The sequence below is a fragment of the Cynocephalus volans genome, chromosome 17 (assembly GCF_027409185.1).
Source record: "Cynocephalus volans isolate mCynVol1 chromosome 17, mCynVol1.pri, whole genome shotgun sequence".
Lineage (NCBI taxonomy): Eukaryota > Metazoa > Chordata > Mammalia > Dermoptera > Cynocephalidae > Cynocephalus > Cynocephalus volans.
This window is the reverse complement of record NC_084476.1, coordinates 33,146,071-33,218,159: the sequence shown is the minus strand read 5'-3', so window position 1 is coordinate 33,218,159 and position 72,089 is coordinate 33,146,071. Positions and strand designations below refer to the sequence as shown.

The 72,089-nt window shown below is 33.9% G+C and overlaps 1 pseudogene; it reads right to left on the bottom strand.

The window, feature by feature from the left end:
* Nucleotides 1-21,246: 21,246 nt before the first annotated feature.
* Nucleotides 21,247-55,791, bottom strand: LOC134365572 (protein zyg-11 homolog A-like; annotated as a pseudogene).
* Between the last annotated feature and the right edge of the window lie 16,298 nt (nt 55,792-72,089).

Here is a 72,089-nt window from a genome sequence, read left to right as displayed (position 1 = left end):
CCCTCACCAAAGATCTTCATGAAGCTGTAACCAAACCTGTACATATTTCCAGTTTTGATATAGTAAATTAAAAACTTAATTTTTCTTAGTTCCAGTTCTAAAAATTTTTGACTGGCCCCCTAAATAGTCTGGTGTGAATTACACAATCATCATCATAACAAGGGACTGAACAGGATACTTGACTCACAACTCTGATTAAAATACATGACTGCCCTTAAGGGGAAAAATAAAAACCCTGAAAATAAACATCACGTGGGGAGCAGAGAGAGTATATTACATATGTGTGATTTCTCTGAATTTGAAAGTTGAATGTTAATAATGGATTAAATTTTGCTGTAGATAAGGCAAATGTCAACAATAGCAAACAAAAACAACAAAATAATCACTGAACCCTTGAATGCCTCCCACCCTAATACAAGAAAGCAACAAAAACAGATTAACTATGAAACATCTGTATATATTACTTTGAGTTGTTGAAATGCCCCAAGCTGTCTGCCAGTCCCACAGTTATCACAAGGAATTTGGTGAATAGTGATAGACAATACTGCTTCAGAGGTGGGGAAAAATTTTGTAAAGTTTTTCATTATAAAGAACAGCTAAACTATGATATGGGTTCTATCCTTTACATATGTAGAATGACTTTTATAAAATAAGCACACCTTCCAATAAAATCATAAACACTGGAATATATATATAATACACACACACACACACACACACACACACACACACACACACACACACAGGAGGGTACAAAAATAGTTCAGGAGAATAATAGAATTCAAAGATAATACGAATCCTTCCACGAACTTTTTGAAGACTCCCTCCTGCGTACATCTGTTAAACATGTGGAGAGCAGCTTAATATAGGAACAAATAGATGTTTGCTGATCCTTGAAATGAAGAAAGCAAACTAGCAGAGCTCCACATTTTAATTAATTTTCCCCTCAGGGTATCTCCCAGATACCCAAGGCCCAAGAGAAAATGAAATTTAAGCAAAAAACAGCAGTCCTACTAGGATAAAACAACAGTGATTATAATTTAAGGCTGTCAGAGTAACCAGACATTGAGGGGAACATTCCATAAAGATGAAAGCCACATTGGTGGAGCCTCAAATCTATATACAAATACCCATCACATGCTTGGCTGACTCTTAAACTAACCATTTTCAGAATGATACGCTAAAGAATCTGGTGAAAAAAGGTAAATGGGAGGCTAAAACCTGAGCCTCCACAGGAACAAATTAATATGGCAGTAATCTAACTATTTTCAAAACAAAGAAGAAAAGAATGACTGAATAAAGGGAAATTTTCAGTAGAGGAATATAAACACAAAATGGAAAGTATTCCATAATTAAAATATAAAGTATTTAAAATAAAAAAAAAATAGATGGGCTAGACACAGCAAAATATAGAATCCTGGAACTCAAAGGAGTTCAATAGCAATTTTTCAAACTGAACTGTAGCAAGAAGAAAAAAAAAAAAAAAAAAGGAATGTTAAAAATTAAATAAAAAGAGATTCAAGCATTTGAGAAGTGTGGATCATGTCAACAGGTATAAAACATGTATAGTTACAGTTCCAGAAGTAGAAGAGATAAAGATAGATATAGACGGGGCAGAAGAAAGGTTTTAGAAGATAAAGTCTACTTTTTTTTCCCCCAAAATAGATAAAAGACATCTAACCATCAAGTCATCCTTAGTAAATATTAGTAAATACATCGAAGACCCCACCTAGATGCATTGCAGACAAGCTTCTGCAAAGCAAAGATAAAGGGAAAAGCTTGAAGGCAACAACAGAAAAAAAGAAGCATAACACACAAAGGAATAAGAATTAAAATGATAGCAAACATCTCCTCAGAAACTAAGCAGAGTGAATGACAATAAAGTAACCTCTTTAAAATACAGGGAGGGGAGAAAATGGACTGTGTATTAGTCCATGATCTGTTGCTCATAACAGAATACCTGAAACTGAGTAGTTCATAAAAAACTGAAATTTATTTCTTTCAGTTTTGCAGGCTGGGAGGTCCAAAATCCAGAGGACCCGTCTGGTGAAGGCCGTCTTCTTGGGACGTACTCTGTACAGAGTCCTATGGCAATGCAGGATGTCGCATGGCAAAAATAACATGAGCAAGAGAACTTAATGTGCTTTCCTTATAAAGCTACCACTCCATACCCATGATAATCCATTAAATCATTAATTCATTACTCCACGGGTGGATTAATGCTTTCAAAAGGGCAGAGTCCTCACATTCCAATCACTTCTTAAAGACCCACCTTTTAAATACTGTAATTGGATTTCCTACCCTCTTAATACTGTTACAGTAGGGATCAAGTTTCCAATATGCGAACATTTGGGCGACACATTCAACCCATAGCATCTTGTAAAGTGTATGAAAAAATGCTCAAAATCACTAATTATCAGAGAAATGAAAATTAAAACCACGATGAGATATCACCTTTGCCTTTTTGTTCTATTTAGGCTTCTTTACTTTGGAGAGGGCCATCCCATCCAAATTCTGAGCTTTTCCAAAAATACCCTCATGGATACACCCAGAAATAATGTTTCATGAGCTATCTGGGAATCCCTTAGCCCAGTGAAATTGACACATAAAATTAGTCACACTCTACAATGACAGACTAGAAATTGCAATAGAGATTGTGTGCCCACAAAGCTCAAAATATTTACCATCTGGTCCTTTTAGAAAAAGGTTGCCAATTGTTACCTAAGATGATTATTTTATGTCTTTTCTTTGATCCTCCATCCTTCTTTGCACCCTCTGGCACTTTCTCCACTTTCGTTAAAATCAACAGTCAACCACATACAAATTTTCTCATATTCTAATCACAAATGTATTTCCATTTCCTGCTACTTTCCTCATCTTTATTCTAGACTAAGAAAAGGAAGTACACTTCCTTCTACAAAAAATTTATCATATATATATATATTCTTTTTTTTTTTTTTTTGCTCTGAATCTCATTCTTTCTTCAAAATGTTGCTCCTTCAGCGATTTCTTCTCTCTTGCATCACTCCTTCTCTTAATCTTGGTTATTGGAAACAGGTACTAAATGTAAAAAAGAGAGAGATTTTTTTTTCCTGTTTTCTGGATACAGAACTATTCCTAGGACATATTTGCCAGTTTCTCTACCTGTGCTTTTCCTTGTAAGCATCCAGCGTTACAGGGACTTTATGATACCATTAACCTGCAGGGCACTGATGGATACCTCCCAACAGGATAAGCCAAGGTCTGGAATTCTACTCCTTCTACTCCACTAATGACTATTTCTGTTTCTCAGAGATGTTGATTTGAACTAGACTGAAAGGAAAGAAAACTGATTTAATTATTTATATGAATATGGAAGAACAACAATCTCTCCATTCAGAAAGATACTTTATTTGGAAAAAGAATTGTTATTCAAAGGTATATTCAAAGGTATGTCTAGCTGGTGAAATTTTCAGAATAGGACAGAGACAATTCTAAGCAATATAAAGTCAGATTTCTTTTTCTTTCTTTCTTTCTTTCTTTTTTGTTTGTTTGTTTTCGTAAGCAACAGCACCACATAGGTCTTTACACAGGCATCTAATTGCACCTATTATCTATCACAATAAAGTGGTTTTTTTTTTAAATTATTATTACAACAACAGCAGTAGCAGCATCAGTAACTAACATTTACTGATTAGGCACTGTGCTAAGTACTTTATATATATTAACTTATTTGATCATCAGCCCTGTGAGATAGGTGTCACTATTTTACCTATGAGGAAATCAAGGCTCAGAGAGGCAACTTGCCCACTCAGTTGGTAGGTGGCATTTCAAATTGAGGCAGTCTGACTCCTGAGTTTCCTATATTTATCACTGCATTATACTGATTCTCACATCTCTTGTGAACAAACCCAAATTGCAAAAACTGTAATGTTACCAAGAAAATAAATTCAGGACATCATCAGTACCCATATCTGTATAGAACGCTCAATGAGGCTGTGGAAGAAGTATACTAGGGTTATAAGAATAAAATAGCTAATATTAACTGAGCCCCTTACATTCACTTAACATTTACAACAAACTCTATGAGGTAGACATGTGTATTCTATTTTTATGTATGAGGCAACTGAGTCATAGAGAGACTAAGTAATTTGCTAAAGATGACACAGCTAGTAGAAGAAGAATCATGAATTGAAATCTGTTTGGCTCCCCCAGCGATCTCTCAGTCTCTGTAGTACTACAGTATCATATCCTCTTCAGTCAGATTTTAATTGCTGATCCATACTGTTACAACCTTTAGGTATTGAATATTGAAATTGAAAACTACTGTTACACACATATACATGCAAGGGCCACCTTCGATGCGCTCTTTTGAAGTTAGATCACACTATTTTCTCTGCATCCACGTGAAATAAGCCACCCAAGGCAAGAAATAAGAAAGAATGTGATACGAAAGGGCATCTGAGAAAATGTGCTGATCTAACTGAAGGCTGTTTGTTACAGAGAATTACCAGATGCCATTCTGGAGGACTCTGAAGAACAGAAGGCACGACTGAATTAATTACCTTATTTATTCTACATAAGAACCTGAAAGAATGTAGTATTATTGCCATTTGGGGAGATTAAAGGGTTCATTCAATTAACAATAGATGGTGCCAAAAATTTAAACACAACTCTGTCTAACCCTGAATCTTATCTTAATATCTGAAGTGCTCTGAAAAAATGAGCAAGGGGGTAAAGAGACCATTTTTGGAGTTAGTAAGTTTAGAAAATTAATAGGAAAATAAAAGGAACAAAGAAGGGACAAAGATAGGACTTATAAAAGAAGATTATGTTATCATTGTTCCAGTATTAAGATTACAAAAAATTTAATCAGAAAAATTGAAAAAAAAATTATAGTAAGTAGCTTATAAGAATTACATTGCATAAGTTCATGGTAAAGCAACAAAACATAAAATACAAAGCAAAGATGAGGAAAAATAACATGAATTATTTTATACGAGTATTGAGATAGTCTACTCTGTTCAATTTAGGATAGGACAGTGTCCTTCAGGAAGTAGATACAATTATCAACAAACTACATTTTTGTTTTTATTTTGAAGGAGGTTAGAGATCAGTTCATAGCATTGTAGAATGAATTAAAAGCAAGTGCTTATACAAAATGGAAATTTAGGTGGGATTTGATAGATATGTGGTAATTACACGTGGGATGGAAAATGGGGCATAAAATTAAGGTCCAAGGAATTATAAAAATCTTAGTGGATCAATGGGGAATTGACCAACAGCCTAAAATTCCCTGGAAATACTAATGAGGTAGCCTAAAGTCCTGGCTTAGAGTGTGAGCTTTAGAATCAGAATAAACTGATCAAGGAAAATCTCTCTGTTGAAGTCAGGTTTGAAATTATATAAAGCTGGGGCTAAAGTTATCTTTTGATAATATGCACAGAGATATTAAAATAAAATGTCTACAGGGAGTGAGAAAATAATAAAACAGGCACTCAGAGAAATACAGAAGATAGGAGGCGAGGAGTCACTGGGAATAATGACACAAACTCAGTTCTTCACATTTGAATTCCTGGTTTCGGTCCCTCATGAGGTCTCTCTGTGTGAAGAAGCTCACTGTTGATAATTTTCAGCAAAATGATGCATAATTAAACTATCACATCATATAGTGAAATAGCTTTTAATTGGACGTGTGCTTCATGGAAGGCTCTGTCTCAGGGTAGGATTTATGAAGACTTACTGGGAAAAGAATATGAGTCCAAGGCATCTTCTGTCATACAGATCTTCCCTCTCTTTTTTCCTTCCTCAGTAAACTTGGACTGAACTGAGATCTTGCACGCTCCCTTCCAGTAGGATGTGCTCCTCTCCACCACTGCCACCACCCCTACCCCGCACACCCACCCAAACATAGGAGGTTCTTAGGCTTTCACTCAAATGGAAGCTTTCTGGGATTGAAGCACCAATCTTTCAGACATATTCAAAAAATTTGAAGATGACCATGACTTATTATTAATTCAGGACCCTTTCAATTAAAGGTTAAACTTAAGGAAATTAAAAGTTCCTTCCCAGCCAGAGGTTACGTGCCTTACCAAATCCTGAGAGAACTGATTGAGTTTGGGTGCAATTGAATAAAATTAGGAGGGTGCCCCAGTGCGATAAACTGAAACAGGGTGTTTCCAGCCTGAAGACAGAAAAGGAGAACCAGAAAAGACAATAAAGGATTGCTTTGTGTTTCTTTTTCCCCAGACTTGTTTACCTGACTTTTGGTTTCTCAACTAAACTTTAGTGGGAAAAGAAATTTGGAAAAATTAACAATATCACTTAATACATGAGAAAAATAGAGCATAGACATTCAACTTGTAACATATTTTAACCAACAAAACATAATAATTGTGAGGCTAGGTCTGTTTTGTTTCTCTTGAAATAAAAAAAAAAAAAATTACTGTGCCTGGCACATCTTAAGGCTTCTGTCACTGTTATCACCATCATCACCATCTTCCTCTTCCTCTTTGTCCTCATTGTTATCAGTGGTCAGTATGTGTTAGCTCAGGATAATTTGTCAAGAAGTAGACCAAATGACCAAAAAGGAAAAAATAAGTTTGTAAGAAGTATATGAGGTAATTAAAAGGAAAGAATTCCAGTTGAATGCAATTGTTCAGTGAACCTGTGAAAGGGAAACACCAGAAACTTACTGTGCTTATTAATGCCATGGACCATTGAATTTAACATGACCTTGACCCCATAAAAATAATAAAACTGCTCTATATTTTATAGCATTTAAAATTTTACTTAACATTTCCCCATATAGTTTTATTAAATATATGAAGAATGTTATTAGAGTTATTGTTAATATTAGAAGCTCAATCTTACAGGAAATATTGTCTCTAGATAATAATAATAATATTTATAATAATAATTACTGTGATGACAACTATCTTTCATTGAGCTCAAATGTGCCAGGCAAAATTTTAGCAGGCAGATTGTTCATATTAAGTCATTTAATCCTCAAAATATCCTGTGAAGCTAGAATGTTTTTTTTTTCCTGCCCATTTTACAGATGAAGAAACTGAAGGAAAAATATATCTAGAAACTTGCCCAATTCCACATGCTCAGTAAGAGGAGAACCTTGGATTTCCACAACCAGGCAATCTGGCTCTAGAGCAGATTGTACACAGATGTAATGTAAGCACCAACAATCCAATGTTACATGCATAAAAGGCTACAGCAAGTAATTTAAGCTTTAAGTGAATCCAGTCTAACTAAAAACAATAATTCTCTTTGGAACACTAAGGTTGTATTTTCACTCTAATCACTTAATTATGTCTCCATAATATGCTTTTAACCTTATCTGAATAAATCAATATTCTACTTTTAGAATGATGGATGATTTAATACATTGAAGTATTGATTCTGAAACATGTGAGTTTTTCTTTTTGTATTCTACCAGAAATCTTTGAGCCTAATCAGTAATAATGAAATGATGATAATATCTACCTTTGGGGTTACTGTGAATCTTAAACGAGATGAGATATGTGGAGTGCAGATGCCTAGTGTGCTGTTATTGTTCAAAAGAAATAAATACATTTCCTGAGACTTGGTCAGATTCTAGTTATAATAAGCAGCCTCCTTCCTGGTGAAACTGGAGAATAAATTTAATGAGATAAGATTTCTATAAATGATAAGTAAAATTGTAAAGTCCTATGAACTGTAAAGAAGTATTATTATTCTTATCATATTAAGCCTTGTTAATATCAGTAGATCATGGTTAATATGCACAGTGTGTTTCTGGTGCTTTACTTTCAGAGATGGTTCACTGGGAATCATGGGCAATTGAAATGTCTTCCTTTTAATTAACTCATACGTTACCTTGGAAACATATACTTTTCTTTGCATATTACTGTTAATTCCTGACACAATTGCCTAAGCCAATGACTTTTTCTTCACCGAGTTCTCTCAGCAATTCCTCTTCTCTCGTCCTCCTTTTTTTTCTAGTTATCCTTTTATGACCTTTTCTATATTTGAGATTATGACAGAAATGTCCCCAGAATATTGCTAAGCATGTTTTAGTTGTCCTAAATTTATATAAGGTTCAAAAATCTTCTGACGGGAGTACTGAAATATACACTACTTAAGCACAAAATATTGGATTTAGAATAAAATATTGATGTATGTTAAGTCTATTTGTCCTATATACTGTTAATTAAAGTAATACCTAATAGTTCTACAATGGAGACAGTGTTGCATGATGGATGTATCTGCATTCAAATCCCAGATCTACCAGCTCTGGTTGTTTGAGCTTGGGCCAGTTACCTAATCACTCTTAAGCTTCATTTGCCTCAGTATCAGAGTAATAAAAAGAGTTATTCATAAAGGGTTATTGTAAGGATTAAATGAGATTTTATATATAAAGGTGTCTAACACACATCAAGCAAAAGGCAAAAATTTAACTAATATTGCTATTTTCTTTAAATAGTATATAGTATTCAGCTAGAATTTACAAAGCATTTTTACATATATTATCTTGCATGTGATAATCCTGTTATCTGATAGAGAAAATAGCATCAGTCTCATTGTATTGGTGAAATAACTAGAATCCATATTTCCTGCCTCCTAATCCTTTTTATACTTTAAATAGGAAGTCACATGTCTTTTGGTAGTGTTCCATGACACAGCAGAACATTCTGTAATTGCTCCCAGGACAGAAATATCTAGACAACTCATTTAAAACAAATTTCTTTTCTTTTTTTGCGTCCAAATGCTCATGACCATTTCCTTCATTTGGCTTTTTTAATGTCCTTGAAAGAGTTTCTCTTAACTCAGAGACTGGTATAAGAGCAAAAGTGTTAAGGCTGACTAAAATCCTTTTAAACATTTTTATTACTTATCCAAACCAAGATACTGGAAAGGCTTGCAAAATATTTTTGAAAAATGATAAAATTATTTTTTGAAGACAATGATTAAAAAGAAAAAAAAATATGATGGAATTAATGCAGGCAAGCAATATTTAATAAGGACCATTTTGAATATTTTTGCTCGATTGTACATTCAATTGGACCCGAGTTTAATTGGCTGAAGACATCAGGAAGTCAATAAAATAATTTCTTTTGCCAAACTCTTAGGAATGTTGTAATTTTAGACTCTATTTACATTAAATACTCTTCTAAAACATTTCCACCAGTATTTTCAATTACATTTAAAACAGTACTCATAAGTATCTATGGTTAATACAATTTGGCCATGCCATGTTTTGAAGTAACTTTGAAACAGAAAATCACAAGACTTTTTCCATAGAATTTATATTCTTGAAACAACGCAACAGCTTTGCTAACCAAACAGGTTCTAACAATCTGTGCCTGGGAGGCTTTTTTATGTCTTCTCATACTGTATCACTATGTAGTTGAGAAAATGCTTTTCTGTATGAAAAGTGGTCCAAATCCTACTCTCAGTTACCCATACAATCTATGAAATCACTGAGTATCCAGTACAAAAGCATATCCTACATTTCATGTTTCAGTTAACAAGAAATTAAATATTGATGCTCTTCAGGAAAACTTAAAAGACTATACAGCATACGTAACTGTACTTAACATTAGATAGCCATCCTTTTGTAGACCTCCTTAGCCTGCATTTCAAAGCAACATACATTTTTTTGTAAAAGTAAGTTAAGACTTGACACTTGGTAGGTAGATTAAAAGGCAGTACTAAAAATTATATTGGAACAAATAAACTGATTAATTATGAATAGAAGCATATTTGAGCACAATTATTTTTCTTTATCTTTCTCACATATAATTAATATGCCAACATTATTATAAGAAGTGTTTTTTTAATAGCATAAAACTTTTATCATCACTAGAAGCATGCAAAAGATGGTCTCTCAAAATATATAAAAAATCCAATGCGACTATGATTGACATGGGTAAGGTCAGAGGAAATCCAAGTTAATGTTCTCTGTGTGTATAGTAGTTTAATATAAATTGTTTTATATACTCTTTAATACACAAGTTAATTTATTTATTGTTCATTATAAATGTTTGTATTATACTTATCATTGATATATATATATAGTATATATCAATTTATATGTAATATATGTATTTTTTATTCATGTGAATAGTAACAGAAATACATGAATAATATACCCAGTTGAAAAGAGTAAATTGCCCATATATTGTCTCATTGTTGGTGGGGTGTTGATGTGTGGAGTTCTCTAAAATATACTCTAAACAAATGGAGAATAATCTAAACTTTTTAAAAATGAAAAAGTTGTTTTTTAAAAATGAATGGTAAATATTGGAGAAGATTAAAATAAAATGCTCTAATCTAATTTGAATAAAAAACATATAATTGGAAAATAATCAGTCTCTTATAATAACCCCAACCAACCCTGTGGCAAAACAAGATATTTGGGGAAAATTACCACGGAATAAGATCTAGATGCCTATTCAGTAACCACAATGGTACAATTTTGTTAAGGACTACTCTTTAAAATGGTGTTATGTCCTTGTAGATTGAAGAATTAACTATACTAAACATGTAAAAAAGAAAAAAAAGGGTAGTATAAAATTTTCAGCTCATAGACATCAATGTAAATTTTTCCAAAATTATTTTATGAAGCCAGAATTTATTTGGCTTATTATTTTAAAGTAGAGTTGAAAACCAAAGTAACCTTCTAATCTTATTTATGAACTTACATTTTTTAAAAGGCCAACATTTAATTATTGGCAAAATATGCTCATTTTTATGTGGCAGACTAGGTTTATTGTAGCAATGCAGAAATGAAGTTTAGAAAAATTGAATTAAAAATTATTATTCTTTCTTGTATTCTAGGACTAGGTGAGAAGAGAAGCAGGGGCATAAATTTTAGAAAAACACCTTTATTGTCTTTTGGTTTAAAAATTGAAGTCCTGTGAATTATTCCAGATGGAAAGAGTAAAATAAATAAAAAGCTAAATATTTCTTCATATTCTTATAACTGTGATTCTGGATTTGTCACTTGGTCATTTGGTGGCAACTCAAATGACTTTCTGGTGGTGCCTAGAAGCAAGCAAGACAGCAACACCTGGGGTACTAGGCAGGAAATGAGGAAAGTACCCTTGCCTAGAAGCAGGCATGAAAGCATGCCAAAATACAACTTCCACACGCTTGGCTCACCACAGCCACCACCAGTCACAGCTGTTGCAAAATCAGCTCAATGCCACAAAGGTAGCCACAGCCACTGTGTAGGCAGCCTGCCAGACATTCAACTGCATTGACACAAAGAGAGTCACCAATGGAGACCAGAAAAAGAAGAGGACATCTCTTTCCTCACAGCCCACTCTAGAGTAATAGAAGAAGCAACTGTTCTACCAGATGACTGCATATCAGTGTAGATATACTAGAAATACGAAAACATAAGAAAATATGAGATGACAAAAAGAGTACAGTAATTCTCAAATACCAGACCCTATAAAGCAGGAACCCCTTGAAATGACCGAAAAGGAATCTTAGCAACAATCTTAAGAAAACTCACTGAGGTAAGACAAAACTCAGTTAAGTGGCATAAAAAAATGAGAAAAAAAAAATCCAGGATATGAAGGAGGAAATTTACAAAGATATTAATACCTTAAAAGAGAATGCAGCAGAACTCATGGAACTAAAAGATTCACTCAACAAAATAAAAAACACAACCAATAGCTTAAGCAGCAGACTAGAACAAACAGAAGAAACAATTTCTGATACTGAAGATAATCTTTATGAAATAGCCCAGGAAGATAAAAAAAAAAAAAAAGGGAAATATAATTTTTAAAAATGAAGAAAATCTAAGAGAGCTAGTAGACAACTTTAAGTGCACAATCATTAGAATCATGGGTGTTCCAGAAGGGGAGGAAAAAGGAAAAGACATAAAAAACCTACTCAGTGTAATAACAATGGAAAACTACCCAGGTATAGGGAAAGACACGGACCTTTAGACCCAGGAGGCTCAAAGATCCCCAAACAAATTCAACCTAAAAAGAGCTCTCCAAGGCACATTATAATCAAACTTACAAAGCTCAAAGACAAAGAGAGACTCTTAAAAGAAGCAAGAGAAAAGTGTCAACTCACCTATAAGGGAGCCCTTATCAGACTAACAGCAGACTTTTCAACAGAAACTCTACACGCCAGAAGAAAATGGGATGATATATTCAAAATACTAAAAGAAAAAAAAAAAAAAAAGATGGCCAGCCAAGGATACTATACCCAACAAGGCTATTGTTTAGAAATGAGTGAAAAATAGTGTATTTTCCAGACAAACATAAACCATGGAAGTTCACCACCACACAACCAGCCCTACAAGAAATCCTCAAGGAAGTCCTTCATCTGGAATCCAAAACACAGTAATCACTACCACGACTACACAAGAAAGAACAAAACCCACAGGTAGAATGAAAATGCAAATGAGAAAGAGAAAGAAACTGAATCTTTTCACCACAAAAAGCCATAATGGCAATGTAATAATGCCCCTTCTTTATTCATGATGTTAGTAATTTCAGTCTTCTCGCCTTATCTCTTGGTCGATCTAGATAAAGGCTTGCAATTTGTTTTGATATTTTTAAAGACTCAACTTGTGGTTTTGTTGATTTCTTACTTATATTTGTTTTTGGTTTAGTTTGCTCTTCTTTTTCGACTTTCTTAAGGTAGAAGTTTAGATTACTGGTTTGAGATTTTTTCGTGTTTTTAATATAGCTGTTTACAAGTAGAAATTTTCCTCTAAGCCCTGCATGCGCTCTGCATCCTATAAATTTTGATACATTGTGCTTTGATTTTTGTCTCAAAGTACTCTCTAATTTTTCTGTGATTTTTTCTTTTATCTATTGTTTATTTAAGAAAGGGTTATTTAATTTCCACACATGTGAGAGTTTTCTAAATTTCCTTCTGTTATTGTGGTCAATGAACATATTTTCTATGATCTCAGTCTTTTTAAGTTTATTAAGACTTGTTTTGTAGCCAAAAAATTTTTTAAAAAGTAATCTGAACTATGACAAAGATAATACTAAAAAATGGGGGTTACCTAAATGGCAGTAAACAGTCTAAGAAGACACATACTTATTGAAAAATATACTATGGTAGTTCATTTCTGAAAATAAGAAAAATTCTGATTTTTAATCTGAAATTACTGAAGAGTGTTATGCACATTATTTGTTGGCAATATTTTGAGGAAATATTTTGAGTAATATTGTATTTCTTGTCAGGGCTCTTTTAGGGAGAAGAAAAAAGAGCAGCTAAAGAAGTTTAAAATATTACTTAAAGAGCCAGGAAACCATAGAGAAATATACTCAAGTATAAACCAACTTCTGAGTGAAAATTTTTTTGAAAAAACTTTTACGCAAATATTAGCAAAACTTGGAAGCATGCCGAAGTCTATATTGTCTATTATAAGGAGAGGAGCAAAAAATGGATATCAAATGGTGACTCAACAATATGAAAAATTACATTACTATAACTTTTCATGTTATATGATCAATTATAAAATATAGGAACAGAAAAAACTTTCTTTGGTTAAGAATAATTTTTGTAATCAAAACCTACCAGTGAAATAAAAAATAGTATTTAAATATGCTCACTATCATCACCATAATTCATAACTACAGATTCTAAATGTACAGTAAAAAGGAAATAAGACCGATCACGTAGAAAATATGACAATATAATTATGAATTGAAGATGATAAGATTATCTGCTTTAAATCTAGGGAGAGTCCAGCAATGATGCCATATAATACAAAAATTAAATGAGTAGTTTCAAAATAAATACACAAAATCTATAGTTTTCCTGTATATCTAAATTATTTTGTAGAAAATACAATCAAAAGTTAAGACCCAATTCATCATAACAATGATTCTAATGAACATCTTCATAAAAACTAACACCAAGTATATTGAATCACCAATATAATGGAAGCAACAAAACTCCTTTTAGAGGCACAAAATAGGACCTGGTCAGTTAAAATATACATTGTGTTTTCTAATGAGAAACTCGATATTAATGAGATGTCAAATCTTGCAAACTAATCTAATCTATAAATTAAATACAATTCTAATATGATAAGCGCATATTTTATAAAACAAAAATAATTTTAGGTTTAGTAGGAAGAATAAACCTTTGAATACAATCATTCTGACAAAAAAAGTTTAATCAAAATAAGCATTCTACAAAGTACTGACATATAACTAAGATATAATAATTAAAATGATTTAATTCTTGCACAGAGATCAGTAGTCAGAACAGTGGAATAGAATTATGAGTCCAGCAAGTTATAGACAAACATAAGAAATTATTTTGTGATATTTGAATTTCAAATCAGCAGAGAGAAGAATTTTTTAATAAATAATATTGGGAAAACATCATAATTTGAGATAATAAAATGAAACTAGCACCCATTCTGGTCTCAGATGGCCTCAGACTATGCTCACGTCACTGAAATATCAGCTTCAATGTTTCTAATCTGTCTTGGGCCAGCTTGGTGCTAAGTTATTAAAACAGAGGACCATTTATTACAATGACATAGTAAAAATAGGAATTGTAGTGGAACACTTCACTTTTTCTTCTCCTCACCTTATAAACGGGAGATTTGTCAGACAAAGTTTCATACATATATGCATGATCTGTCACACAAGGTTTCATACATACATGCAGTATAGACAATGAAAGGAGGACTCCCTTTCTTAACAGATCTTTGACTTGCCTGCATGCTTAATAGATTATTTGATTATTAGATTATAAAAACATAAAGGTATTATTAACACTTTAATAAACCACCTAGTGCAGGTAATACCATTAATAGAATGGCATTCTGTTAACAGTCTCATTAGTGTACATAAGATAAAATCCTGAAACCACTGAAGTTTCTCATGTCCATCCATGCTAACAGCTGTCACATGGAGAGTATATTAGTCTCTGTTAGATTGCTTATGTTATTTACACTCAAAATAGTGAGGAGGAGAAATTTGATACCTTTCTTACTTTTAGGGAGAAAGAAGTTTTCTTTATTAACAATCTGCATAGTTTTCCTTATGAGTTTTCAGAATGGTTCAATTCCATTCATTCACTCATTTAATAAATATTTGGGGAATACTTATGTGAGAGCCAGTGTTTTAGTTTCTAATGTTTTTCTTTTGATTTGTTTTGCTCTTTTGGAAGTTATATTCTATTTGAGAAGACAGAAAATATATCTGCAAACTGTGACTTCTACTGGAGGAAGAAAATGGAACTGAGAAACAAACTGATGCCAACCTTCAGAGACCACTCCCTGTAACACTCTGCCATATATCCTCATAAACAAGTATCACAATCAAGACATATTATAACAGGATCAAACACTGCAAAATTTTGTTCCTTAAAAAACAAACAAACAAACAAATATCTATTCTTGCTTTTTACAAAGAAATAAAAATATCTGACTTCAGTTGAGGAGACAAGTTCAAGGTACCTATATCAATGGGGATTCCAAAAGCAGATGGAAAATGGTAAATTATAACAAAATCCAGAGCACAAGTAGAATAAGAAAAAAATATATAGATAGATACTGGAAGTAGTTGGTGAGTAGAAGGTAATTGAAGCTACAGGATTAGCTACTTCCTTGCTTATTTATTTCAACTCTTCCCATATATATTTTAAAAATCAAATGGCTAGAAGAGAGGAGATCGAATGCCATCAACACAACGAAATGATTACATCTTGTAAGATTTATATGCTAATTATCCCAATTTAATCATCTACATGGTACACAGGTATTGATATTCAGCACTGTACCCCACAAATATGTTTAATCAATAAGGCTTCAATAAATAAATAAATAAATAAATAAATGGGCAAGCAGTTTCAAAATTTCTAAATTTTCCTTTCTTTTTTCACTCAAATTATAATACCATATAACAAAAATTTGGGATATCAATTCTCATTTATATGAATTAATATTTTTCTTTCATTTATAGTAAGGTATTAAATAGATGAAATATTTCTATTTTGAGCCAGATTTCTTTCTCTTTTGCCTAGATACTTCAAAGCAATACAACCAAGGATGGTAACCTATTTAATTTCTTCTCATTTTATTCTTTGTAACTAACACAGTGTATATTATTTATATATCTTAGTTATATATATATAGAGAGAGAGAGAGAGAGAAACTAAACTTTGTAACTAATACACATTTATTATCTTATTGCAAGATGATTTGTGTAACTCAAAAATTTTCATAAAGTGTTTACCAATACACTTGGTCTACACATAATGAGACAAGTAAAATAAATAAATAAATATATAAATAAAAGGCTATTTTGTTTTTAGGACATAATTTCTTGAAGCCCTTACTGCTCAATCCCTCTTCTGTATCCTAGATAACATATTTGTGTACCCCAAAAGCAAAGGAAATTTCTCAAGTTTTCCAATCTTTGGTTCCTTATTCTATTCTCTCCTGTTTGGATTCTTTCCCCCTTGATTTGAATATTGCAAGTATGAAAGCTTATTTTATAAAAATCTATGTTGAAATGTGTACCTGGCCTTTGAGTTCAGGGGGAGTAATAGCTAATTTAGGACAGCAACTCCAGGATTAGTTCCACTATACAGTCAGAGCAATCCCTGATCTCTAGATCCCAGTGGAACCCTATGTATCCCAGTATGACCCTATACATCTGTGGTATTTCAGGGTGATACTTCAATACTAAAGCTCTGAGTGTCTGAGCTTTGCTCACCAGCAGTGCCATATTTGATTACAGACTATATATAGATGGCAGGACATTCCCAGAATTGCAAGTCCCAGGCTCTTTTTGCATTGCTCTCCAGATTGCTATTTTCTTGCACTCTTTCTGTTCAACGAAGAGTAAAGATAAATTCAGGCTTCTCTTGTAGCAAACCTCCAGAAGCCCAGCTGACTCCTTCTTGCCATTTTTAGATGTTTAGATGGACTATTTAAACAAGAAATTAAAAATGGCCTGCACTGACAACATATATCATATTATTTATCACACTTCTCTACTCAGAACATTCCTTTCACACAAATAAGAGCTCCTCCCACCTACACATACTCACAAAGATTCATGCACATACTGAGTATGCAATAAAATCTAGGGAATCTTTACTCTTTTCCTCTTTCCCATTCCCCACTCTCCCCCCCCAAAAAAAAACCCAACAGAGCACCCTCCTGTGATACAATTCATGAAATATGCTGAAAATCTCTGTGCCCTGGGGATTGCATCTACCCCATATGCTCCAGCTTTTCACAATATTTATATCAGGTCCAGTAAGATTCACCTCTAGTGAAACGCCTTAGATGATCAGTACAGAAAAATTATATGGATAAGTATTAAACTCAGTGAGAAGATATGTTTTCTGAAAGCTTATGATTACACAGCATTGTCTTAGAGTCTCCTGCCATGCATTCCTGGGAAATATACTGCTGTACAGTTAGCAGGAGCAGTCTTAGAGGGTTGATCAAGCTGGAATTGCTTTCTTAACAATTCCCTTTCCACACATATCTTAATTTAAATTCCCCAATAAAAATTACCTACGACTGCTTGTTAAAGACTCAGGGAGCTTCTTCAGCCACTATTATCCTCAAGTCCTGAGACCCTTTGCTGTGGTTAATTGCACTAAATTTAGCTTCTTGCCTAATGCTGTCCCATTTGAATGAAGTCCAGGCATTTTATTTTTATGATTATCTTCAGCTCTATACTTTGCAACCTGGAAATTACAGGTGTCCTGCTTCCTGGTTTTAACACAGGCCATTGTGGCTTTTTCTAAATACTTTCATTTGTCTTTATAAAAATTGATCTCTATTCTGACTTTGTAGAGCTACACATTAATTTGAAAGTCAATTTCCAAATTAGGAAGAAGATAATCTCTACTAGAGCAGGAATGTTTATACTAATATATCCCAACATCTTGAATAATGCATAGTGCTTAGTATTGTGAGAAATGCCCTCACCCATTCAAGGCCAAAGGATGGACACAGAGACACAAGGTATAGCAAAGTGAAACTTTAATTATGGCCTTGCAAGGTTCAGGTGTCAGAACAGCAGGCACATGGAAAAGGGCTGTAGCAAGTAATTTATTCTCTAGTGTGCAAGTCCCTGCCCCCACTTCCTCATTGGTTGAGAGTACTACAGGATACACTATCTTCCTGTAGGACATCTAAGATTACCCTGATTTATCACCCCCTTGTAAGAAATTTCTTTGTCTGAGGGCTCAGGACAAGCCCTTGAGAAAGGCCCGCTAAAACCCTGTGAAAGGAGAAACATTAGGAAATGAAGAGAATGATAAAGGGCTGGTAACTCATTACCATCTCAAGGAGAAATTTATCTATTCAGTGACCCCCCCCCCCCAGGAATGGGCTGGACCAGTCAGACAACTTTCGGGCTGGGCCTGAATTATTATTACTTAGATTATTTTCTTACAGTATATATTTGTTGAATGAGTAAACAGATTAAGAATCTGTGTTGCAAACAGAGAATCTTCTAAAAGTTGCATAGTTAATTAAAGCAGAACAAGGAGTAGAACAGCAAACCCCTGGTTGCCACCCAGCTCTTTCTAATAGACTTCATTGCCTGTATTTATCTTTATTCATCTGGTGACAGAAGCAAATATATTCACTAAAAATATTTAATGAACCAACAAACCGTAATTAGAGGGAATTTAATATACTTGGAGTTTGAGTTTAATGTCTGAAATTGTAGTAGCCAAGTTCCAGGATGGCCCCCATAATCCCACCTCCTGTTATGCATGACCTTGATTGTAGGTTGGATTATTAACTTACTTGTAGTGAATTGAATAAGATAAAACCCACCCACACCTTGAGAGAGCCTGAGCCAGAATCACCCAGCTTCACTCAGTCATTCCATTGTCAATTTTCTGACCCCTCAATATCTGATAGCTAGATTGTGGGGCAATTTGTTAAGTAACAAAAACTAACAGATACATTTCTATAATTACACTACCATTAACCAAAATTATAAAAGTGAAATTGTAATATGTACACACACACACACACACACACACACACACACACACACACACTTCAAAAAGTTCATGGAAAAATGAAATTAAAAGCTAATACGACAAAAAAGTTCCATGAATTTTTTGAAGACCCCTCATGTTATATATGTAAATATATATATATGTGTGTGTGTGTGTATAACATAAGGGGTCTTCAAATATTTTTATTAAATGTTTTTCGTGAATATATATACACACATACACACGTATATGGAGAGAGAGAGAAATAATGTCTATTCTCTATTTCTATTTAGATGTATAAGATATATTTTCTAGACTTCAAGGTATTTCAAAGCAGGGAAAGACAGGCAACAAACATCAGGTGATATTCTAAACACTTCTGCCCATTGTCTTGTTCCACATTTCAATTTATTGGCTTATGTGGGTATGGCATTACCACAATGGCATATATAGAATTAAAATGGGAGTTTTACATATGTAGAAGTCAGGATGCGAGTGTGAGTAGGATTTTATATATTTTTGTTGTTACAACAGTAGATTCTAGCCAACTTTAGAAGACATATCCCGTGAAGCATTATACTCTGATAAAAGCAACAAAGAAAAACCGTTTGATAAACTTGGCTTTTGAATTCTAGCTATGTCGCTAATTAGTTCTGTGACTGAGAACAATGCAACCAAAAAAGTGGATTTAAATTAAAAAATCATAACACAGTTGATGGTTATGAGAATAAACTAATATAATTTATGGGGAATGGTTTTTGTTCATTTGTTTTTAAATATGCTACTAATCAAACAAGAATTTACTTTTGTTCTTTGAAAAACAAATTTAAACAAATGAATGATGAAACATGTCATATTAGTTTTCAGTAATAAGGCAAAAAAGGAGTTTATATTCTATTCCATAAGGGAGCTTTTCAGATGACACAATAAAATACTTTATATTGTTGTTGTGGCTTGTTCTTTAAAAAGCCTATTGTTATAGATTAAACGTGTTCCTCGAAAGTTCATGTATTGGAAACTTGACCCCCATTTTAAGAGTGTTAAGAGGGTGGGAAATCCAATTACAGTATTTGAAAGGTGGGGCCTTTAAGAAGTCATTAGATGTAAGGATTGTGCCCTTGTGAATGGATTGATCCATTCATGGACTAGTGGGCGTGGTTCTGATGGCTTTGTAAGGAGAAAGTAAGTTCTTTGTTGTGCAGCACATTCTCCCCGTGTAATACCCTGTGTTGCTGTGGAGAGTCACCCCACCAGGAAAAAGGCCCTCGACAGTTGTATGCCCTAGACTGTAGACTTCCCAGCCTCCAAAACTGGAAAAAATAAATTTTGTTTCTTTATAAATTATCCAGTTTCAGGTATTTTGTTATAAGCAACAGAAAGGGACCAATAAACCCATATTTTTCTTCTCTCTATGCTAGATAAGAGCATTCCTTGAAATTCTCAGCAATGTTTTTGTTTGTTTGTTTGTTTGTTTGTTTTCTTCAGCTCTTCCTCTTCCACCCAATTTGGTCATATTTCCATTCAAATTAAATTTTTGAGGGATTGATATTTGCAACCCCCATTTAATCTTTCATCTAAACATGGTATTTTCAGCCCTAAACACCACCATACCCCACATATACAGAATGTTACACTCTTAGACTAACTTACAAAGTTGGGGGTAAAAAGACCAATGACGGAATACCCAGAATTATAAAATATATCTTTCTCTTCCCTCCACCCCTCGATTGAAAGGTACTTCAGCATCTGCAATTTACTTTTCCCCTCTCTAACAGAGATTCTGTCTTCCATCAATACACTCATAAGCATTTATATCACAGCTTTTTCAAAATATACTTCTTTCCCAGTGGCTTCCTGTAACAGAATTAACAACTCAGTTTATTCTTTCAAACATGAAATTTCAAATAGATACCAAGTTGTCCCACCAGTCTTTTCTTTCCTCTTCTGGGCAAATGGGTCCCTGTTCCCTGACAAACTCCAGGAGTCAAGAAAATATCTAGGGCTAGAGAAAGTAACTGGCATAGCTGTTCCAGTGCATGCTCTCAGGACTTCCCATAGAGTCTAGGGTTTGGTTTTCCAAAATTGCTGCTGAAGGAGTATCCCCAGAATGATTCCAACTTGATTTGGGATTATGGTTATAATAATATCCAACCTTTTGCAATTTATAGAAAGTCAACAGTAAAAGTCCAACAACACGGGCAATTCTCTAATTCCAGTGACAACTGGTTTTAACATTTATTTGCTGACGGGGCAGAAAATCTTATAATGAGGAACACAAAGCACCACTGAAACTCCTTAGGTTGTGAACGGCATTTGACACAGAGGGGGGATTCCAACAATTCATGAAATGCATTCTGAAGTTATCTAGAATGGAGGTTCCAATCTGCTGAGCTTGGGAGTTTGCCTCACTGTGCTTCTGTATATGGCACAATAGCTGCAATCCTTCAAATAGCCTTTTGTAGTATTTGCTGGGTTTTTCACTGAAGACATACATAGTCCATAGTTACCAGTGCTGAAGCTCTGGTTCAAAGAAGTTGCCAAGGAGTGGGAAAAATACCTTGAAGGATTTGTAAGTCACTGATGAACTTTGAACTTGGACAATTCTGCATGCTATAGGCAGATTCTGGAGAAGAACACTCTACTGAAAGTCATGGTATATTCACAGCTCTTCATTATATGTCAAGTAGACTATGACTCCTGCAGCAATATAGCTGACTTCCATTTCTTTGCCGTGGAACAGGTTGTTCACCACATCTTCAACTACCAGCTTGGAAAAGAACTCTCTGAAATCAGCTATGATGCCCTCCCAGACTTGGATGAAGATTGCCAATCCTTGATTTTCAATAAAGTGCTGGCAGACAGCTGGAGACTCATCTGTAAGATTTCAAAGTGTTTTAAAGTAAACAAGAGGGTGACATCATTTAAATTCTTAGAATTACTTCATTTTACTATTGCTGGAATTTCCTTAATGAGTGTGGGAAGCTCTTCTTTAAGTTGACCAGTTTGGTCAGGTGAGAGTTACAGGGCTAGAATAGGGCTGGATGCTCACTGCCATTCTTTGCATCTTGGGGTTTTCTTATTTACAGAAGCACCTCATATCCAACTTGGCAGAATCAAACTTCTGTCAAATGGGACATTCACAAGAATCCTTACCAAGCCATCACCCCAAGGAATCCATCAGCTACATCCCGAGGGAAACTCCAATGCCCTGGAAGGCCGTATTCCATCAGATTTTTCACAGCATAAGTTATTTTAGTTAGCGATCAGGACATTCAGGCAGATGTTGACCACAGAATAGGGAGATACTTCCTCCTGCAGCACACAGCAGCCTAAGGCATCCTTTTGAGAGTTAAGAGGAACAATGGTCAGGGCCAGAGACTGGGTGCAAAAAATGAACTATGGTGTCCCCCGCCAATGGGGTGTCCAGAGGAAAGCCAGTGTCCAGCCTGTCCAGATCAGATGGTGTCAACTCAAGCCAGGAGACTGCTGGGTGGCCTCCGCGGGCTGCACACGTAGCATTCCTACTGGGAATATCTTAACATCTAACACAGTGAAATGATAGGATACAAGTTTTTGAGCTAAAATAAAATTTAAGACTTCCTATGGAAAGAATTAATCAATTAGAATAAAGTAAATACAAACTCCAACAAAGACATAGTCCTTTAAAATTTTAGATATTTAAGTATATCAAATAAATCCTAAAATTATCACTTCAGGGGAAAAGTGAGGGACACGTAAAATGTGGCAAGGCAATGGAATAACAACCGCAGAGTTTAAATAAAGAGATTTTGATCAAATAATTAATAGCTCTAAGACGATACTTCAAATCACGAAAATAATAAAAATAAAGGAAATGTAATAAAAATAATATAAAATCATAACAAAAGAATTGTCTTAATAATCCTTAATGGCTATAAAACCATGCAAATATTATTAACAAATATTTAAATAAAATAAATTATAGTGTAAAAATGATAATTTGGTTCAGAAATGGTTAGATTCAGAATATATATTTGAGGTTGAATCAATGTGATTTGTTAATGGATTAGATGGGGTAATAGTGGAAAAAACCAAATGAATAAATTATGACTACTAGGTGATTTGGCCTGGCAAACTGAGTCTAATTCATGTATATGGGAATAACAGGGGGAAGAAGTAGTCTTGGAGAAATGGAGAGTGGGATTTATACTTTTGATTTGTATACTTTTAAATTTGAGATCTCTATTAGGTGTATAAGTGATGATGAGCATTATATGTACAAGTGAAGAAAGTTGAACATAAATATATATACACACACACACATATATACTTTATGTCATATGATATGAAGACTGATCATGTTAGTTATATACATTATTTTTTTTTACAAAGGATGATTTCCTTTACACACACACACACACACACACACACACACACACACACACACACACACACACACACACACATATATATCCATGATGTAGTCCAAAAATAAAAAGTAGGATAATTTTTAACATACTTAATATTTTAATAAATTTCTAAAAGTAGGTTAATTAATTTCTGATTAAATTTATTGTATCTAAAAATTAAAAAAAAAAGACAGATTTCCCTGTCTTTCAGATTAATTGTGAAACAGTCTCAATCATTCTCATAAATAGTATTAAAAATTAAACTACAAACTATTCAGAGATAAGTGACAGTGAGAATGCATCATATTAAAGCTAATGGAATTTATATAATGCTTTACCAATGGAAAATGCATCTCTTTAAGTTTGCATGAGTGAATAAAAACAAAGTTCTATTTAATATGCTTGAAAACAAAAGACATAACCCTACAGAAAATATGAGACTAATTTATAATAAAGACATTAGTTAATTAGAAAACAATAGGTTTGGTAAATATGCAAGTTAATTTCCTTTAAACAGAGAATACATAAAAGTGTAAAACAAAATGTAAACACTTTGTGAGGACTAATTAAGAAACACATTAAAGTTATGAAAACATTTTCACATTTTAGGTATGAAATGTTTGCTATAACTCTACAGAATGTGTGTGTGTGTACATACACACAGACACATGTATACATACCCATATGCTAATTAGTTATACTAATACTATGAAAGCTAGAGGAAGAATAATACCAAAAAAAGCATATGAAACAGAAAAAGTGAAAAATGATACCGTTATTTAGAAAAGAGTAACTTCAGACAATTAATAGAAAATTGTAACAGAATTCTTTGTGCAACTGTAGTCTAAAAAAGTGTAGATACATTATGAGAGAATATAAATAAGTAAATTTTATCTTGGAGCAATTAGTAAAACTAAATAAACTAAAATGAAAATATAAAGTATTTCACAAAAGTACTTACAAATGTGATATTGATTTATCATGATTTTGAGACAAGAACTTTTACATTTGTATTTAATATAATTAACATTATTTTAGATAACCAAATAAAAGCAGACTTATTAACAATAATCTGTTGTGAATAGAATAGAAACTAACAATCCCAGGCAAAGAACTCACCTACTTTTTTCTCTTTGTGTTAGAGCTGAACAATTTTTATTGTATCTTCATATTTACTGATTCTTTTCTCAGCTTTGTTGTCTATTGAATAGTTTTTCAAAGATATTCTTCATCTCTGTTAGTGTGTTTTTCTTTTCTTTTTTGCCATCTCCATTTGGTTTTTTCAAACTTTCCATCACGCTGTTGAGATTACCCACCTGATTTTGCATATTATTCCCCTTTTTCCCTAATATTTTCTTTTTCTTTTTTTATTTTAACTTCTCAATATACAGTGTAGTCAATTTTCATGACCCTTTACCCATTCCTCTTCCCCCCTCCCTTTCTCCCCTCACCCCCATATCATTCCCTTTTTCTTTTAGAGATTTTGACATATCACTCATAGATAGTTTAAATTCCTTATTTGAAAGTTCTAACATCTGGGTCATTTATGAATCTAGTTCTGTTGATTGCTTTGTCTCTTGAAAGTGTGTTGGGTTCTTTTTCTTGTTTTCTTTGCATGACTTTTAAAGTTTTTGAATCAGACGTCTTGAGTGATAGATAATGAGGGAAATAACTTTTATTCTTTTGTATGGATATGCCTTTATTTCTGATGATCCTTTAGTGTCATGGTAGAAAAAATAGAGTCAGGACAGTTGAACCACAACTGAGATATGTTATGGCTATGAATTGTCAAACTAAATAACAGAGGGAGATTTTCTAAAAAAAAAAAAAAAGAAAAGAAAAGAAAAAGAAAAAGAAAGAAAGAAAGAAAAAGCAAAAAGATATTTATTGGGGAATTTGCATTGCAATGGGAATACACATGCCATACTAAACTATGTGTGTATTCAGGAAGGTGAAGGAAGACAAGGTATATAAATAAAAAATGAGGAGGGTTACACAATTCTTTTGAGATAATTTATCCTTGGCTACATGGATCAATAACAAAGGTGGCACTAATTCAAGGTTGGACAGGAAGTTGTCAGACAACAGTCCTCACAAAAATATTTTTTGTGTATGTGTATAATGTTCTCATGGCCTTTGTGCAAGGTTGTAGTTTTTGCAAAGTATTTTTTGGTAGTTCTTCTTATCAGGCATTTATGCAAGAGAAAACTCCTTTTGTGGGCTTGCCCAGCTCTATTTGTCACAGTTTTTAATACATGTGCCTCCATTTTGATTCTGACAACTTTCAGAGTACATTCAGTGTACCTATTGCTTAAAAATCTTCTATTATCACCTTGTTTATAGCATTTGTTGGTTTGTCCAGAGTTTTTCTCAATGTCTGCTTGTCTTAGTCTATTCAGACTGCCATAACACAAATATTATAAACTGGGTGGCTTATTAACAACAGAAACGTATTCTTCAAAAGTGCTGGAGGCTGGGAAGTACAAGATCAAGGTGCTAGCAGATTTGGTGTCTAGTGAGGGTCCATTTCCTGGTTCATAGAAGGCATCTTCTTGTTGTGTCCTCATATGGTGGAACGGGCAAGGCAGTGTTCTTGATCCTCTCTTATAAGAGCACCAATCTTATTCACGAGGGCTCCATTTTCACGACCTAATCACCTCCCAAAGGCCCCACCTGCTAACATCACATTGGTGATTAAGTTTCAACATATTAATCTGGGCGAGATAAACATTCAGATCATAGTACTGCTCCATCATCGGTTTAAACCTTGCTCTTTTTGTGGTGGACCTCAGTGAAGATCTTTCTCCACAGTCTTGGTCCTTTACAATTAGTAAACTACTGTTACATGTTACTTGGTCCTTGTTAGCCTAGTAATGTGGGAGTGTTAATTTGGAGTCTTTGTTGTTTTTACTAAGCCTCAGTCTTTGATAGACTCTGTGTCCCTGGCTTTCACAATTGGGGTATTTTCAGATGTTTATCGATGCTGCCCCACTCCTGAAAGAGCCAATCCTTCAGGATGGATCCTGAAGTGGCTAACTGGGTCTAAATCCAAACTGGAGCCAAGCAACCTTTTGTTAATTAAAGGTTACACATGTACTCTGGGACTTCCACAAGATATCCATCCCTGTATGTGCCATTGGTGAACTGCTGCCACCTAAATTATTCCAATGTACTCCGTACTGTACTCTGTCAAGTGTTAACTGGCCAGAAGTCAGCAAGCTGGAATTCCTTTTTTACGTAACAGACCAGGCCAGTCAGGACTGAACAAGCTTGAATCTCTCATTTGCATAGAAGACTTGAGTGGGAACGTTGACAGGAACTTTTGCTAGATAAGGCAGTCTCTTTCTTTGTTCTTATGAAGTGCATTTTTATCTTGTATACACGGCTGCATCTCCCCAGTTTGCAAACTGCTTGTCAGATAAAGTGTCCCTTTATCTACTTCTTTTCCAGTGAACTTTATTAACATACACAATTGTTGACAAATATAAGGGGGTCTTATTTTATAGTGTGACTATTGGATGATGTTAATTGGTAGCATAAAATAGAAATTATATATAACAAATTGTATGGTTTTATTTGTTTTTATCATGTTTATCTTTATTGAATATTTTTTATATCTCTTTCCATCCATTTTCAGATTTGTCTTATTTGCTGGCCAATCTGAGCCTAGATAATTAAATGGGTATATACATACAGATATAGAAATATGTAGTACATGCTAGAATGGAAAACAAAATGTGTGTCTTCAAGATCTTGGACACAGCCATCCAGTGTTTTTGTGTACTATGCGTTTTTTTGCAGTTGTCAACCTGAACTTATAAATACAGTTGTGTTTGTGTGTGTAATTGAAAAAAAAATGTGTTTCATTTCTAGAAGTAGATATTAATTAACATTTTGCATTGGGCTGTTTATAATTGTATACCTTTCATATCTGTGACTAGCTTTCTCATCACACATGCATGATCTGCTTTCTGCTTCTCTATTACTCTCTGTCTCTTTCTCTGGAAACCTTAAAGATAAATTATTCATTAATATCTGTACATATTCTAAGTGTATTTAGAAAGGACAAACAGATCTACCATCAAAGGAGAGAATATGTATAATAAGACTTAAGTAACTTTATTCAGCTATAGTGAGGTATAACCGATACACAGATAACTTCATGTATTTGATGTGTACAATTCAATGAGTTTGGACATACATATGCCCTGTGATGCATCATCACAATCAAGGCAACAAACATTCATCATATTCAAAAGATTCCTTTTGTTCGTTTGTTTTGTTATGTTTTAAAGTTGTGGGATACAAAATCAACATAAAAATTTTCTGTATGTCTATACACTAACAATGACCTATCTGAAAGGAAAATATAAAAACCAATTCCATTTACAATAGTATAAAAAAAAAAAGAATGCTCAAGAATGAATTTAACCAAAAGACTTGTACTCTAAAAACTGTAATACATTGATGAAAAAATTACAGAAGACACAAATAAATGTAAGGACATTCCATGTTCATGGATTGTAAGAGTTAATATTGTTAAAATATTCATACTACCCAAAGCAATCTGTAGATTCAATGATATTTCTATCGAAAATTCCAATGACATCTTTTACTGAAATAGAAAAAAAAATTTCAAATCTCATGTGATACAACAAAAGACCTGGGTCTTTTGTTATAATCATCATCATCATCATCATCATCATCATCATCATCATCATCAAAGCAAGTTTGACAAAAGACCTTCAGAAAAGCTGGAGGCATCACACTTTCTGATTTTAAAATATATTACAAAGTTACTGTAATTAAAACAGTATGGTTCTGGCATAAAAACAAATATATGGACCAGTGGAACACAACAGAGAGGCAGGAAATAAACCCGAGTAGGTACAGTTAACTAATTTTCAACAAGTGCACCAAGAATATATAATAAGGAAAAGAGAGTCTCTTCAATAAATGATGCTGGGTAAACTGGATATCTACATTCAAAAGAATGAAATTGGACGCCTATCTTACAACATACATAAAAATAAACTCAAATGGATTAAAGACTTAAACACAAGACCTGAAAATGTAAGAATTCTAGAAGAAAACATAGAAAAAATGTATTCATGACATTGGTCTAAGCAATGATTTCATAGAAATGACACCAAAATCACAGGCAACAACAACAAAAAGATAGACAAGTGAGACTACATCAAACTAAAAAGCTTCTCCACAGCAAAGCAAAACAATAAATAGAGTGAAAAAATCCACCTCTGGATTGGGAGAGAATATTTGCAAACTGTATGTTAATAAGGGATATGAATGGCCAACAAGTATATAAAAATGTATTCAACATCATTAATCATAAGTGAAATGCAGATCAAACCACAATGAGTTATTACCTCACACTTGTTAGGATGGCTGTTATTAAAAAAAAAAAAAAAAGAAAAAAAAAGGTAAGGGTTGCCAAGGTTGGAAAAAAATTGAAATCCTTGTATACTCTTTGTGGTAATGTAAAATGGCACAGCAGCTATGGAAAGCATCATATAAATTCCTCAAAATATTTAAAATAGAACTATCATATGATACAGAAAACCCATTATTTCTGGCTATATATTCAAAAGAATTAAAATAAAGATCTTGAAGGGATATCTGCATCATATATTCATTGCAGTATTAGTACTACTAACTAAAATATGGAAATAACACAAATGTCTATCAACAGACCAATGAAGATCCATAAAATGAAATATTATTCAGCCTTAAAAAATAAGGAAATCCTGCCAGTTGTAACAACGTAGATGAATCTGGACAACATTATGCTAAGTGCAATAAGTCAGCAACACAAGGAAAATAACCACATTATTCCATTTATATGAAGTATCTAAAATAGTCAAGTGTATAGAAGCAGAAAATAGAATAGTAGTTGCCTGGGAGTGGGAGGAGAAGTAAATGAGGAATTTTTTTCAATAAAATTATAAAATTTTATATGGGTATAAAATTAGTTATAAAAGATAAATCAGTTCTAGAGATGTGCTGTACAATATAATGCCCATAGTTAATAATACAATATTGTGCACTTAAAAATTTGTTGGGTGTAGATCTTATGTTAAGTGTTCTTGCCAGGATAAAAAGTAAGAAAAAACACAGAAAATGTTTTTATATAGTGTGGAGAGAAATGAGAATATTCAAAATCATTTTTATCATAATTATAGAAATGAGCCTTGATCTATATGAAAATGAGGATGAACATTCTGGCTCATCTAGAGCTTTAGAGCCTTCTGATAAATACAAAAGTTTATGAGTTATTACTTTCATGTTTTCTCCCTCAAAGGGAAATAAAGAAGTCCCAGAGAAACAGAAAATGAATAAAGTCAAGAAGTAAATATGAGTCTGAATGCTGAAAAGCCATTGATAAACATATGTTGTATGCCTAAGTTAACCACAATATGACTCGTTTAGTGTCAGGAAAAAAAAGTAGGGTATGATGAGATAGAACTCTATCTATAAACTCTACTAGAGTTCCTCAGTTTTATAAGATTATAGGTACTACAGTGTCACCCAGCTGAGGTGCATGGAATCATTCTTCATTCTTGATCTCGGTAGATAGGATAATAGTGGCCAAAAAGAAAATATTTCTGAAATGTAAAATAGAGTTATAAGCTTATTGGACATATGAAGCCTCCAGACAGGTGTTAACTTCTAAGCCTTAATAGCATACGGTTCTAATTTTGCTAAACAAAAAATAAGATCTTCGTGAATCACTTCTTTTCACAGCTATGCAATGGAAATTGGTCAAATAAAGCATAAATTAATGATATCGGTCCATAAAATCACAAAACAAACTTATGGGATCTAATCCGTGTTTTCAGGTCTCTTCCACAGACTGTGGAAACAAAACCAATACATTTTCCTGCCAATGTTAGAAGTGTGAGTAGCATGTCCCTTCACTGGAAGTGGGTAAAGAACACTTTGCACCCTGAGATAAACTAGAAATAACAGGGTTCTTTGTTTGAATTCCTAAACTAATTTGATTTCTGAGCATTTTCTATGTTATCACCTCTCTAAGGAAAACAATTTTATCACTCTTTTTATTTTATATTTGAATATATAGTGCTACCTTTGTAAATATAAAAATGATTAAATTCTTTTTTTTTCAAACCTGAATAGACTAGCAGTAAGCTTAATAATCACGGTAATATTGTGTTTTTCCTTTTTATCACCTCATGTTTTCTATTTTATTGTTCAGTCCTTCTGACAACATGGTATTTCTGGTAGACAAACTCCTAAGTTCTTCTGTCTCTTAGTCATTCCTTCACACAAAACTAATCAGAGTTCCTGCCTGGATTTTTCAAATTTGAAACAATGAAAGAGAAGCTCTTTCACACCAGAGATGTAGCTGAGAATGTGTGATCCCAGAAATAATAGATATTCAATGTTTCCAGCCTCACAATTCTCACAGGATTAGAAAAATTATATCCAATCCCAGACTCCTTACAGCAAGCCTGTCTATCCTTCAATAAGGTCATATCTCCCTTTTGGCTTAAGCCAGTTCAATGTTTTGTTCCTTACAACTGAAAGCACCCTACTAATCATGCAATATGGCATGTTCTGCAGTATATGAAATGTCAGAGGGGTGAAATCAGTAGTCGGAGAGGGGGAGTCTAAATAAGTTCGTTGGATCTTGTGTCATCACACAGAGCAATAAAATTCTTTAAGCCAATTTTGCTAAGGGAAAAACATCTGAGGTGATCAACTATCATGTCCCTTTGCAAGTTCGGCAACTGACAATTTGCCTTGTTATGAAAGACCTACTGGGAAAAACAGTTTTCATTCGGATGATTGATTTGGGGGGAGATTTATATTCTGTGACGATTACAGGTAGAAAGAAACAAGTTTTTCCCTGAGTAGGTTAGGTCCCACCTGAGGGTAATTAATTTTTATTTTTGGAAGTCATGATTTATATGCATTCCTGTGCATGTGGGTCCAGTTTTCAATCTTCTCTTGAGAACCGTTTCATACTTCATATTTAGGAATCTCAGATTGATGTTACCAGTATGTGTGCTAATTGTACCTTCCCCCCCCCAACTCTTATTCTGTTCTACACTGATTTACTGTAAGGTTCATTAATCTCTTCTGCACTTTGACTTAGTCCTAAATTCGCTATTAGAAGCAGGTGATTGCCTTAAGTTCTGTCACTATTGATTTGTCTGTCTTATTTTTACTAGATTGATAGTCATTAATTTTAATTTGGCTAAGATTTTTCTTCTCATTAAATTGATTCTCCTAGTTGTTTATAGAGGTGAAGCATATGAGACAAATAATTCTAATATACCTCCTTTACCTTAAGCCCTTTTTATTCAGATCTTATCTGGGAAGGATTTCCAACCATTGTGCACGACTTTTAAAAGTAAGGCTATTTCTCTAACAGACAAGGTGAATAGTGATTTGGGAAATACACCAATGATTGTAAAGATTGAAGAGAAAATCCATAGTACTTTTATATTCATTAAAAAATATAGTCTTTATTGTTGTTTTTCTTCATATTAGTAAAGATAAAACCATTTCAGAGTAGAAATACCAGCGCAGTCCTCTTTTTCTTTCTTTTCTTTTTTTTTTTTTTTTTGGCATTAACATCCTAATAGAATATTTCCCAATTCTCAAATTTATTTATATTTTAAAATTCTATTATTGAATTTTTTTGGTGACATTTTATCTTTTATTAAGATGGAAGAGTAATAATCCAGTTACCTGGCTAAGTAGTTAGCTCTTCGGTGCCTGTGAAATTCCAGGGTTTTCCAATTTTTCCTCCATTGAAGAGACAGGACAAGTAACAGGGACAAAGAAAAGGTATTGAAATTGAGAAGTCTCTAACTGTGGAAGTAGATTCTTAAATAAGTCTTGCCAACCTTACAATTTACACTAGAATTCATTAAGTATATGCTCTTTGATCCAAATGCTTTGAGGAAGTGGTGTCATTATGCATATCATTACACATAAAAAGCATTAGCAGAGTTTGATGATTCTTTGGCATAAGAATACAGTAACATTGCAATAGACTTACTTCCTACTGGGAAGGAAGGATAAACCTTTAATGCATTTCCTTTAGTTAACTTTTTTTCTTAATTGAGGAGTTGTTTTAACAGGAACCTTAAATAGTGACATATCATTTTACCTGGCTCCTTTTTTTTTTTTTTTTTTTTTTTGAGTATCTATAAGAGATTCAGTAATTTTCACTCACGATTCTGTGTCATGCATTATAATTATTACTATACTTAATCACAAATTGCTCCAAATATTTTTCAGTCAGGGTTTCATTAATAAAGGTTGACTATGTCCACTTGACATGACCCTCTTAACTTTTGAAAGTTTCTTTGCTTTCTCATCTGTGAAAATATCCCAGGCTCATCTTGATCCGTTCAGTTTCCAGAACTAGAATTATCTAATTTCTCAAGAAACCCAGATTTCTTTTAGAGACAAATATTCTTAGAAGGTATCTTCTGGGGCCGGCCTCCTGGCGCACTCGGGAGAGTGCAGCGCTTGTGAGTGCAGTGGCGCTCCCGCCGCGGGTTCGGATCCTATATAAGAATGGCCGGTGCACTCACTGGCTCAGTGCGGTGCGGGCGAAACCACGCCAAGGGTTGCAATCCCCTTACCGGTCACAAAAGGACAAAAGAAAAAAAGGTATATTCTGTAGTTTGCATGTCCTGTAGTTTCTGTTTTGTCAAACTGCTGCTATTTTCTTCATAGCTATTAATAATTATATCTGCATGAATTATTAGAGACTTTATCAATAAAAATGCTCTTTGTACTTTTTAAATGCTTTTTGTGGATCTAATTCTACCTTGAGTGATACAAATATCGATTTTAGGAATCTCAAATTGATGCTACCTCTCTCTCTTTTCTTTTGATGTTCATTTGTCCATTTTTTTACTGTGTTTGTTCTCCCAAACATAACACCATTTATCTGTGTTCTCATGGTTAGTTTATCCTGATATTATATATTTATCTTAATAATTTATATATATAAACATAATACTTCTTATATCATGAGTTATATATTTTATCCTAATATTATATAATATATATTAATATTATATATATACCTATGATACATGGGGGGGGTGTATGTATGTGTGTGTATATATATATGCAAATGTATATACTTACCTATTTTTTTTGGACAGTACTCCTCTGTTGCCTATTATGATGCACAATAAAATTTCCTTATTACATCTTGCCCCTCTCTCCCTGCTTCTTGATTCTTACCTTCATCATTCAATTTAGCAAATAATAGCTTTTTTCTTGCTATTTTCTTAAACATACTTAAAGTTCTAATGTTGAACTCGGTTTAAAATGTTATATTATTCCTACCTATTACCTAAGAGAGTTAATAAACTTATTTTATTTATTATATTCTTCTCTTTATTCTCTTTTCTTTTTTTTAACCCCTTTACTCCTCCCCCACTTCATATAACATTTGCACTTATTCAGTTTTAATTGACTGACTACAGATTATTTTAGCTTCCTATATAAACAATCATGTTTTAAGACATGACTGACAAATGTATGTCTTCCTCTTTAACCTTCATGTTGTTTATTTCTTCTGTCTGATTTATAGAATACTAGTACAGTTTTGAAAACAAAAAAGGGAGTGGATTGTAGGTATTGTCTAGTTTCTGATCTCAGAGAAAAAAAAACTTAATAAATTACCATTAATATGGTCTTTTTAAAATTTAATTTTAGCTATTAAAATTTTCAGTTCTAGAATTTTTATTTGATACTCTTTATAACAGCTTTCTTGAGATATAATTTACATATCATAAATTTATTCTTTCAAAGTGTATGATGCAGTAAACATAATATTTCCAAGGTTCATTTATGTTGTAATATGTATCAGTAATTTTTTCTTTTTATTGCTATATAATATTTCACTGTTTGAATATATCACATCACATTTATTTATTTATCAGTTGAAAGACATTTGGAATGCTTCTGCTTTTGGCTGTTATGAATAATGCCATTATGAACATTCATGTGCATGTTTTTCTGTGGATATATGTTTCAATACTCTTGGTATATATCTGGAAGTGTAATTGCTGGGTAGTATGCCAATTCCATTTTTAACATTGTGAAGAACTGCCAAACTCTTTTCTAAAACGGCTGCACTATTTTACAATCCCACCAGTAATGTAAGATTGTTTAATATCTCAACATCCTCTCCAACTCTTGTAATTATCTATATATTTTTTTTATTTTTGCTGTCCAATTAGATATGAAATAATACCTCAATGTGATTCTGATTTGCATTTCCCTAGTAACCAATGATGAATGAGTGTCTTTCACATGTTTATTGGCTATTTGCATATCTACTTCGAAAAACATTTCTATTCAAACACTTTGCCCTTTTTTAATTGGGTTATTCATTCTCTTAATTGTTGAGTTGTAATTTTCTGCACACACATTTCTTATCACATATATTAATTGCAAATCTTTTCTCCAATTCCTTACATTGTCTATTTTTTTTTAATTAAGTCTTTATTTCGTAGATCAGATTTAGGTTTACTGAAAAATTGACCAGAAAATGCAAAGAGTTTTCTCTCCCTGACCTATAGTTTCCCTAATTATTAACATTTTGCATTGGCATGGCACATTTGTTGTAATTGATGATCCCATATTGGTACATTATTATGAACTAAAGCCCACTGCTTACACTAGGGTTTGCTCTTGGTGTTTTACAGTTATATGGATTTTGCCAAATGCATTGTCATGTTGTTTTAAAATATACCTGGGATTTTGGTTTTTCTTAGGTCAAGTGAGAGCAAAAGATCAAGAGATGATTGGCATTAAAAAGATAATTTATTACTCAAAGTTCCCAAGAGGAAGGCATGCCATACGGGGCCACAGGAGAGAACACCAAGGTCAGTTCCAGGCGGAGAGAGAGCACGAGGGAAACTGCTGGAAAGTCCTTATTGTGTTTCTTGTGGGATCCAGAATGGGTGCTGTAGTGAAAGCAGGCCAACCAAGTTTAGGATTGACTAGTTTGAATTATTTGAGTAGGCTCTGTGGTGTAGGAGCTGATGCCTGGGGCAATTAGAGAAGGGGCTAGTGTCAGGAGTGTAAGAGCCCAGTGAAGCTGGTGGGTGGAGAGTATGTGCTCTGAATTGGTTAGTTTGCATATGAGAGGCAGGGGCCCAGGAGAATTCCTTATTATCTCTAAGAATCTGTTAACCATTGAAAAAAAAAAGTCCCTTCTTAATTAGCAAGGTCCCAGATGTCAAACTATCAGACACATAAATTGGAAAACATGGTTAACACACTTGTACCTGCCATTCTCATATCAACAGGATAGTTTCAGTGCCTTAAAAATCCCGTGTGCTTCACCTACTCATCTCTCCCTCTCCGTGCCCAACCCCTAGCAACCACCACTCTATTTACTATCTCTATAGTTCTGCCTTTTTCAGAGTGTCACATAGCTAGAATACAGTATGTAGCTTTTTCAGATTGGTTTCTTCCACATGTTCCTCCATGTATTTTCCTGGTTTGATAGCTCATATCTTTTCATCGCTCAATTATATTCCATTGCATGTATGCACCACAGTTTATTGATCCATTCACCTATTTAAGAGTGCAGGTTTTTGTGTGGATAAAAGTTTTCAATTCATTTGGGTACAACAATGAGCACAATTGCTGAATCATATGGTAAGAATGTGTTTAACTCTGTACAAAACTGTCAAACTTCTTTGCATTCCCACCAGCAATGAATTAGAATTCCTATAACATTAATCCTCCTCAACATTTGGTGCTGTCAGTGTTTTGGATTTTAGACATTTTAATAAGTATTTAAGTATCTCATTGCTTTTGAATTCTGCAATTCCACAAATGACATAAGATTTTGAGTGTCTTGTCATATGCTTATTTGCCATCTGTATACCTTCTTTGGTGATGTGTCTGTTAAGATTTTTTTTTCTATTTTTAACTGGGTTAAAAAGCACATCTTCCCTGGGAATGCAAACACCCTTGCACATGTGTACAACATTCTATGGACACCTTATTCCCCAGTTATTCCTTTGAATTGTTTCGGTTGGCATCGTGTCCATCCCAACTGTTACTGCCACCTCAGGCAAATTCAATGTTAAACAATTACCATTGATTATTTTTGACAAATGCACTGAAAATAGGATTGTTTTCCTACAGCAAACTCTAAACCACATCAAATAAAGACAATCCCTGAGAATACGGCATATCCAGTGAACTGCAGACAGGTCAAATAATGACAATTGTTTTTGAATGGTGCTTTTGGTACTATCCTAAATTTATTCTGCCCCTTCAGTAGCTAAAGGATGTTGCTATTCACAACCACCACTGTTTAAGGCTGTTTTTAAGGTTACTGAAGACCTGGGGACAAGTGGGAATAGGGGAAGTTAAAACACCACAGATATTGCTGGTCTGACTAAGATTCCTACATTTATCTTGAATAAATGCCCTTTGGATTGTTGCAAATCTTAAGTTAATTTCAAGTTCTAAAACAGTTTTTACTTTTTTTTTTTTGCCAATATTCTTTTTTTTTTATAAAGTATAGTTAAGAGATTCTTACTCTTCCACTCTAGAAGTGTTTTCTCCTTGATCCTTTCACATAGAACCAAATTTTCTTGTCAAATTTTCCATACTTTTATCTATGCTCTTCATTATTTTACAGTTTGAACATAATCATCGCAGTTATTTAAAAATCTTGTTACAAATCCCAATATATGGATCACCTGTGAGTCTATTCGTCTTTTTTTTTTTTTTTTTTTTGCTTGTCATTCATATGGTCTTCTTCTTGTAATATCTATTTTTTATTTGAATAAGGTACTATTGCATGTACAAAATTAGAGTATGTAAGGGATATTATCTTTCCCTAGAGATGATTCCTTCTTCATTGTTCTAGAAAGATAAGGGGATGCTGAATCACCTTAATTTAATCAGAGACAAAGTTAGTTAAAGTCTGGGTTCCAACTTTGGAAAGATTCTGTCTCTGAGTCACCTCTGTTCTTAAATTATAGCCCTCCAGATCCTTTAATGACTTTATTCACTACCAACTTTCCCCAGTGCCTTGAACTCTGAATATTTGTCAGGCAAAGCTCAAATTTTCATTCCAGACATTATTCTTTTTTGCCTGTCAAAAATTGGAAAGTATTCCCAAGAGCAAAGAAGCTGCACAATTTCAGCTTACTTCTTTGATGTTCTCACTTCTCCAAAATCTTTTCCTCTCTGTTCCTCACTTCAGCAACTTTCTAACGTCTTTAAATAGACTTTTTATTTTATATTTTATAAATCAAAAATTCCTCCTATTTTTAGCAGCAGGATTTTCTCCATCTTATGTGAAAAATCTAGTGTAGGTGCCAAAGTTTTATTTTTTCTACTCATAGAAAGTTTAACTTGCTCAAAAGAATCATTAGTATAAGGATCCAATAGAGAGCAGAAGGGGTTAGGAAATCTCTTTCAACTCTCAGAAAATAGGTCTCATGTTCCTCTCTCCCAGCTCTCTCCTGGCTGTCCCCTTTCTCTCTCTCTCATACTTACAGCAATTCACATTGATGATGCACCCCTTTCTTTTGGGAGAGTGCTTTCTGGGTTCTGCTTATATTTGGTATCCTTAGAACTCACAGATTTTTCCTGCTACCTGAACAAAACGTTTTTGTGCAGATTCTGTTAGTTTCAGGGTGTTTAGTTAGTTTAGTTTAGCTTAGTCTTCTGACATATTTCAAAGAAAAATTATAGGCCTCACATCATTTCACCTACACATATGTCAAATATATCTGTAGTATATGAATACTATTTTGTACACAACCAAAAAGTCATTATTCTACCTCAAAATTAATATTTTCTATTTGCTATTATCTAATTCCCAGCCCAAATTAAATTTTCTCACATGTATGTGCATGTGTGAGTGTGTATGTATGTGCGTGTTTCCCCCAAATTAATCTTTTTTAGTTTTGATGGCATTTTTCTTTCTTTGAGCTATGTTAAAAGTGTATTTTGATGATTTTCATTTACTCTCCTGTTGTTTAATATTACTTTTAGATAAAGATTCAAATTTAATCCAATGCCATGCTCCTAATTGCAACTATATTCATTATTATGTTTTTCCCTTATCATTTATTAATTGATTGATTGATTGATTTTGCACATTCATGGGACACAAAGCTGACCATCACCACTTGTGCTGCCCAAGATGTGATGATCTGATCAATACTATCAGCGTGGCCATTACCACAAATTGCAGTTATTCCTAGTGTCCCCCACCCAACCTCTTCTCAACGTCTCTTCCCCTCTGCTCCCACAACCCCAGCAGCTCCAGGTATGTTCTCTCCCTCTGCAAGTCCAACGCACCACTGTGGTCTTTCTCTTTCCTTCCTTCTTTCTCTATTAGCTCCTACTGATAAGTGAGGACATGCAGTATTTTAACTTCTGTGCTGGGATTATTTCACTTAACATAATTTTCTTCAAGCTCATCCATGGCAGAATTACATTCTATTTATTGCTAAGTAGTATTCCATTGTGTATATATATATATATATATATATATATCACATTTTCCTTCTCTAGTCATCCATTGATGGATATTTGCATTGGTTCCATACCTTGGCTATTGTAAATAGAGCTGTGGTGAACATGGGAGTTCATGTATCCCTATGAGATGATGATTTCCACTCCTTTGGATATATACCCAGAAGTGTGATTGCTGGATCGTATGGTAGGTCTATCTGTAGTTGTTTGAGAAATTTCCATACTGTTTTCCATAGTGGCTGTGGTAATTTACAGTCCCACCAACAGTGCAGAAGAGTTCCCCTTTCTCTGCATCCTTCCTAACATTTATTTTCCATCTTTTTTGATAATAGCCAGTCTAACTGGGATCAGATGATATCTCAATGAGGTTTTGCTTTGCATTTCCCAGATGATTAGTGAGGTTGATCATTTTTTCAAGTGCCTGTTGGCCATTAGTATGTCTTCCTTTGAGAAATGTCTATTCATTTGCTTTGCCCATTTTAAAAATTGGATTATCTGTTTTCTGTTTTGTTTTTTTTACTGTTGTTTGAGTTCCTTATATATTCTGGACAGTAATCCTTCGTTAGATGTATAGTTTGCAAAGATTTCCTCCCATTCTGTACATTGTTGTTTCACTCTGTTGATTATTTCCTTTGCTGTGCAAAAGTTTTTTATTTGATATAATCCCATTTATTTATTTTTTCTTTTGTTGCTTGTGCTTTTGGGGTCTTATTCATAAAGTCTTTGCTCAATCCTACTTCCTGAACTGTCCCACTATGTTTTCTTCTAATAGCTTTATAGTTTCAGGTCTTGTACTTAAGTCTTTAAACCATTTTGAGTTGATTTTGGTATATGGCAAGAGGTGTGCAGGTCTAGTTTTATTCTTCTGCATATGGATGTCTAATTTTCCCACTACCATTTATTGAAGAGACAGTCTAAGATCAGTTGGCTGTAAGTATGTGGGTTGATTTCTAGCTTCTCTATTCTGTTTCACTGTCAGAATGTCAGAGTGTCTGTTTTTATGCCAGTACCATGCTGTTTTGGTTACTATAGATTCGTAGAATGATTTGAAGCCAGGTAGTGTTATGCCTCTGGCTTTATTTTATTTTATTTTTTTCCCTCAGGATTGCTTTGCCTATTTGGGGTCCCTTGGTTTCCCATATGAATATGAGGGTTTTTTTTTTCTATTTCTGTGAAGAATGTCATTGGCATTTTGATGGGGATTGCATTGAATCTATAGATCGTTTTGGGTAGTTTGGACATTTTCACTATATTGATTCTCCCAGTCCAAGAGCGTAGAATGTCTTTCCCCATTTTGTGTCTTCTTTCATTTCTTTCAGTAGTGATTCATTATTTTATCTTTTTGTAGAGATCTTTCACCTCCTTGGTTAAACTGATTCCTAGGTGTTTTTTGTTTTGTTTTGTTTTGTTTTGTTTTGACTGTTGAAAATGGGCTTACTTTCTTGACTTTTTTTCTGCTAGCTCATTATATACACATTATTTAATGTACCATGCACTATGATTCTGAAGACTGTCCTATTTAAAAATAAATCTATTTTAAAGAAGGGAGGGAAGGGAATTAAGGAGTAATTGGTTAAGAGACACAGAGAATAATTAAGATTTGTAATGATGAACATGCTAATAATATTGATTTGATCATCACATTCTGTACACAAATACGGATAGTCAACTCTACACCCCATAAATATGTATGATCAATTATGTTTCAATTCAAAAAACAAATTTTTAAAAAAAGACAGAAACACCAGTGCAGGTGCAAATTATATAACTGTTTAATTCTATCTAGTAGATTGCAGTTCTATGACATTAATTCAAAGCTTTGGAAGGCAAGGCTGACACTCATTCTATCAAAATAATGGCTGACACATTATAAAGTGTTGCTATAAGAACTTTTTTTTGTTTGTTTGCATAGCATGCACACATATGTGCCTGCACATACAAAACTTCTCTCTACATTTTCTATACAAAATACCACATTTTCCACTTATGCCTACATGGGAAACTGTATTCCTTTATTTCCTGAGATATAATTTATTTCATTCATATTCTATATTGATTGTGAAGCATATGATGGATATTTCACTTTTATAAATTATTCATTGCAAATTAAGAAATATTCAGTTCTTAATGATATCAAACTGGTAAATTGCAACTTTTGTATGTGATATCATAGATATAATTTTTCCTAGTTTCTTTCATTTTTGTCATAAACTAACATATTTAATATTTATTGTCTCGCTCTAATTCAAGGAATTTATTCTTCAAAAGTTTAATGGAATGATACTGAATTACATTGATAAATTTTTCAACGAGAAAAAAATTATCTTGTAAAACATGCAATAAAAATCACTAGAAACAATAACTTCTACTTAAAACATTTATCTTCATTAAAACTACTAATTGGAATCACTATAAAATATTTCATACTATAATATTAAATAATTTTGGTCTATTTTATTTCATTCTAATTTTCTTTTCTTTGTTTCTGATTCTTACAAATGCCATTAATATACTTTGGGGCAAAGTATAAAACAATGCTAGTAGTATCATCAGTAAATTAATTCAAAATGAGTTCCAGTGAATTAATATCATTATTTAAAATTCTAAGAAATTGAAATAATCATTTACTAATTCCCTTTGGAATTATATAGACAGCAAGAAATCAAGCAAAATGTTCAGAAAGTTACAAAATGATTAAATTATGGTTTTCGATGACTCAGATTACTATTTTTGTCTACAGATTTCCAATTTCAAATTAAGCATTAAAATAATGTCACTGGTTTTGAAATCAGAAGATATAGTTTCTGAGGCACAGCCATAATATTTTCTGACAGTAATCTCTCTGGTAAATTACTTAAATATTCTATCCTTGTTTATTTAGCTGTAAAATAAATAAAAGTACAGAACACTATCTATTTTCGTACATAGTACTATGTACTTAATTTTATTTTATTGAATTCTAACAAAACTACAAGAAGTAAGGTATTGGTAACTTCACTGTACAGATAACTAATAAAGTACCAAAAGTAACTCATTGTTCATATGTGTATATGTGTGTAAATTATTATTTTGATATAATTTTAGATTTATAGAATAGTTACAAAAATGGTACATAGAACTCATATATCCTTTACCCAGATTCATCAATTAATTAAATTTTCCCCCCAATATTTTATCATTATCATTCCTTCTTTTTTTGTTGTTTTCTCTGTTTCTCTATCTCTCTCCCTCCCTCCTGTCCTTTCTCCCTATCCATGAATACATGTTTGTGTGTAATATATTATATACATACATACATATTTTGAGCCATTTGAATATAAGTTACTCACATAGTGCCCTTTTATCCCTTAATACTTCAGTATGTATTTCCTAAGAATAAAGACTTTCTATTATATAAACACATTATAATTATAAAAATCAAGATATTTATCATCTATGTAGTGCTATTATCCTTCTTAGACTCTGTATGCACATTTCTTCAATTATCCCCCTTTTTTAAAAAAAATTATTTTGTTTTTCTGGTGTGAGAGCTAATACAGAATTACTCATTGCATTTACCTGTTTTCTTTAATGGTCATCCATTATATGAAACACTTTCTCAGACTTTCTTTGTCTTTCATTATAAAACTTAAAATTAGTAAACAATGATATATGACTTTAGAAAAACTTAGAAATTTAATATACCTCACTTTTCTATTTGTAAAATGATTTACCGTGAAAATTAAATGAAATACTATGTTTATTATGCATTTGCCAAAATAAAAGATCAAAGATACTCTAGAAAATTGTTCTAATTGCATTATATTTGATATATTCAAAACAAAATTAACTAAAGGCAGTGGCTTTATTTGAAAATATAGGCATTTCAATGGTTGAAGTAGGTGTTTCTGGTCAAGATGGCAGAACAGATGGTCCCCAGTTTCCCTCTCTCCTACAAATCAACCAATTTACAATTATAAAAAAGCAATGCAATAACAGTCAAGCTGGGGCCATTAGAGCTCAGGGGAAAGGAAGGAGAGATTTACGGAGTGCATGAAGGTGGGAGAAGCCGTGAAGAGAAAAAGAAAAAAAAGTTCCAACCATTTTGAATCCTGGCTGTTTCCAGGCTGGAGCTGCTGAGTGCATGGAGCAGGAGATGGCAAAAGCCACAGCTGTGCCCTTCAGATGAAGTTGCTTGGAGGTGGCAGGGGAGAAGAGGACCTTGGTGGCTCCCAGACCAGCAAGACAACTAATAGGGTTCTCGTGGACCCACATAGGAGCGAGGAGCTAGAACAACTGAAAAAAAGGAGCCATTCAGAGGCCAGTGAGTCATCACAAGGGTCTGGAGCATGGCCTGCCCCATGGGAAGTGTTTGGAGCATGGATGGTGGGGGAGACAGGCCCATGGCGGAACACTGGGGCACAGCAAGGACAGCTGATCTGCCCCCCCTAATCAATACAGAACCACTCAGAGGAGACTGGTCAGGAACATAGAATTGCATGGGGTGCAGATTGTTGAAAAGACTCAGGCCCAGACCAGAGTGTCTACATAACCCAGGTGCCAGATTTCACTAGACTTGGAAGTTCCTATAAAGTCAACCATTAAAAACCTGAACTGCACAAAAAGCCTTCCATTGGGAATCAGTAGCAAAGTAGCAATTTAATTCAACCACAGAGCTCAAGTACTGGTCCCCACAGGAAATTCCCCCATTTTAGAAGTAAGCAAAGGACAACAAATTAATTCCAGCACAGAGTTTAAGTGGTGGGAACAACAGATAATCCAACAAAGAACTGGAAGAAACAACAAAGTACCCACAACCAGAGACAAAGTTTGATACCAACTAGTAAAGTTTCCATTTCACCAAAGAACACCTATAACACCTAGAAGAACTGGAAGTCACCAGAAAGGGAAGAGGATCAGGGGCTTTAGCCATGTCTCCCCAACACCTGAAACCAGTCCTGAGGCTGGGGGCCTTGGGCCTTGGCCACACCCCCTGACATGTGCAACCAGCCCAGCGACGACCATCAAGCCATTGCGGGAAGCACACTGGGCTTTCCTAGTACAGGGTATGAGGGGTCAAGAGCCTTGGCCCTGTCCCCCTGACACATGTAACCAGCCCAACAATGAGCACCAAGCTTCAACGAACTGGGCCCTGGGTTCCAGAGCTGGGGTGGTGAGGGACAAAGGCTCTTGCCACCCCCGCCCCCGACTTCTGCACCCAGCCTGGCAATGACCAAGCCACCACTAGAAGCCCCCTGGTCTCCCGTGAGGGGGTCACAGGCCTCTATCCCACCCCTCCTCCTTCCACCTTCTTCCATCCCATTTCCTTCCCCTTTCCTGTCTCCTCCTCCCTCCCAACTGCTCCGCAACAACCTCATAGAATGTAAAAAATAGTAACATTAATAAAAAAATTAAAATAAATAAATGGATGAAGTAGGGTTTTACTTTAAAGAGTAATTTCTGTCCTTTACGTTATCATCTATAGTCTATTCAAATTTGTACATTTAGATTGAATTTTAAATAATCATCTGATTGACTAACAATTTTCAATTTACCTTTCTGCCTTTTGATCACCTTTTTCTTTGAAATTATTAGTTTATCTTAAGTTTATATTATATCTAATCATCTTGTGCAAAATCTCAATCCCACCATTTCCAGCTACATAAAGTTAAGATGCTGTTTCCTAGGTTTATTTATCACTTCTTAAAATTGAGACTAAGTGATAGTTCCTTCCCCCAAGTGGTAACAAATAGCAAATATTCAAAAGGTATTCAAACTAATTATTTCATAATTTATGAAAGGCATTATTTGCTGAAAGTTAAGATAGTTTGGATGTACATATACAGGAGTTAAAATTCTGGATAATCAAGTTACTAGCTGTTTGCCTTATGGCAAATTTATTTAGTCTCCTGATATCTCAGTTTCCTCAGTTGTAAAATAGAAACAATAATAGTACTTATCTTACAGTGCCTTGGAAATACCTAACTAAAATAATGCATTTAAAGTGATTAGCACAGTGCTTCACACATAAAAAGGGTTTAGTCAAATATTCCTATAAGCTATGAATTTACATTTTCTCCCTGTGAGATCCTCAAAGACAGGTAGATTGAAAGATTTTTTTTGAACAATTAGAGATGTGTAATAGGTAAATATATTACACGTGAATGCCCTGACATTGAAAATGCTTAATAAGAACTTGTAAGATGTACTGAACAGTCCATTTCTACCATCGGTCTAGGTTATCTACGAAGTCTTTTTTTCAGCTTTAGAATTTTATGATGTTATAACTTTATGCCCAATGTCTGAAGACTGGATAGACTTTAGACTTTATTTTTAGAGGACTTTATTGTACTACAGTAGACAATGAAATTTTTAATTCCAATTTTTATTAAATTTTCTAAGACCTTAAAATATTCCTCGGGGGTCCTCTTTGTGTTTTTAATTGTTGTGCCTGACTCTTCTAGAATGTGAGCTGCCTATGTTGCTTAAGGACACAGAAACTGTCTTGAGAGTTTTGATTAATTCCCTGAATAACTTAATATTTATTTTGTTATAATAAGCGACACCTAATCATGATAAAAAAGTAATAATGATTGTAATAGGAAAAATGTACTGAGCACAGACTATTTGCCAAGCCCTATGATAAGCTCTTTACACATATTATCTTATGGTTATAACAATTTTATAATAATGTGGGGAGTTTTATTACCATAATTTTATTATAAAATATGAACATCAACTGTGTATGGATTATATTACCTGCAAACCAAATACTTAATGAATCAGAAAGGATTCAAACCCTGATTAGTTGGCTCTACATAAACCATCCTCTTTCTTCTAAACTAAATTTCTCAGAATTTGTCCTATTAGTGAATCATCTGAGCAAAAGTATTCCATCGTCAAAAACTCCATGAATCCATCACTCTTTTACATTATAATGTTAAAACATTTTTGGCAGCAGTCAACACAAATCAAATGGAATTAAATATGAGAAAATTTATTATCACACATCACTGGAAGTTCAAAGGAAATACAACCCTCAGGGTTGAATTAATTCTAAAGAATTTATTATGATACTTTTCTCTCTGATTCTCTCTCCATCCTCAGGCTAGTAGTCAGTAGAATGTCTCACACCTCTGAACAACAATACTCAAAAACAAAGAAAAAGAGTACAGTATCTCTTCCTGGGTATCTATCAGAATTTTAAAAATCACAAAGCCCTCAGGAAATTTACTGTTATATTTTACTAAATCCTATGCCCATTCACAAATAAATTACTATATGAAGGTAGTGTCGTGCGATCATTGACTTAGTTCTGTGACCCTGAAATATGAAAGATAAGATTCCCATGCTCAGCTTGGGCGACTCACAGCACACACCATCCTGAAGCCTACGTACAGCATAAAGAAAAAGATGTGGAAGAAACTGTGAAGGCAAGACCTATTTTTTCTTTTTTTATTTTACCACACAAATTAATTTCTGAAAATTTCTAAATCTAAAAAGTCCATTTAATTTTAAACATTCCAGGATTTCCAGAATTACGTGACTATGGTTCCTTATTTCATAAGGTAGCTATTAGCATAGCAAGACAAAAAAATGTCCATTGAAAAAATGTGGGGATTTTCTGTTCCATCTTAATAGCAGTCAAAATAAATTATAAGAAATAGCAATTCTTCCTAACACACACACACACGCACGCACGCACGCACGCACGCACGCACACCCATACATCATAAATGTTGGCAGAACTTTGCAAGATCTGCAGCTAAGAGGTTTAGAAGTTATTTATCATTTGGTTATGTGCATCATAAAATTTGTATAGTGACCAAAATATATCTGAGCAATGTTCAGAGTGAAACTAGATGTAATTGCAAACATTTAATAATGATCAATCAGAAATTTGGGAACAAATTCTGCTAAGCTAATTTTAAATTATCTGTCATTAAATATGTTCAACTTCACCATCTCAAATAATATTTTTGATTTACTGTCTTTCATATATGTGTTGCTCATTGTATTAACAGATTCTTACTCAGAAATTATAAGAAAAATTTCCAACCAGCACACCTCCTACTCATTATCTAAAATCTGTCAAGAAAATAAATCTAGGAGTAGAAAAGTGTCTGAAACTGTGATGATTTGAATGTAGAAAATGTGTCAGATTCAAATAATATTTTTGCATATGTTATCTGCTTTGAAACTCAAAATAACCTTATAAAATAGGTATTATTTTTCGGTTAAAGAATATTAAGTCATATTATTCCTATTTTCAAAATGCAAAAAAGTGTTATAAAAATAAAGCTAATGAACATCTGAAGAAAACAAGTCATATTATAAGTTTTAGATCTGGGGCTAATAGAACTCTGTGAACAAACGAAAAATCAACATTTTTAATACCTGGCCACAGCTGGTCAACAACTTATCAATTTGGTTAAAATATTACTCAGAAACATTTCGAAACTCAGGACATTAGCATGACTGATAACCTTTCACCTGGTATGCTGACAATTTATACATAACATTTATGTATAACAATAATAACGATTAAAATAAAAATATATAATAATGACTTTATTAATCACATACTTTAAGCTAGATGCCTTATGCTCATTACACATTCTTCTCACAATAACCCTACAGGTATGATATCACTATCTATCCCATAATATCTGAGGTTCAGAGATTCATTAATTTATCGAAATCTTTAGGCTCAAAAGTAAAGATGTAGGAAAATTGACAGTCACAAGATAAATCCTTGCTCTAGAATAGTAGTCTATCTAAAAATTAACAAATACTCTGAATCTTAAGTTTTGGCTAGTTTATCAATTATTTCAAATTTTAAGAAGTTAATTATTAAAAAATAACTTTTTTTTCATATGGCAGGGACATAGATATGGTAACTAGGGTTTCTCAGTTTCAACTCTAGTGACATTTTGGGCCAGATAATTTGGGTGTGTGTGGGTGGACAGGGATGTCCTACGTATTTTAGTATGTTCAACAGCAGTCCCAGCCTTTACTCGCTAGATGCCAGCAGCAACCCCTCCTCCAAGTAGTGACAACCAATATCTTAAGATATTGCCAATATCCCCTGGGGACCAAAATCATCTCTTTCATAACCACTAAGTAATATCTACTGTGGAAAGAAGAAAGATAATTATGATGTAACGTAACAAAAAAGATGAGAGAGAAGGAGGGAGGGAAATAAAAATTATAAAAGAACAGATATTTTATTCAAGAGAATAAAATATATTATAAGCAAAGAAAAGTGAGATTCAAATGAAAATTGACAGAATCAGTTTTACAAATTTAAGTAAAGTCAGTTGACCCTCTGTGCCAATAGAAGTCAAAGTTTTAAATGAGGAGTATTCAGGTTTTGGTGTACATTTTTATTACAAAGATAATTGATTTAAAGTAAAATTCCAGAGTCCCACGGCCAGGAATTCTAATTCAATATGCCATTCTAATAACACCAGTAGAACACCAGGTACATCACTGGATAGAAACAGGAGTGCTGTGAAAGGAGTCCATTTGAGTATTTGGGTTTTAGATACCAGCATTACAAGGGGACTTCAAAAAGTCTGTGAAAAAAATAAAAACTAAAGATATAAACTTTCTTTCTCAACAGAAGCTCCATCAAGTTCAAGACACTTCTGTTAGCAGCAATACTAGCTATTTAGTCCAACCCTAAACAACTGAAGGTCCTGTGAATTTAACCATGTCAATGCAGTCTTTTTTTCCATGATTAACTGGAAAAAAAAAATGTGTGCCTTTTAAAGATTTTTTTAAGATTAGGAAACAAAGAGAAGTCAAAAGAGCCAAATCAGGATTGTAAGGTGGATTGGATGACTAATAGAGTCTCCACAGAAACTCTTGCAAATTTGCCCTTATTTAATAAGAGGCATGATTAGGAACACTGTCATGGTGGAGAAGGACACTGTAGTCAAGCTCTCTTAGGAATTTTCCACTAAAGTTTTAGCTAATTTTCTCCAAACTCTCATACTAAGCAGGTAGTGCCATTCTTTCACCCTCTAGAAAGCCAACAAGCCAAATACCTTGGACATCCCCCCAAAACTATTCCTGTTACCTCTGCTCTTGACTAGTCTGCTTTTGCTTTGACTACTCCACTTCCACCCCTTGGTAGCCATGGCTTTGACTGTGCTTTGTCTTCAGGATCATAGTGGTAAAGCCATATTTCATCTCCTGCTACAAGTCTTAGAAGAAATCCTTCAGAATCTTGATTCCACTTGTTAAAAATTTCCATTGAAATCTCTGCTCTTTGCAGTTAATCTGGGTGCAACAGTTTTGTCACCCATTGAGCAGAAAGTTTGCTCTACTGTAATTTTTCAGTCAGAGTTGTGTAAGCTGAACTAATTCTGATAATTGCAGTGTCTTTTTTTTTTTTTTTTTTTTTTTTTTTTTTTTTTTTTTGCTGTTAATTGACCATCCCTTTCAATTAGGGCACAAACAAGATTAAATTTTTCCTTGAAAATTGATGGGGATGGTCTGCTACTGGGGGCTTCATCATCAACATGATCTCATTCCATTCTTAAAACAAGTCAATCATTTGTAAACTACTGATTTCTTTGGGGCATTTTTTCCATAAACTTTTTGTAAGGCATCAATGATGTCACCATTCTTCCACCAAGCTTCATTATCTATTTGATGTTTGTTTTTGTTTCAATTTTAGCAGAATTCATGTTGCTCTGGTAGGGACTTTTTTTGAACTGATGCCTTATCCTTCTTAGTGCCTCACACTAGAACCTATTCAGACATGTTAGTACAAGTTTATTTTGGTGCAAAAAGTTTGCAGTCCATGCAGTTTTTCATAATACCTATCTTTCATGAATGTTTAGAAGACCCCTTATATTTCCAATTGGTGGAATCTTGTACATAGAGATAACTGTTGAAAGATTCATTTACAAATACTTAGCCTACCAATAATGGGGGAAACACAAAACTCAGTAGTCACTGGGCAATATCCTCATTTGACAGAGAGAAGAACTAATGTGAAATTTCAGAGTAGGTACTCTAAGTTCTTAATGAGATAGAGATCACCCGAAGGACGGTGAAAAAATTCTTCATGACTGTCTCACTGTACATAGCCTGAATCACAGACATAGTACGTAAGTCTAACTAAAATTGCATAGATATCCTTCTCCTGGGACACTGCTGATATTTTTAAGAAGGCAGTATGCAAGTACAAAGACATGATGTTCTATGTGCAATTACAGTACTAGAATTTCATTGTACAAGGAATTAGGAAAGGAGATGTGATTGGAGAATGGCATGAGAGAGTTTTATCTGAATATATTTTATTTATTTATTTATTTATCTGTCTATTTATTTATTTGTTTGTTTGTTTGTTTGTTTGTTTATGGCTGCTGGCTGTTATGGGGATATGAACCCTTGACCTTGGTGTTACAACACTGCTATTTAACCAACTGAGCTAACCAGCCAGACTTCTGAATTTGTTTATTTTTAATAGAAGATTTTGTTTTTATTTCCACTGCTTATTTGATTAGAGTCGTTTGAGTGAAGTGATGGAGATTATTGTGAAGTTAAAGACCATCTCTAAAATATCACGTGTTAGTTTGAATCCTCCAAAACATGGATTTCAGGATGGAAATAAACATGCAAGAGATTTATTGGGAAAACACCTGTGAATGACAAAGGAGAGGAAGAAGGAATAAGGAATAAAAGCCTTTGGTGTTTGATGAATGTCTGGAGCTGTGATGAAAAAAAGGGGAAGAAAGAAGGAATGAGCATGAAGAGCCACAGACTGAAATGCAGTTCTAAAAAAGTTCCATTCAAGTCTATCAAGCATCCTCAAACCCAGCTTGCAATTAGAGCAGTCTTACATAAAACAATAGCTCAGTGGCAAGCATGACTTCATGCACCAATGTGATGGTGTATCCAAAGGGGTGGAAGCTGGGACTGTCACTACGCTGCATACAGTAGCCTCTCTTGAAAGTGATCTGAGAAGCATGTTTCTATGGTTGCCACAAACCCTTTTGTTTGGACACACTTTCTCTCACTATGACGAGACACTTTGACATTCTAGTAATTTTTAATCATTTATTACATCATTTTTAAATTTTGGCTTGACATTTTAAATTATATGTGCTTTTAATATTCTTTATATAAGAAGCTACTAATTTTATAAAAAGAAATATTTATACTTTTTTTAAACACTATTTTGTGCTCAAAAGTGTTGATAGCGGGCCAAGCCCGTGGCGCACTCGGGAGAGTGCGGAGCTGGGAGCGCAGCGACGCTCCCGCCGCCGCGGGTTCGGATCCTATATAGGAATGGCCGGTGCACTCACTGGCTGAGTGCCAGTCACAAAAAAGACAAAAAAAAAAAATTAATTAATTAATTTTTTTTAAAAATATGTGTTGATAGCTTTGCAGTTATGCTACAAGTTGAACTTATTTCTTATTCTCCCTACAGTTTTATTTAGAAAACTATTTGTTCAATATCCCAAAGCAAAATATATTTGTCATGTGTGCCTAATGTGAAATAGGTATTGCTTCTCATTTTCAATGTGGCTGCTTTTCAGAACAATAAAAACAAAAAAAGTTAATGGACACAAATGTTGATATATTGCTTTGTATTTTTTATATATATAAATATAATTTTAGGTTGTCTACTTAGTAAAATATTTCTTGGGATTAAAGCTTATATTATTTTTAAGTAAACTACTCATGATATTTGTGAATCTCTCTTTTTTATGTTAATTCCTCCAGTGTCACTTTTTGTTGCATGCAACAAAAGACTCAGATCAATAACAATGATGCATAAAGACAAAGACAACAAACCTCCAGGAAAGAAGGAAAGGCAGGAATTGTTGCATTAAAATTCTCAGATGGAAATATGGCAGCCCATGGCAAACACTGTTGAAACAGCTAATTAAATGATTATCTATAGAACTTATAATCAAATGTCTCCAGAAGACACAGCTTTAGGTAACCACATTTACACTGTAATACATCATGGTAAAGAATATGAAGAATTCAAGTATCTTGGGGGAAGTATGTGTATCTCTGACAGCATCAAACAAAAAGAAAATAAATGATCAGATCAAATATCTAGGGGGAGATCTAAGGACTTTCTATAAATATACTTTTCCCTAATCTCTTTCAGCCATAGGGCTAAGACAGTTATGAACAAATCTTGAGATATGATAGGGGTATTTCCAAATTGTAATTTCAGAAGAATTAAAATTTTTACCTGTTGCCATTAGTAAAAGTCAGATAAGGAGAATTAGAATATGCATGCTAGCAGCCAAAAGTAAGTAAGTAAATAAATAAACAAACAAATAAGTAAATGAAAGAATTAGAATTAAGATATCTTGTGGAATTAGGACGACTTGAGCTCCCTAATGCCTTATCAGTACTGAGCCTTCCTTGTCCACTGAACTTTCTTCTCTTGTGTGTATGAAGATTTCTTTCTTGCCTTAAATTTTTGCTATTTTCTTGCCTTGGGGAATTTTGTTGCAAAAACATTACAGTTCTACTTATGCATCCTTCACTGTCTTCTGAACTGTAAATAGGTCCAAGTAAATTCTATGAAAAACAAACAAAAAATTAAAACAAGTGAACAAGTGAAAAACAAGAAAATAAGCTCTCCTCATTTAAAAAAAAAATTAAGATTTTCTAGATGCGAGATATGAGAATTGTCTATCAATGTTAGAGGGATATTATTATAGTTGCACTAGTTATAGATTTCAATGTGTTATGTTTAGTAAATTGTTTAGTTCTAATAGCATATATGTAAACAGAGAGTTGTCTCAAATGCAGCCCATACTAAAAAATGTGAGGTCCTCAAATTTTCTTGCAAAAGTGTAGAAAAGGAAGTTCAGATATTTGAGGAGTCAAGAATACCAAACGAATTTGGTTTGTGTGGAGAGCTAATGCAACTCCTACTTAAAATGCACAAAGGGCACAAGAAATCACTCAGGACTTGAGTGGACAACCAGCATCATTGAAAATTGCTTTAGTCATAATGTGAAACACTGTAGTGGAAATTATTGGGTCCTCTAATGTCAATGCAATGATAACAGGTAAAGGGCAGAAAAGACCACCGATACTTTGTAGTGGAGGCCATCTGACTAGCGTTACCACATGGGAGTAGGAATGATGTAAAAACCATGATGTGCCCTAGAAAAATTTTGGATGGTGGAAAATTATCCTATATTTCTGTACTAGGTTCAGTTCTGCACCTTATCCCCAGATCTGTACATTTGACTTTTTCATGGTTTGCATTCTTTCTATAGTCATAAAACCACGTTGCCTGTGCTATTGCTGCATTTACAAACTGAAACATCCATGACAACTAATCCTTGTCTCTCATGTTACTTTCTGATACATGCCAGACATCCTGGCTTCCTAGCTAGCTATCCTTCAACTCTTGCTCTAGGTCTCCCCTTTGATGTGGATTTAGGAAACACCATAAAGCCCTGCTTAAAACACGTCTAGGTTAAACCAAAAATGGGGAGGAGTTAAAGCTCTATGTGGCATTATTTGATCAACGGGAGACTGAAATTAGAGGATAAATTATTTCCCTCTTTCTCCCCAGTAGACTATTCTATGATTCTTTTTACATGGTTTCTTAAAAAACATACTGTGGCACTAAATAGTCAGTTGGACATCTCAGATGTCAACTGTAATATAACCTTGAATTGGCTTTCCTGCCTTTCCCACTTTACTCTGTTTGTCCTTTATGCCTCCTCCTTAAAAGCATACTCCCCAATAAAGTAGTAACATACAAAACTTCTTTGCCAGGCCTTGCTTTTTGAAGCTAGGTTAAGGGAGTTGCATCTAAAATCAGGATGAGATTCTGGAGTTAAGCATTGTCCTGACGTCACTAAGGACCCATTGCTGGTGGGAAGGCATAGGCAATAACATGTCTCATGCAGTGTTATCAAATTACTAAAGTTGCCTCCTTTGGTTAATTGAAATGAGATATAGATAGAACATAAGGAAACAGAATACACACTGCCTATGACATTAAATAGTACCAAGGAAATAATAATAATTGCTTGATTGGGGTAGTATTATTTCTTCTAAATCCATTGTCAATGTTGAAAAATTGTCTAAGTTAGGGAAGCCAACTATCAATGCAAGGCACAGAGAAGCTTGGGCTCAAAATTAGGACTAGCTTCTAATTGTAATGAGGGCATATCTGCAAATGAAACTCAATGTCAGAAAATTGTAGGAACCTGAGAAACAGAATGGAGGCATTCAGATGTATCTGAGAACACTGAGGCTCCATATTTTCCTGTGAAACCTCCAGAATGAGACAAGGAGCAACTTTTCACTTTTCAGGGAAGACCAGCTTCTCTTTCCTGAAGACTACACATTGAAGTCAACTGAGACAGGCCTATCCCCATATACCACTGGTTCTCCTTAAGATCTGCTCCACTACTCTCATGACCACTAGGTCGATTATCAAAAACAGGTCTCTGCATGGCCTAATGAAGTACCAAAGAAATTATAAGAATGAGTGGAACATGTATGAAAGTGCATCTTGAGAATTTTGGCTGTCAGGGCAGAATATAAGAATGGATATGGAATACAACTCTTTCTGGAAAGAGGAAAGTCTAATCTAATAGTTAGTAGCAATGGGTCCTTGGAGCTTGTGTATTCCTTCAGCAAATTAAATGGAATTTCTGAACTCCTTGGCATAATATTGAAGAAGAGATCACAAGACATGAAAAGGTGAAAAAGAAAGAATGTATTTACCTTGTAAGACCTTAGAACACACCTGAATGTTTTCCAGATGGCTCAGAGGACATTTGTTTCATTAAGGTATTAAGGAATATATTGGTGAATGGGGTATAAAACCTTCTAAATCACAAAGCTGGCTTTTCTCTATAGGCTAAGATTGATGGTAGAAGAAGCTGCCTAGAACTGGGCTTGCTGGGTAGTAGTCTATCATGGCCTTCAGACCTCCAACATGTTTTGCTGAAAACACTAACATAACAAGGCCTTGACTCAAGCCACTTCTGAGAATTACAATAAAGTAATATAAAATATTTTCCGCATTCTTTTCCAAAGGGGCAGGATGTCATTTTCTATGTAGACTGTGAGGAAAAGGGAATACCCTGATTTCAAGGATTATTAGACGTGTTATCTAAGCTGACACTCGAGTCAAATAATGTGAAAACCCATCATATTGCTTTCATTAGAATGAAGTATATGGAGGACAGGAATAAAACAAGGTGATGAAAGAAGGTTGGCCCCCATTCTCATAATGGTTAAAACAAGTCCACAGACCCACCCTGTTTTACTTTTTCCCTTCAGGTCCTGAGTATGTAATCGAGATAGATAGATGTATTTAGCAGCTGAAAGTACAAATTTATATTAAATTTCCATTTATATGAAGTTTAACTTTAGATTATCATAAGATTTATTTATTTACTCTATAACTCTATCACTCATGATTAATTCTCCACATCATAGTAACTACATTTATTGTATACCATTTGCTTACCAGGTAGAATAATAAGTAACATATTCAATTTTTTAACAAAACCTATAAATAGGCATCATTATCCCCACAGGGATGAGGAAATTGAGAATCAGAGAAATTAAATAAATTTTCTAACAAAAAATTATACCACTGTAAACCTTGGAGCCAAATTAAGTTTCATTAATTCCAAATTGTGTGGTCTTTCTACTATCTTATGTAGTCATCTTCTTAAGGCATTTCATGTTAAAATATTCTAATTTCTATTACTATTAAAGATATACATCTTCACAATTGAAAACAGGAAGAATAAAAACATCAAAAGGAGACAAAAATGCACTATTGGCTGTGCATAGCTTAACAAGTTATCCACAATACCTCTAGCACTATAGGGTCAAGAATCTCATATAAAACAGCAACAATATCAAGTAATAACAAATTCATGGAGGAATCCAAGAATTCCGTCATAGGTACATATTTCCCATGGGTCATGAAATGTTTCACTGCATACCGCTACGTACTCAATGTGCTCTCAAATGTCAAGGAAAATATAACAATAAGAATGCAACTGACAAAGAAATGGTACCATTTTTGTTTTCTCAGTGTCACTGTGAAGGTGGAAAATAAGCTCTTATGCTTTGAAATGTCCTGGATCTAGTTACATGCTACCAGCTGGAAAGAAGGAACATTCTCCATCTGCAGCATGCCCTCCTATGACTTTCTGAAAAAATTGCTGAGTAATATCCACACAGTAAAAATCAAGCATTAATTTCTCAATGCACATATAATTATCTATGGCACTACAACATGAGATGAATTCGGGTGGTTGATAATATATCTCATCTCTCTGTTTATCTCTTTCAAATTATTTATGTGAATAAATAGGGATATTGTTGACATCTTCCATATTTTTTTTTACCATTTTCTTATTTTATTTGTCAGTTTTCATAAATCTTCCATATTTTCTAATCATAAAGTATTTTCCCATGTATTTGAAAGAACTTTTGGCTTAAACTCTTAAATATTAAGTAATATACTTAGAAATTCTGCATGAAATAATTAAGTCCTAGTTAAATGACCAATATTCAAAACAACATAGAAATGAGAAATAAAATAAACGTGCTATTCTAACTTGAACCTATTATGAATAAACTTAGAAAACTGGGTTTTTTTTCTATATAGAACATAAAATGGTGTGACAGTAGGTTGCAAGAAAAAAGTGATATATGAAGCCTTAAAGTGACATATGAAGTCTCACAAGAACTACTTCAAATTAGTTTTTCGGATCAAAACATCGAATGTAAAATATTTAGGAACAAAACACCTTTTTCTTCTTTAGTTAGTACAGTTGCTTTGTTACATGTTGGACATTCATGTTCATTCTTTAAAATGTTTGCAGAAATAACGAAGACATATTTTTGAAAAATTTAAGCAGTGCTTAAGTATAAAGAGTGAAATGTAAGAAATCACCTCCGTTTCTATGAATTTTCTCCCCTGATTCACTGAATGTCAACTTCCAGTCCCTTTAGTTCTTCAAATACATAATTGCCTTGGGAACCTTTCCATGATAATATGTATACGGGCCCACCCCTTTCTTTTTAATGGTTCTGTAATAGTTCATAGAATGCATATACTCTAATTGATTTAACTCAGGGTTTCTCATCCTTGTCACTAATGATATATTGGGCTAGATAATTCTTTTTTGTTGGGGCTGTGCTGTGCATTATAGGATGCTTAGAAGCATTCCCTACCTGTACCCAACAAATGACAGTACTGGTCCTCACTCAGTTGTGACCACCAAAAATGTTTCCAAACATTGCCAAATGTTTTTTGGGAGACAAAATCACTCCTGACTGAGAACCACTGATTTAGCCAATCATCAACCGAAGAACGTTTAGAAGGCTTCTAAGTTTTTGATGTTTTCAACAAAAATACATTGAACTTGTAAATATGTAACTCTCTGTTCATAATACTTGGGTTTCTTTCTTCCTTTGGCTCCTAACATTCTGAGACGTTTACAGACATTTCCTCTTAAACAACCTGAATCTCTAGTCAGAAAATATTTCCATTTCATTCTAGAAACATCTCTGTGTTTTATTTTCCTCCCTTTCTAATCAAACCCATCTTCTCTTCCCTCTTCAGTGTTAAAAAAATCCAGCCAATTCTTCTACAAGTCCAAGTAACAATCTCTGTGCTTGTCCCATTAAATGGAACCATGATGAGTCTCAACTGATCCCAGTATCTTTGTGACAGAGGAAAATCTGGCCAGTATCAGAGGATTGATGTAGCGCAAAATCCCAAGGTTCTTAATGAGACAGGAGAGAATGATTAGGGGGCTTTGAAAAGTCAAAAAAGTAACCAGGGCTTTCCAATTGTCATGTGGTGGAACCTGGCCTCTAACAGTTTCTTACATCCATGATGCAAAAATACCACCACTTATTTTGAAGAGATTGGCCTTTCTAGAACATTGCTTTTAAAAAATAGGAGAATGACACAGAGAAAAATGTAATAGTCATAGTTGAAAGACTCTGAAAAATATAGGAACATTATCTAGATTCTAGTCTTACTACATGTATGATCTTCTGCTTTTTAAAAACTTTGAGCCTTAATTTTCTTATCCAATAAAAAGAGAATGATATTAGTTATTTTAAAATCCTTGTGATAATTGAATAAAGATAATATGGGTGAAGTGCTTAGCAGAGTGTCTGGTGCATATTAAGCATGTTATAAATGTCTGTGTTTCCAGATTTAATGTCTTTCTAACTGCTTCTGTGATAAAATTTGTTTTTAAAAATCTCTCTAAACTCAGCAGTGATGTCTGGAAATGTTGACAGGGTCCTTGCAGCTTCAGTATTATCATAGCTAGACTCTTACTGATAAAATATGATTATACTTTCTTTATATTTTTCACTCTGCTTATTATTAAGGGTGATATGCCATCCTAAATTAAGTATTTTATATCCATTCAAATAAATGTTTTCTTCATTTTCTTCCTCTTTTCATAAATAATTTTCTGTCGCATGCAACCAAGGACTCAGACCAATACTAACAATGAAATTCATGAATGCTGTGAGTACTGCAATTCCTGCTTGTATCATTCCTTAGGCGTTAGTGAACATTGGCGAGGAATAAGACCTCTGTCCTATGTGAATCTGTTTGGCAACTCTCATATGCAATGTACATATGAAACCATCCTCAGTTATCAGATACAAGATTTGAAAACTTATCATTTAAAATATTTATGTAAATCAGCATGCAATTAGATAAGAGGATAAGTTCTGAGTTCCATTGTACATTAGGGTGACTATGGTTAACAGTTAAGTTTTGTATATTATGTAATAGCTAGAGGAGAGGCTTTTAAATGTTTTCACCACACAAAAAAAAAATATGATAAATTCATGAGGTCCTTGATACATTAATTACTCTAACCTGATTATCATACAACAATATATCAAAAATTGTATATCAAAACTTATATCAAAACTTCAGATTGTGCCCCATCAATATGTATAATTACAATGGGATAATTAAAATTAAAAAAAAATACTTATGTAAATCAGTTCCTATGTTAGCTGTGTGAAATAGTAAAAAACAAAGAAAAACAAATTCCCAAATGAATTTGAAAAAGATACAAATAGAGGCAATGTAAAAATATGTGTATTGTTGAAATTAAAAACTCTGGGTTTGAACATTCAAAAGACAAATATAGCTGAAAGCGAATGATGGAAAAGACATAAAATCATAAAAAATTCAGAACAAAAATATAAAAAGACTAGAAATATGAAGGATTTTAAGAGAAGTGGATGATAGGATGAGAAGAATGCATATATATGAGGATACTTCAAAAAGTTCATGGAAAGATTTGTACTATCTTTTAATACAATTTTTTCTATGAACTTTTTGAAGTATGCTGTGATCTTATAAGAATCAAGGTAGAAGGGCATAGAGTATTGGAAAGACAGGAAATATTCAATATTATAAAAGCTGAAACTGATGACTATTTTAAGAGTAGACTTTTACTTGAGATTTTTAAAGAATGTTCATCGTAGAAATGAAAACAATCCCATACTAATTGTGTGAGCTACAAGATGAACAGAAAAACAATAAAATTGGTTAACCTGGAAGAAAAGGTCGAAAAGTGGCCTGTCTGAAATCATAAATAATATAATGAGAATGAATTTGTGTGACTAAAAATAACCAAAATACAAAATGAAAATGGCACGCTATGTGAGAAGAGAAGGAATAGGAGAAAAAGTGTTTTAAAACCCTTGTATTTTGCAAATATTTTCTCCCACTCTGTTGGTTGTCTTTTAACTCTTTTAATTGTTTCTTTTGCTGTGCAGAAGCTTTTTAGTTTGATATAATCCCATTTGTTTATTTTTCCTTTGGTTGCCCGTGCTTTTGGGGTCGTATTCATGAAGTCTGTGCCCAGTCCTATTTCCTGAAGTGTTTCTCCTATGTTTTCTTTAAGAAGTTTTATTGTTTCAGGGTGTATATTTAAATCCTTAATCCATTTTGAGTTGATTTTAGTATACGGTGAGAGGTATGGATCTAGTTTCATTCTCCTGCATATGGATATCCAGTTATCCCAGCACCATTTGCTGAAGAGGCAGTCCCTTCCCCAGTGAATAGGCTTGGTGCCTTTGTCAAAGATCAGATGGCAGTAAGTGTGTGGGTTGATTTCTGAATTCTCTATTCTATTCCATTGGTCAATATACATCTGACAAAGGATTAATATCCAGAATATATAAGGAACTCAAACAACTTTACAAGAAGAAAACAAGCAACCCAATTAAAAAATGGGCAAAAGAGCTAAGTAGGCATTTCTCTAAGGAAGATATACAAATGGCCAACAGACATATGAAAAAATGCTCAACATCACTCAGCATCCGGGAAATGCAAATCAAAACCACATTGAGATACCATCTAACCCCAGTTAGGATGGCTAAAATCCAAAAGACTCTGAACGATAAATGCTGGCGAGGCTGTGGAGAAAAAGGAACTCTCATACATTGTTGGTGGGACTGCAAAATGGTGCAGCCTCTATGGAAAATGGTATGGAGGTTCCTCAAACAATTGCAGATAGATCTACCATACGACCCAGCTATCCCACTGTTGGGAATATACCCAGAGGAATGGAAATCATCAAGTCGAAGGTACACCTGTTCCCCAATGTTTATCGCAGCACTCTTTACAATAGCCAAGAGTTGGAACCAGCCCAAATGCCCATCATCAGATGAGTGGATACGGAAAATGTGGTACATCTACACAATGGAATACTACTCAGCTATAAAAACGAATGAAATACTGCCATTTGCAACAACATGGATGGACCTCGAGAGAATTATATTAAGTGAAACAAGTCAGGCACAGAAAGAGAAATACCACATGTTCTCACTTATTGGTGGGAGCTAAAAATTAATATATAAATTCACACACACACACACACACACACACAAACCGGGGGGGGGGGGAAGAAGATATAACAACCATAACTATTTGAAGTTGATACAACAAGCAAACAGAAAGGACATTGTTGGGGGGGAGGGGGGAGGGAGAAGGGAGGGAGGTCTTGGTGATGGGGAGCAATAATCAGCTACAATGTATATCGACAAAATAAAATAAAAAAATATATTAAAAAAATAATAAAATAAATAAAATAAAACCCTTGTATTTTTCAGGGGACAATATAAGATACTAATTTATTTTAGTATTCATTGATAATAAGTTGAATAAGTTGAATAACTATTGGGAAAAATGGAAATAGAATATTTAATGTATCTTGAACTAGTATGAAAAACAAGTAGAATAAGAAAACAAACAAAAAATAATATTTAAAATAAGATAAAAGGAGAAAAAAATATGTAAGACAATTGAAAAATACAAGTTAGCATAAGAAAAAAGTCACAATTTATCTGAAATATTTCAAACTTAAAGATAATAAAAATTCTAAATTCCAAGCTCATTGGAAATATCTAAAGTAATATATGATGTATACCATTAAATGCTTATATTAGAAGATAATGTTAAAAATTATAGAATTAAATATTTAATTTAAATGTTAAAATGATTAATACTTATTCAAATAATGTAGAAGAGAAATATTAAGAAAGGCTAGAATATTAACCAATAAACAAATATCTTATAAAATTAATTTCTAAAGACAAAAATTAATCCTTTAAGAAAGATTAATAAGCAATCTTCTGGGGAGAAAGAAAGATAAGTCTATAAACTAATTATATTAGAAGTAGAATTCATAGAACAGTGATACAATTAAAAACAATTGATCAATGCATGTGAAAACTTAGGCGAATGAAAACATTCACAGAAAAGTACAATTGACTAATACTGTCTCAAAAAATAAATAAAAAGCATGAATAGTTCTGTATTTATGATCTGAGTTAATTTGCTAGATTCAAATATTCTATCAAAGGAAACCACTCACCCTATGTCTATTTTACAAGTTCTTTACAGCAAGATTTTATGAGATACGTGATATCAAACATTTACACTTTTTCATTAAATAGGGAAAGAAGAAATGTTCCACAATTATTTGAAGCTAACAAACCATCAATATGTTTATGTCTGTGTGTGTAAAATGACAAAAACCTAGGGGAACAATAAATTACAGGTCAATTTTATTTATTAACTTCAATATAAATTTTATAATTAAAATAATCCAAATTCAGAAACAGGAAAATATATTATGAATTATTTACAAAATGGAATATAATGCAAACATAGTAATTGCTGAACATTAGCTTAAATAATGCTTAGAACAGTACAAGCACTGTTGTAAATGATTTGCATATATTAACTAATTTAGTTCTTATAAAGACCTTATAATGTAAGTACTGTTATTATTGTTTTCTGAAGGGGAAACTGAGGCACTGCACATTCATGCAGGAAGTAACTGGCAGAGGTTTCTTGAACTCATCTCCAGGAAATTAAGTTAAAATATATATTGATTAATATTCAAAATCAAGAAAAACTAAAAATAAATATTTAAAAATAAGTATATATGTGAGGGTACTTCAAATATTTCATTAAAAGACTTGTATTATTTTTTAATTCTATTTGTCCATGAACTTTTTGAAGTACCTTCATATGATAAAATTATATGTGTGTTTGTACTTTGTATATATAGTAAAAAATTTAAGAGACGTTTATTGAAAGGGTTAACGGGGTTGATCTCTGAGAGAAATTTACAGGGAGGGAGTTTTAAAAATATTTGTGTGGCTTGGGATTTGTCTTTATTTTATTTTTCTTTATTTAATTTCTTTATTTGCTTTATTTAATAAAATTATATATACATACACACATACATGCATATATACATATATACCCACACTTCTATGTTCTATAGTTGTTTCCTATATCCTAGAAGTTCCTCCCCCTTCTTGGAGTTTCTTTTGATCATTTTGTCCCAGGAATGAATACTGTAATTTGCTGTTCATCCCAGGCAGAAGAGGTGAAAAGTCTTTTTTTTTTTTTTTTCTCAGCTGCTCTAAATGAAGTAATTAGCTTTTAAATCCCCTCTTATATTTTGTATTCGTAGATACTAATCTTGCATATCTCCCAAATTATTGGTAGTCCTTTCTCATTAATGCTCCTGACTATTATTTCCTCTGGTCTTTTTTCTCCATCAAACAACTCACAGATTTCCTAATTTTTAGGAATATTTGAAAAAATCTGTGGTTAGTCTATTGGTTGACCTACGGAATGTTTAGATGTATGTAGTCACACATATTCACCTCTATATACCTACATACATAATACATGTGCAGATATGTACACATACATATGCCTATATAATGTATTTGTGTATACCTATTTATGTGTATATGCATACAAATGTACATATACATACTGGCACATGAATATGTATGTACATATGTACATTTATGCATAGGCATATGCATGTATTCATAAATATATCCACAGGTACTTAAACGTGAATGCATGCACACGCGAATTTCTGCCTATGTATGCATGTATAAAGACATACATATTAATGTACATACAAGGATAATGAAATGAAATCCCATGTACAATTTTATAACAGCTCTGCTACTAGAAAATATATTGTGAATATATTATGATTCCAGGGCTATAAATATATCTCCTTGATGTAACTTAAATGGGTCTGTACTTTTACATTATATGACTATGTAATAATTTATATGTCCTAATCTCCATCTTTTAACATCCGATTTTTTTTTTTTTCTAATTTTTACTACAATGTGTGATTTCACTCAAAGGCTAGGACCCTCAGTCACATCACATGGGATACCAGCAGTAGTAGTTGTTCTTAATAACAATATCCTCAGAATTTAATAAGTGAGATAAACTAAGCAGATCGTGTCTTGAATTTAATAAATAGTCATTAATTTTAGGCTATCATTATAACTATTATGGCTATCTATCTATCATCTACCCATATTTCCTTGCAATTAATAGTATCTGTACAATATATTTCTAAAAGTAGAGATTTAAAATCTAAGATAATTCAAAATTTTGATGTATCTGACAAATTTTCTTCCATGAATATTGTGCTAATTTTAATTCTATTTACCAGTGTATCAGAATAACTGCTCATTCATTTCTGAACGTCCTAATCTTTTTTCTTTCCTCATCGTTTTGTTTTTACCTTATCATAAACGGGAATACATGCCTTTTTGTTTTTTTCCTTTTTGCTTTGGAAAGATTTAAGAATAGAGATATTTTAATTTTACCCGAATGCAAAATGATTTTAATGGAAATGCCAGGAAGCCAAGAGGCAAACCAATTTCTCAAACAACAACTGCATGAGTGGTAGTCTATGAATGGATGTTCCTTGTTTATTTGGCTTTCCTTTTTCCTTTATTTATTTCCACAAAAATAAACGGACAAAATATTGTATTCCTGAACTTTACTGAATCAACTTGAATATTTTTTTTCCCTAACTCACCCCATCTTCAGCATTTTCAATGTAAAGTCTCAGTGCAAGAAGTGTGAAGCTGCTGAACATAGTGTTAACCTGCTGATTCTGTTTTTGTTTTCTTCCTCTTCTAAGCATAGCAATGAGGTTTCTTCCTTCTGCATTAGGGTACCCATATATAAGAAATTACATCAATTCTGCATATTATCACTGTGGTATTCCATAGAAGAGAAACAAGACAAGAAACTGACCATCTTCAGTTAAGTAGCTGAACAATAACCACAGAAAAAGGGGAGCGATCATGGGTGTTCTGCACAAAACCAAGCAGGAAGTAGAGGTATTTGAATTACATAGTTGCAGTGGGCTCTAATAATGCTTGTGTACTAGCCCTGTGATGGTTTCAGAGAATAAGGAACAAAGAATGTTAAGAAAAAATAAATAAATAAAATGATCAGACCTGGGTTAAGTTCTCAGGAGGGAAATGACCTGGTCCACTCAGGACTTTGGGAAATGCACATATGCCTTCTATTATGTATTAAATACTTAGATGTAAGCTGTGAAATTGTAAAACTCCTCAACTAAAACATAGGAGGAAGACCTCTTGACACTGTTCTTGGCAATGATTTCTTGGATTTGACACCAAAAGCACAGGCAGCAAAAGCAAAGATGAACAGGTGGGACTGTGTGAGACTAAAAAACTTCTGCACAACAAAGGAGTGAAAAGGCAGAATCAACAGTGTGAAAAGATGACCTATAGAATGGGATAATATTTGCATACCATAAGGATTAATATTCAAAATATATAACTGTCTCCTACAATTTAATAGAAAAATAAAGAAATAATGCCAAATAATCCAATTTTAAAAATCGAGAAAGGACTTGAATAAATATTTCTCCAAAGAAGACATCCAAATGGCCAACATGTACATATAAAGGTGCTCGATATCAGTAATCTTTGGAGAAATGCACATCAAAACCACAATAACATATCACCTGACTCCTGTTAGAATGACTAGTAACAAAAAAATTAAAAAAGAGAAAGAAACAAGTGTTGGTGAGGATGTGGAGAAAAGGGCACCCTTATACACTGGTGGTGGGTGTAGTCACTATGGAAAACAGTATGGATGTTCCACAAAATATTAAAAATATAAGTATCATGTGATCCAGGAATCCATTCTTGGGTGTGTATCTAAAAGAATTCAAATCAGAATCTCAAAGACATATTGACACCCCTACGTTTAGTGCGGCATTATTCACAGAGCAAGTTATGGAATCAACCTAAGTGTCCATCAGCAGATCAATGGATAAAGAAAATGTATATACATATGATGGAATATTATTTATACTTAAAAAGGGAAGTCCTGCTATTTGCAACAACATGGATAAACCTGAAGAACATTAGATTAAGTGAAATAAACTGGTCACAGAACGACAAATACTACATGATTCCACTTATATGAGGTATACAAAATAGTCAAACTAATAGCATCAGAGAATAAATGGTGGTTTTTAGGGCCTGCAGGGGAGGTAGCGGGGTTGGAGAGAAAAATGGGAAATTGTTGCTCAATGAGTATAAATTCTCAATTATTCAAGAAGAATAAGTTACAGGAATCTTCTACACAATATAGTACCAATAGTCAACAATACTGTATTGTGTACTTTAAAATATATTGGGAGAATAGATCTCATCTCAGGTGTTCTTGCCACCAAAGAAAACCTGCAAAAAACAACCCCTGCCACCACTACGCACATGCAAGAACACAAGGACGTTTTTGGAAATGGCAGATATATTTATTGCCTTGATTGTGGTGATGGTATCATGGGCATATACATACGTGCAAACTTACAAAAATGAATAAATTAAATATGTGCAATTTTTATGTACATCATTCATGTCTCAATAAAGCTTAAAAAAAGTGTATCTGTTACATAAAAACTAAAGCTCATATACCTTTATAACTGGTATCAACTGAGCAAAGCTGCATAAATGCAATTTCCAGGAGTCAAAAGCAAGATGTACAAATTTTTTTTTTTGAAAAATGGCAATTTATTTTAAGCTGCTAGTTATTTCACTGACAGAGTTTCTCACCTAGGAGACTTACAGCTAACCTTGAGAAATCAAAAAGGTTAAATGAAATAAACTGTATGAATTATATAAATTATATCTATTAGCACAGAAGAATAAGTTAAGTTTTCCTTATAAGTGTTTTCTCTTTCTACTCAATTTTCTGAATAAACAAGCAAAAACTTGACAATGTGTAGTTATTTTACTCTAGAGAAAATGAAGAATTGAAAATATTTGATGAATGTATTATGGGCCTATTCAGTGAATCATTTTTGAAGAAGTGCTTCCTACCAGGTAGCATCAATTCATAAAACTCTAGTACTGCCTTTAAGGCTTACACTGATTAGAACTGAGGTGGTACTATGATTAATGACTTGGTAAATTTCAGTATGTAAACTATATATAAAGAATTTTACTACTTTTCTAATCCTGACATTTTTCTTCCTGTATACACCAACTAGAACTGGTTTGTTAAATGCCTAGCTCTCTACCATATATTTACCTGGATTGTTTTATATAATTTTACATCAGTCTTATGAAGTAAATACTACTTCTAATAATTTCCATATGACTTATAAGACATCTGACTCATAGATATAGTCAAAATGTTAATATTTTAAATATTAAAAATGTTAATGATAGTAATCATTATCATTTCATCATAAGTTATCTAATTATTTCAACATGGTAAATTTTATATATATATACATATTTTAAATATACACATTTTTTTTTTTTTTTATTTCCATAGTTAGTAAATCTCAGCAAGTAGATTTGAACATAAGCATGTTAGTTTGCTAAGGCTACTAAAACAAAATACCACAGACTGGTTGTTTAACAAACAGAAATTTATTTCTCACATTCTGGAGGCCCAAGGTCCAATATCAAGGTGTTGGCAAGTTTGGTTTCTCCTGAGGCTGGCTCTCTTCTTGGCTTACAGATGACCACCTTCTATCTATGTCCTCACATTATCTTTCCTCTGCATCCCTGATGTCTCTCTTGCTTCTCTCCTTCTTGTAAGGACATCAGTCAGGTAGGATTAGGACCCACCCAAATGACCTCATTTTAACTTAATTACCACTTTAAAGACCCTTTCTACAAATATGCATAGTCACATACTAAGGTACTGAGGGTCAGGGCTTCAGTATATGATGGGGGAAGATGCAAATTTCAGTCTTTAATTTCATATTTCCAATAATTCGAAAGTATACTGTCTTCTACAATTATGGAAACAGTTTAATGCAACACTCAAAAACCTAGCTTACAACTATCTTATCATTAAAGCCCCAAAATTTCTAAATACTTGCCAGAAAATGTATTGTTTTATTTCTTGTTTCTCATCTTTTTATTCTCTTCTTCCTCCTCCTCCTCTTCTTTCTCCTTTTTCTTTTCTTCTTCATAATTTCTACATGAGACTAATTATGTGCTAGACACATTTAATTTTTTTTTTTTTTTTTTTTTTACTTTTTTAGCTTATTTCTTCCTCACCGCCAATCCGAAATGCAGAAATTGTAAAAGAAAAGTGCACCAGACACTTGCTATAAATGGCAAGGAAGAATTTATTCAAGACTATGGCAATAACATAGGAGAGAACAGGCCTGAAGCCATGTTGGCACCTAAAACTGCATGGGCTCTAAAAGATTTTAAAAGGATAGTTTTTCTTGGCATGCATTTCTCTGAGTCCCCTCTTTTCCTGTGGTTATCAGATATTTTGAACTTTGGTTATGGAACAAGATGACATTATTTACATGAATGGAAAGTTATTTTCCAATCAGCCTGGAGCTACAAAATTTCACGTACTATCCAGACGCTGGGAAACCAAGGAAGACATCAGTAAAGCTATGCTGATTCCACCCCTGCAGCAGGGCTGTTGTGTCTGAAGCCTGACATAACAGCAAGGATGTGAGCAGGAGCCAGATGGAGCCCTGCTGAGACCTTGCATCTGACTCACTGCATGGAGCTCCAGCAGCTCACATCCTCCTCTCTTTTGCTCTTCATTTCCCATGTCCCATTCCCTCAACGGCCTCCTTAAAAACCCTTCAGTAAATCTTTGTCTTTGAGATAGTTTTAGTCTGGTCATTCTCCATCAGGTTTACCAGAGAGATGGGTTAGCCTAACATCTCTCCTCAGGTCACAGGTATTCCTTGATAAAAGTTGACTTCCATTTTCACCAACATTTGACATTTGAGTGGTTTGCTTTTGAAAGGGGGTAGGTAGCCGGACCTGGGCCTGGTAACAATAACAAAGAGAGACTATCGTAATATGACAGAGAGGTTGAACTCAGCTCCACTGAAATATCAGGTAGGAGAAATTTTAAACACTGGAGGAGGTTAGGGTGCAGGTTGGTTAATGTGATTGGGCTATCTGCATTTGCTAATTGTCACTTACAGGGGCTCCTACCCTCCCACAGAGACTAAGAGACAGGAGCACTATCTTTCTTGATGATGGTTTTGCAAAGGGATGACTTCTAGTTCTTTGAGGAAAGACATTCATGGGTTTTTGAAGATTTACATCTCAAAGAAGCAGAGACAGAATTTATAATTGCAGGTTGTGTGAAGTAAATGGTCTAAGAAAAGGGAGGTCAAGGACATATAGTCAGGAAGAAGCCTGCCTAAAGTTTATTGAAGCTAAAGGGAACATTAAAACTGGCTTGGTCAGGACAACTATTATTTCCATTTTTCAGACGAGAAAACTGTGGCACGGTGGCCAGGCCAGAGGTTAAGCAATTGCCCAAGTTCTCACATCAATTATCAGATGAAGCCAAGATTTTAATGTACATATTCTATAATGCTAGATATTTAAACATCTGTATGATTTTCTAATTTTCAAACGTTTTCTTTTAATATATAACTATAATTATTTCATTATTTTGAGTACATTATTCCATGAATTTCTGTATAGATATGCACTTGTCTTAAAACATATTCTACTGCAATTTTCTTTTTGAGACTGAGTTATTTAAATCAGAATTTGTTTTCATGTCCGGATACAACTATACATGGGTACACATGCACAATAGAATATTGATATACCCTAGTTTATAGAATGAACATCGCCTTGATACACATCAAAAGTTTAGTACTATACATAAATACACACATATATAACACTTTAATAAAAAGATTCAAAATTATCTCTCATCTACCATCTATGGCCCCATAGTACTTAATACTGTGTTGTTGTTTATTGCAGTGCTGGTTACACAGGTGTATTAGTTTGCTAGGGCTCTGGCATGGGTCAGATGTGTCCACCAAAAGTTTATTTATTGGAATCTTGATCTCCATTGCAACAGTAAGTGAGTGGAAAAGCATTTGTGGTATTTGAAAGGAGGGGTCTTGGGAGAGGTGATTAGATCATGAGGACTGTGCCCTGCTGATTGGATTTATCTATCTATGAAGTAACGAGTTATCATGGGCATGGCTCTGATGGATTTATAAGGAGAACAAGTGAGAAGGTTAATGCTCTTGATCATGCATTTTCTCACCATGTGATACCCTGCATTGCTATGGGACTCTGTACAGAGCCTGCACCAAGAGACCCTCACCCAGATGTGTTCTCTGGCCTTTGAACTTTCCAGCCTCAAAAACTGTAAGATATAAATTTTATTTCTTTATTAATTACCCAGTTTCAGGTATTCTGTTATAAGAAACATAAATGGACTAATACAGAAAATTGGTACCTGGAATGGGGTTGTATTAGCCGGTTTTGTGTTGCTATAACAAAATAAGTGAAACTGGATAATTTATTAAGAAAAAAGGATTATTTGGCTTATGATTCTGGGACAGCTACATCTGGTGTGGGTCTCAAGATGCTTTACTCACACATGAAAATGGCAGAACAGCCAGTGGATGCAAGATCACATGATGAGAGGAAGCAAGAGAGGAAGGGGAGGTGCCAGGGTCTTTTAAAGAACCAGCCCTTGCAGAAACTAATAATGTGAGAACTCACTCACTACCCCCTCCCGCCTCAGGGAAGGCATTAATCTGTTCATGAGAGATCTGCCCCCATGATTCAAACAGCTCCCAATACTGCCACATTGGGGATCAGATTTCAACACGAGCTTTGGCAGGGGACAACATATCCAAACTGTATTAGGGGTGTGCTGATAACAAACACCTGGAAATATGGAAGCATATTTGGAGCTGGATGATAAGCAGAGTCTGGAAGAATTTGGAGCAGCAGGGTAGAAAATGCCTAGATGAGGTCTTAGAAGACAACAAGACCAGGGAAAGTTTTGAACTTCTAAGAGATTGGTTAAATTGTGGTGGCCAAAATGCTGATAGAAATATAAACAGTAAAGGCCATTCTAAGGAGGTCTTAGGTGTAAATGAGAAGGAGCTTATTGGAGACTGGAGAAAAGATCAACCTTGTTATGAACTTGGCTGAACTGTGTCCACGCTGTAGGGCTTTATGGAATGCGGAACTTAAAATTGATGAGGCAAGGTATTTGGTGGAAGACATTTCTAAGCAGCAGAGCATTCGTGTAGCTGCACTTGTAACAGCCTATGCTGAGTTATGGAAGCAAAGACATGACATAGAGCTGGAATTTATAACTAAAAGGAAAATGAGGGTAAAATAAATTGGAAAACGCTTAGCCTGGCCACTTAAAAAGTAAAAAGGTGTCTTTGGGAAAGGACACCAAGAGTGTAGCCCAGCAACCCTGTGCTAAGAAGATTAGTACAGAAGGAAGGGACAGCCAAGAGAATGAACAAAAGATCGTGAAGACATTTCAGAGGTCTTCAAAGCTGCCCCTCTCGTTACAGACCCAGAGGCCTAGGAAGACAGAACAGTTTCGAGGAATGGGCCTGAGGTGCCCTTCACAGGCTCGTTGCCCAGGCTGCCTCAGGATGCTGTTCCTTCTATTCCAACACAGTGCTCCTGTGCTCCTGTGCCACTGTAGCCATGGCTAAATTGGCTCTGGGTGCTGCTGAATTCATGCTTTGGAAGACAAAAGCTGGAAGCCTTGGCAGCATCCATATGGTGTTAAGTCTGCAATCTCACAGAATGCTAGAGATGTGAAGGCTGCCACACAAAGGATGTACAGAAAAGCCTGGAGGATTAGGAAAAGATTTGTCACAGGGGTGGATTCATCACAGACAGCCTTCACTAGAACAATGCCAAGTGGAAATGTGGGGTCAGAGTCGCAGAGAAACCCACCAGGACCATGCCTCGTGGAGCTATGGGGGTGCAACCACCATGGAAATGCCAGCATTTGTTATTCTTGGTCTTTTTAATAATGTCTGGTCTAACTGGGGAGAGATGAGGTCTCAATGTGGTTTTGATTTGCATTTCCCTGATAATTAGTGATGTTGAGCATTTTTTCAAGTGCCTATTTGCCATCTGTATGTCTTCCTTTGAAAAACGTCTCTTCATCTCCTTTGCCCATTTTTAAATTAGATTTTATTACTGCTAAGTTGTTTGATTTTCTTATATATTCTGGATATAAATCCCTTGTCAGATATATAGCTTGCAAATATTTTCTCCCGTTCTGTAGGTTGTCTTTCTGCTCTGTTGATTGTTTCCTTTGCCCAGTCTTACTGCCTGAAGTGTTTCCCCTATGTTTTCTTTTAGTAGTTTTATGGTTTTATATCTTACACTTAAGTCTTTAATCAATTTTGCATTGATTTTGGTGTATGATGAGAGGCACAGGTCTAGTTTCATTCTCCTGCATGTGGATATCCAATTTTCCCAGCACCATTTATTGGAGCAGAAGTCTTTTCCTCAATGTATGTTCCTGTTGCCTTTGTCAAGTATCAGTTGGCTATAAGTACAAGGGTAGAC